Source organism: Mytilus trossulus, chromosome 6 (assembly GCF_036588685.1).
Source record: "Mytilus trossulus isolate FHL-02 chromosome 6, PNRI_Mtr1.1.1.hap1, whole genome shotgun sequence".
NCBI classification, from domain to species: Eukaryota; Metazoa; Mollusca; class Bivalvia; order Mytilida; family Mytilidae; genus Mytilus; species Mytilus trossulus.
The window spans coordinates 28,709,468-28,781,556 of record NC_086378.1 but is presented as its reverse complement, the minus strand read 5'-3'; the positions used below and the strand labels follow the sequence as shown (position 1 = coordinate 28,781,556).

At 32.9% G+C, this 72,089-nt stretch overlaps 2 protein-coding genes across 3 annotated transcripts in view; both read right to left on the bottom strand.

Annotated features, from left to right (window-relative positions):
- LOC134723302 (CD63 antigen-like) overlaps nucleotides 1-17,057 on the bottom strand; it is a 20,450-nt gene extending 3,393 nt beyond the window's left edge. The window contains exons 1-7 of the mRNA XM_063586922.1: nucleotides 17,011-17,057; nucleotides 16,073-16,146; nucleotides 13,714-13,986; nucleotides 7,124-7,198; nucleotides 5,726-5,830; nucleotides 3,107-3,292; nucleotides 1,694-1,777 (exon numbers count right to left, since the gene is read on the bottom strand). Coding sequence (XP_063442992.1) covers nucleotides 1,694-1,777; nucleotides 3,107-3,292; nucleotides 5,726-5,830; nucleotides 7,124-7,198; nucleotides 13,714-13,986; nucleotides 16,073-16,129 — 780 coding nt within the window. The 5' untranslated portion in view covers nucleotides 16,130-16,146; nucleotides 17,011-17,057. The remainder of the gene's footprint in view (nucleotides 1-1,693; nucleotides 1,778-3,106; nucleotides 3,293-5,725; nucleotides 5,831-7,123; nucleotides 7,199-13,713; nucleotides 13,987-16,072; nucleotides 16,147-17,010) is intronic.
- Nucleotides 17,058-45,374: 28,317 nt separating this feature from the next.
- Nucleotides 45,375-67,096, bottom strand: LOC134723301 (tetraspanin-1-like). Of its 2 annotated transcripts, XM_063586919.1 has the most exons (8): nucleotides 66,659-67,096; nucleotides 64,807-64,883; nucleotides 57,464-57,736; nucleotides 53,686-53,757; nucleotides 52,196-52,300; nucleotides 49,565-49,750; nucleotides 48,055-48,138; nucleotides 45,375-45,717 (listed from the first exon to the last, which is right to left on the bottom strand). In XM_063586919.1, the coding sequence occupies exons 2-8, from the start codon at nucleotides 64,861-64,863 to the stop codon at nucleotides 45,634-45,636; spliced, it is 861 nt and encodes a 286-aa protein (XP_063442989.1). In that variant the 5' UTR covers nucleotides 64,864-64,883; nucleotides 66,659-67,096; the 3' UTR covers nucleotides 45,375-45,633. The 2 variants fall into 2 exon arrangements, with proteins under 2 accessions (XP_063442989.1, XP_063442990.1); XM_063586920.1 differs by lacking the exon at nucleotides 53,686-53,757.
- Nucleotides 67,097-72,089: the final 4,993 nt, after the last annotated feature.

The window sequence follows — 72,089 nt, the reverse complement described above, 5'->3', positions numbered from 1 at the left end:
TTATTGATTCAACATATAGCAGTTAGCACTGCAGACGGTAAACCAAACTAAGGCTCTACATATCCGGTGTCGTTTATCAGCATATATGTATATTATATATAATAATGCGTCTAAACATCAGCCCAACAATGTTAGATCTGTAAATTTGATTTCGGAAATTTGTTGTTCATCCCTCGCCGGGTTTCGAACTCATGCTACTGAGATTTGGTGGCACCAAATCGCCTGCACTGTATCCGACGCGCGTTATATACAATAATATATAGATATAAGAAGGTGTGGTATGAGTGCCAACTCTCCATCCAAGTCACAGCTTGTAAAAGTAAACCATTATAGTTTAAGTTAAGTACGGTCTCCAACACAGAGCCTTGGCTGACACCGAGCAACAAGCTATAACGAACTCCAAAAATGACTAGTGTAAAACCAATCAAACGGAAAAACCAACGCTCTAACCTATATAAATAACGAGAAATAAGAAACACTTTTGAACAACATCAACAAACGACATCATCTAAACATCAGATTCCTGATTTAGGAAAGGGGCAAACAAATGCAGCTGGTTTACACGTTTTAATAGATACAAATCTTCACCCTTACCTGAAACAATAGAGTAACATCACAAAATAGAAAGACACAATATAAATGGAAATATTTTGATCCAATTGCTATAAAGAGTAGGGAGACCTTAAACCGATCATTGTATACTGAATTGTACATTTTTTTTAATATATATTATAGTTTTCAAGATAAATGGCATTGGTGAACCATCTAATTACTCACCAGTTAAAGGCAATAAATCTTTCAAGTATTCGTAGCACAGTTTTGATTTAAAATAACAGTAGTTCGATCTCAACACATTATTATTTTTCCCCTGTGAGATGTTCTCTATCAATATAAGTTTTCAGTTATAACAGAGAAAAACATTATTTTACCCCTATGTTATATATATATCGGTCCCTGTTGGTTGTCAATCGGAATCATCTTGCGAATCCTAGATAAATTTACCTTAACGATGAATGGTGTCAAGTTTGGCTCTTTAATATTTGTCCAGTTATTTCAGAGATGTTTTTTTGTAAAAAAAAAATAACGGACGATGGATGATGGCTAAGACGATGGACGGATGGTGATAGGTGATGATGATGACGACGACGGACGATCATGAGGTACGATGAGGATTGAAAACGAACATGGAATAGCTCACATGTGGTCAACATATCGCGACGAATCTGTTAATCGTTTTACTCATTTTTGCCTATATATTTTCATGGTCACAGCCATAGTCATACAATAATTTAAATTTCTTTAAAACAAATGAATAACTTAATCAAAATAAGTACAAAGACCTTGCGTAAAAAAATACTATACTCATAAAAAAACACCTAAACAAGTGCTACAAGAAAAAAAATAGCATTTACACATTCAACAAACAGATATGTATAAAAGCTCACTAATCACTAAAAAACAACAGTAATAAGCCCGTCTTACATTCAACAGTATCATTTTCTTCATATGAAAATGCCTGTACCACGTCAAGAATATGACAGTCGTTGTCCATTCGTTTGATGTGTTTTATCATTTGATTTTGCCATTTGATTAATAGAGACTTTTCGTTTTGAATTTTCCTCGGAGTTCTGTAATTTTGTGATTTTACTTTTTATGAATCATACACGCGAAAAAAACTTTTTTTTACTGATACCTGGAAAACAAATGCCACAGAAAATACTATTCCGGTATACAATGAGTTGCCCATTAGAACGTCCCATACTGCACCAAAACATCCCTGTAATGATCAAAGTGTAAACTTGTTACGATTGCATGTATTTATCATAGCATTGGAACAAAGTGTGATAGATGATGTAATCAGAATACTCTTGTTTTCTAAATCCAAATTAATAAAAAAAAAATGCACTAAAAATTAAACAATATACATAAGAATTATTTCCTGCTCTTTGAGACTCTTGCATTTGTATTAGGTGTTTATTAGATTCATTTATTCGCATCAAACATGAGGAGGACTAGAATATTACTCATTCGAAAAATTTTGAGTATTCTATTATTTTAATAAACTGTAAAGTGCTATATTATTCATATACATTTGTGCATAGATTAATTTGGTCTTTTAAGAACCAGAAGTCAGAGACTTTAGTATTTGGATTACTATATAACGTGCTATATGCATTCAACTCATAAAAGACTTAATGCTGATATTATCAATAAATGTTATATTCAATCTTTGAGTTGGTTCTTTATATTATAAATGTTGTATGCTTTTTAATTGTGCTGATTGCGACGTCAATAACAATGACGGATAAACTGACTGACCGGAAATCAAAATACTACGTGTTTATGAAGGCGGGACACGAAAAATATAACCACAACTTATCAGAATTCGACTGCTCTATATTTAAAAATATATAACAAATTCCGTCTGTAAAATAATGGTAAAAAAAAATCATTTGTTTTATATATAAAATAAAATTGAGAATGAAAATGGAGAATATGTTGAAGAAACAAAAACCCAACCAAAGGGCAGATAACAGCAAAAGGCCTCTAATATGTCTTTATCGCAGCGAGAAAATTTCGCATCCAAAGGTGGTCCTCAGTTGGCCCCAAAATTAGTGTACTAGTTCAATGAAAATGGATATCATACTAAAAACAAAACATAAAAATGAAATAAAATTTAAAAAAAAAAATGCTACACTAAAAAAGGCAAGATGTTCTTAACTTGGGACAGGTGTAAAAAAGCTGCGGGGTTACACATGGTTGTTTGAGATCTGACCCGCTTTATAATTCCAATAATTGTAGAATATAGAAGTACACAGCAATGCGCACAGTAATATTCAGTTTAAAAGAAGTCAGATTCCGAATATGCAATAAAAGAAACTAAGTAAAATGAAAATAATACATAAATTAACAAAGGATCAACAACAATTTCTGACATGACAGCTCGATACCTCAATTAAACTGATTAACTGAATGGTTTAATAGAAGAGAAGAACACAACCGTATCATGCCAACAATACGATTTTCAATAAATGTGTTTATGTCCGATGCAATGACCGTATGAGTGAATTAATACCAATACCCGAATATGCAAAATTTATATTACCTGTGTATGTATATCAAAGGTTTCTTCGCGTGCACAACTTGTATCAGCTTTAGAAGGGCTTAGTGGTTCAGTAACACAGCATACGATTGGTGCATCTAGCTTACTGTTGACTAATCCAGGTTTTCTCCAACTATCGGTGCGTGTATTACTGAAATCCCAATACCCATGAACACCACAACAGTTCATCTGAAAAATTACAAATAAGCCAACACAATAGTCACTAATTTCAACTTAAAAAGAGATGAGATATAATTGCTAAAGACAGTTACAATATCATAATTACTTTCTTCTGGCAAGAAAACAAAGAACGACAATTGGCGGTTTAAAATTAGAGTTTTTTTATAATTAAAAAAGCTACGACAAAAATCACTCGATCTGTTGATAATTGTTATACAAAATGTCTTATTTCAAAAAATCATAAATTTAATAGAAATCTTGCAATACTCACGTTATTTAATTAGTCGCTATGATTGGTAGATTTGTGGATGAATTGTATTTTGTGCAATTTAAACCAATGATTAAGGAAAATTCGTGTTTTCGTGTATACCTTGTTTCTATGTTTTAAAACAATCAACTTTGATAATAGTCTGTGGCTTAACACTTTAATTTATGGCTCATCACTTCATATGCAATTCATGATAATTCGTAGATCATCATTTCTGGAGCCATTGTTTCCTTTTCAATGACGAGCTTTTAAACTGGAAATACTCAAACAAAAACTGCTGAAGAAACAAATTCTCGACCTTCATTTGAGTTACAAAAGCTCTCCATTGGTATGTTGAAATTCTCAAGATTTAAAAAAAATTGTCAATTTATTTCACAAAGAAGAGAGGGAATACGCCACATGGAGAAATCCTAATGTTCACCAGAAACTATTGACATTAAAAATATAATGTATATGGTTTAGAAAGTTCACTTAAAGTTCCACAATGTTAATCCAATTTTTAAATCAAAGATAATGGTAAGGTGTTACGCAGCGTATGTAAATATAGATGTTTTAATGTTGACACGTGTGTGCAGTGGCATCAAGGAACCAATCTTTTGTATAATTACAATTCCAGTTCCTAGTGCATGTCGAAACATTGAGTTAAATGGAGTAGTCTATTTTTGTCTGATTATTTTTCTGGGCTCAATTTATAAATTGAGCTGTTATGACAATTTGCAATAAATTGTTTAAAAGAAATTACCCCCTTTTCTTACCATACATGTACTTCTTATTTAAACTACTTGTTTTATTTCATACTTAGTATAAGAGAGGTAAAACATAATGAATACCTTATCTATATTAAGTGACTAAAAATGACACAACAATTTGTTTTTTTTTACAGGAAAGAATCGAAAAACAAATTGAATATAATTATGTACAAAATGACTGTACTTATATCCCCTCCATTATTTGGAGCACCCCTCGAAAGCTTCGAATGTGCGCGTGTACACTGCTTATCTGGATTAAGGGAAATGTGTCACTAACGTGTATACAACAATATTTACAAGGGCAAGAATTCCCAATACAACACAAAGGGAGTCCTAGGACACAGTGCAGACAATTATTATATTGGACGAAGCTAAAGTACTGGAAGAAAATCACGGAGCTTCTCGGCGGGAACAGACAAACCGGAGAGATATCAGAAGATTGATCTCCAGTTCATTGTAGGGGGACACTTTGACGTGCAGAGACCTTTAAAATACGCATTCTAGTTTAGTTCAAACATATTTATTTATAGTGGATTTGGAAACAAGTAATTGCAACTCATATTAATCCATTTCGACTCTGCGAATGCGAGTGCTGCCTTGTAGTGGCATAAGCCTGCTTTTTTTCAAAATCTACAAGTGTGTCTTTTTGTGCAAGAGATTTGACTCTCTCTCAACACGGGTCAACCATTCATCGTCCCCTTCCGACAGACTAACATCGTTTTCTCAAGACCATACTTGCAAATGGTGTCACCTTTGTGTTAATAGTCCGATGCCCTTTACCACTACACCACGGCTCTATTTTCTAGTTTAGACTTCGTCTGAGTACCCGCAACTAAGTAGAGTTAATGGATCAAGATTCAGGGACGGATGCATCCAGTTTTAAAAGGGGGTTCAAACCTATGATTAAAAGGAGGGTTGCAATCATATGTCCCCATTCAAAGGCATTGATCGTCAAAAAGGGAGTTCAAACCCTTGCATCACCTAGGATCCATATCGTTACTACATGGTATGTATTGCGATGTGAAGGATGTAAACAATATTTAAGAGTTCTTAACGATGTTGACACGATATCGTGTTAGCATAGTTAATATCACGATGTCGACATCATTGATTTAACATTGTGTACTAGACAAGGATGAATTTTAGATTTTCATTTGGATAAATTAAACGTCCAGATAGAATTTATTTTGTGAGCAAGTCAATATTTTCTATATACAAGTATGTTTAAGATCAAAAACAGTTGCCTTTATCTTTAAATATTAGTTCTGTGTATTCATAACCACGTAATTACATCTTTTCCGAACCTTAAGAAATCGTCACCTTATAGACCATTGACCTTTAGATTTTAAATACAAATAACTTCAACTAAATACATGATTAAAAGTAAATGTCGCTGTAGCGGAATGAGATTAAGAATGCATTTACCTCTTTCATGAAAAACATCCACCCAAGTGTTGTAGCATCAAAGTTTCCAAGCCCTCTGTAGTTTTGCAACGATTCATATAAAGCGTCTTTTATAGCATCTTGAATCTGTAAGATATATAGTTATCAAAAGTACTATATTATAGATACATCTTAGGACGAAAATACATTTCTTTTTGTATGTGAACCTTGGGTCTAAACTTAGAACTAATACAATAATAACTAGCACAAATAATCTGCAGTGATCTATGTTGGAATTGTTTGTATCAGACTTTTATGTTTTCTTTCTCGGATCGACCTTGTGTTACTGATCTCCAGATCAAATACGACGTCTTTTATACACATGAATCTCTGCAAAGTGACTGAGAACTACTCCCCTCTAGTAAAGGTAATGCCACTGAATTAGAAGTTTAGCTAGCTATAAAACCAGATTTAAGCCACCATTTTCGAAATAGAGAAATGGCTGTTCTAGTTAAGGAATATGCCAGTTGCTTCCCATAAGTTGGATGTGTTGGAGCTTTTGATTTAGTCATTTTGTAAAGGACTTTCCGTTTTGTACTTTCCTTGAAGTTCGTTTTTTTTTTTAGTTTACTTAGTTCCATCTACATATTTCATATAGCACAATTCAGTTTGTATGTGCGTTTGTTTGTGTTTCGAAATGCCGAACATTAACTTTTAAATATGAGTAAAGGAGTTGCAACAACGCTATTGTCACATGAACAAAACTATATATCGAAAATATGAATACGTCTAAAACACACAATGTAAATTGGCTAGTTATAAAATCAAGTGTAATTCAGGAACTGATTTATATCAGAATAAAAGTGAGAATGTCAAATTTGATGAAATCATGAGCAATTTGAATAATAGAATGTAATATCCGGTTATTCGTAGTTGCACGATAAATAAGTGTCTTCATGTTCGAAAATGACACGATGCAAGTTTATATAATCTTCAGATTTCAGCTAAAAAAAACATTAAAAGTCATCTTTTGGGTTTCGTGATGAAAATATTTGGATATTACTAGAAAGTAAGCTTGACATATAATGTACGGTCATTAAGTGACCTCTGAATGTTATATATAACTTGAAATCTCATAAGCAACACGACGGGTGCCACATTTGGAGCAGAATCTTCTTACTCTTCCGGAGCACCTGAGATCACCCATAGTGTTTGGTGGGGTCCGTGTTGTTTATTCTTTAGTTTTCTGTGTTGTGTCATGTGTACTATTGTTTGTTTGTCTCTTTGTCCTTTTCATTTTTAGCCATGGCGTTGTCAGTTTATTTTCGTTATAAGAGTTTGACTGTCCCTCTTGTACAAAAAAAATGTATCTTTGGTGCCTATTTTATGTTTTCTGTTCCAGTCTGAATACAAAAAATAATACAGTCAAATGTTACTAACCGTGTTTGGAGCAGCATACAGTAAAATTACCACAACAATTTCTGCAATGAACATAACTATTATGATCATGGCGTACTGTTAAAAATAAAACATGTCAATGATAAGAAATACATTTTTACTGTTTCTAAATACGTAAACAGATTAATTGAGAACGGTAAAATATCCGTTTAAGGTAGAATTGTCTAATCAAAATCAAAAATAATAGAATGATTCTAAACTTTTATATAAAATGTAGTATATATAATTTTATAAATATGATAAAAGTTTGGGTCAGGGAACTTTTGGTCTAGCTACAGATGTGCACCATTGTGTGTACAGCATACCCAGGGGTCGAATTTAAGCTTTTTTTGTGTACTGGCCAGCCGTACCAGTGTTCTGAAAACTCTACTGGTCCGGCTCCAAATCTACTGGTACTGGGTCTGAAAACTCTACTGGTCCGGCTCCAAATCTACTGGTACTGTAACAATTACACTCATTTGACAAACACTTATATAAATGATAGATTTAAATTCCGGTCTACTATATAATTCAACCATTCGTGATCTTTTCCCCATGATTTTTGGTATTTGTGTTTCCTTTTGTCCATTTCATATACTTTATTTCGATCTTCCTTTTGATTTTCACTTTTTTTTTTGACAGGCGGTTTAACTCCTTCCAAAAATTGCTGCATACCGTATGGTTTTTTTTCCATTTTATTGATGGCCGTATGGTTGCCTATAATTGCTTACATTCTTTGAAGGATAGTTGTCAAATTGGCAATCATACCACATCTTCTTATTTTTATATTCGCTTTACAGTTGATATCTAATTACATCATACATTTGTTAGTAGGATACAAAAAAATACTGGTACTTTAATCCGGCCTGTAAAACATTAAAAGAATATAATTTAAAACAAGAACGTGTCCATAGTACACGGATGCCCCATTTGCACTATCATTTTCTATGTTCTGTGGACCGTGAAATTGAGGTCAAAAGTCTAATTTGCCAATTAAATTAGAAAGATCACACCATAGGGAACATGTGTACTAAGTTTCAAGTTGATTGGACTTCAACTAAATCTAAAACTACCTTTACCAAAAACTTTTACCTGAAACTTGCATTATCATTTTCTATGTTCAGTTGACCGTAAGATTAGGGTCAAAAGTAAAATTTGGCAATTAAATTTGAAAGATCATAGCATAGGGAACATGTGTACTAAGTTTCAAGTTGATTGGACTTCAACTTCATCAAAAACTACCTTGACCAAAATCTTTAACCCGAAACTTGCACTATCATTTTCTATGTTCAGTGGACCGTGAAATTGGGGTCAAAAGTCTAATTTGGCAATTAAATTAAAAAGATCATATCATAGGGAACAAGTGTACTACGTTTAAAGTTGATTGGACTTCAATTTTATCAAAAACTACCTTGACCGAAAACTTTAACCTGAACGAATGAACGAGCGGACGGACAGAAGGACAGACGGGCGGACAGACCAGAAAACATAATGCCCCTCTTCTATCGTAGGTGGGGCATAACAACCTAGTTAGAAAAGATTTGTTCCTATACAGACTTATCTGTATCTGCAGTATGTTTTATTTTAAGTTCATTGGAATATATGAAGTCAATAACGTGACTTAACTTTGAAGTATAGATTTTACCCCACTTGTGAAACGACGACCTCTAAGGTTTTTCAAAATATTTCAGAGTAGAAACAGAATTTACAAAACATCACTTGAAATCATTATGATTATCATTAATTGATAACTTGTATAATAAATAAGGTAATATACCGCAACAATAAAAAACCCAAATAGGACTATGAATAAAAAAGTTATAAATGTTATTGGTAAATAGAAAAAGCAAAAAATTAGAGGAGCTTAAACCAGTTGTCTAACTATTATCTCAGAAGTTATTGTATCACTGTATAGCTCCGCCTCCTTGCCAGGTCTAGTTTACAATGAAATTAATGATCATAAAATATTCTTATTTATTTTAACAAAATACATACACAACGATATTATATAAACTAAAGGCTCCAAAGAGCCTGTGTCGCTCACCTTGGTCTATGTGAATATTAAACAAAGGACACAGATGGATTTATGACAAAATTGTGTTTTGATGATGGGGATGTGTTTGTAAATCTTATTTTTCTAAACATTCTTGCTGCTTAAAATTATCTCTATCTATAATGATCAATAGATTCAGTGAAAAATGTTAGTGAACATTTAAAAATTTATGAAAATTGTTAAAAATTGACTAAAAAGGGCAATAACTCCCTAGGGTCAATTGACGCTTTTGGTCATGTTGATTTATTTTTAGGTCTTACTTTGCTGTACATTATTGCGGTTTACAGTTTATCTCTATCTATAGTTATATTCAAGATAATAACCAAAAAAAGCAACCTAACAACAGGTTGTCGGATTCATCTAAAAAATTTAGGGCAGATAGACCTGATGAACAATTTTACCCTTGTCAGATTTGCTCTAACTGCTTTGGTTTTTGAGTTATAAGCCCAAAACTGTATTTTTCCCCTATGTTCTATTTTTAGCCATGGCGGCCATCTTGGTTGGTGTGCTGGGTCACCGGACACAATTTTCAAACTAGATACCCCAAGAATGATTGTGGCCAAGTTTCGTTTAATTTGTCCCAGTAGTTTAAGAGAAGAAGATTTTTGTAAAAGATTACTAAGATTTACGAAAAATTGTTTAAAATTGACTATAAAGGGCAATAACTCCTTAAAGGGTCAATTGACCATTTTGTTCATGCAAACTTGTTTGTAGATCTTACTTTGCTGAACATTTTTGCTGTTAACAGTTTATCTCTATCTATAATAATATTCAAGATAATAACCTAAAACAGCAAAATTTCCTTAGGATTACCAATTCAGGGGCAGCAACCTAACAATAGGTTGTCTGATTCATCTGAAAATTTCATCTTGACCTGATCAACGCTTTAACTTCATGTCAGATTTGCTCTAAATGCTTTGGTTTTTGAGTTATAAGCCCAAACTGTATTTTACCCCTATGTTCTATTTTTAGCCATGGCGGCCATCTTGGTTGGTATGCTGGGTCACCGGACACAATTTTTAAACTAAATACCCCAATGATGATTGTGGCCCAGTTTGGTTTAATTTGTCCCAGTAGTTTCAGAGGAGAAGATTTTTGTAAAAGATTACTAAGATTTACGAAAAATTGTTTAAAATTGACTATAAAGGGCAATAACTCCTTAAAGGGTCAATTAAACCATTTTGATCATGCTGACTTATTTGCAGATCTTACTTTGCTGAACTTTTTTGCTGTTTACAGTTTATCTCTATCTATAATGATATTCATGATAACAACCAAAAACAGCAAAATTTCCTTAAAATTAGAAATGCAAGGGCAGCAGCCCAACAACAGATTGTCCGATTCATTTGAAAATTTCAGGGTAGATAGATCTTGACCCAATAAACAAAGTTACCTCTTGTCAGATTTTGCTCTAAATGCTTTGGTTTTTTGAGTTATAAGCCAAAAACTGCATTTTACCCCTATGTTCTATTTTTAGCCATGGCGGCCATCTTGGTTGGTATGCCGGGTCACCGGACACAATTTTCAAACTAAATACCCAAATGATGATTGTGGCCAAGTTTGGTTTAATTTGTCCCAGTAGTTTCAGAGGATAAGATTTTTGTAAAAGTTTACGGATGCCGGACGCCGACGGACTTCGGACGACGACGGACGCTGGACGCCAAGTGTTGAGAAAAGTCCACTTGGCCCTTTGGGCCAGGTGAGCTAAAAATTAGATAAAATTTGGAAGTTGGGTAGGCATAATCGAACACTTAGTCTAGCCATACTGATAAACCTGAACACGAACCCAAACTGGTTACAGAAACAAATAAATGCACGAGGAAAGGCTGAGCTGCTACATGGAATTACATGGTCTATAAACAAAGAGGCAATATTGTTTTAAAAGCATGCAGCATAGCTTACATCTTAGATTTTGCATCTATCCCCTTAAGACTTTTTGTTCTAGGGAGATATCATCACAGTGATATTGAAACTGATAAAACCGAAAACAAGCAGACATTAATTTTTTTTTGCCATGAAAAAAGACGATTTCAAGACTGAAGTACTGAAAATCGGATGACCACAAGTTCTTGTAGATGGTCAAAAGCACTTGTCACAGAATGAAATCACATCTCTATAAAATGGGAGACTACTGTCAGATGAATTTAATATAGGTGCAAACAGAATAGAGTGTGTGAAATTCTATAAATACTTAGGATTAGTTCTTACTAATACTGGAAAATTTAATGCAGCTAGAAAAAACCTATATGATAAAGGACTAAAGGCTTCTTTTAAATTTTATAAAAACATTAAGTCATGTTCTCCATCTATTAAGACTTTACTTCATATATTTGATCACACCATCAAACCAATAGCTTTATATGGCTGTGAAATATGGGGTATGTTAAATTTGACTCCAAAAAGAAGAGCCATGCATCTTTTTGAAATCTTCAAAGATTGGGAACCTGATAAATTAAATCTTAAATTTTGCAAATATGTACTTGGTGTCTCCAAAAATTGCACAAATATTGGAGTTATATCAGAGCTAGGAAGATTTCCTTTATATATTAACATAGTAATTCAAATGTTAATGTATTGGCACCGCCTTGAAAACTCGCCCACTGATCTCTTAAGTGATGCTTATATTGAAAGCTCCTCTGATAAAGCTGTGTCTAATCAATCGTGGTATGCAAACATAAAGTTTTTTAGTGAAAAACTTGGTTTAAATTTAGCACTTTGTAAAAAACTCAGTAAAAATAAATTCAAAATTTTACTTAGAAAATGTATCAAAAATGATTTTTTAACATATTGGAGCCAACAAAAAGACTTTATTAAAAAAGATGATCACAGTAAATTGAGCAACTACTTTAAATTTAAACATAATTTCACTTTTGAAGAATACTTCAATATTAAAAACAGAGACAAGAGAGTCATACTAACTAGATTTAGAATAAGTAATCATTGTCTCCGCATAGAGAGAGGTCGTTACGAACGAAAAATTGTTGACCATGGAAAAAATATTACACTGCCAAGATCAGAGAGAACATGCCAGTTTTGTTCAATGAACTCGGTTGAAGACGAAGAGCATTTTTTATTTAAATGTACCCTTTATAATAAGGAAAGAAAAACCTTTCTGGATGAACTCTTTGCAAAATACCCATATCTATCCCAAATATCTGATAGTAATCTGCTTATTTGGTTTATGTCAAACGATAGCCTTCATTTTAACTCTAAATTATGTGAATTGCTATCCTCATTTTACACATTGAGAAACTAAGTATTTGCTTAACTGAAATTATTAAACTTATTTCTAGTCTTCACCAGTTCATTGTAACATAATATAAATTGTTCTTTTCTGGGCAGTAAGAGTTATCCTTCGTTCCATATATATACAATGTAGGCAACTGACTCTCCTCATAAAACAAATACTTTTGTATTGGTATTTTTATATGTATGCTATTTTTTTCATTTATATGTTGAACTGTTAAATCAATCATCCTTAATCAGAACGATAGTTGTATGTGTGAGTGTATGCGAGTGGGAGAGAAAGGCTTTTTATTTTTACTTTGTGTGATTAAATGCTTGTTATGAGCTCTATGATTAGGAAATAAAAATATCTTATCTTATCTTATACCTGAAACTGAGTTTAATGTGCAGATTTTGTTTTTTTCTTGAGACCAGTTCGTGGTTAATGAATAATTGACAGGAAATCCAACCTTAATAACTCTTATATTGTAGTGATACAAATCAGTATACACTGGTTTGTTCTTATATATTATATTAATATAACAGTTACATGTATTTATCCGTTTATATATCATTCTATTCTACTATTCTAATAATAGTGCAGTGCAAGAGCATGGTGGACACTCTTCTATAAAACTTCGGCTCTCCCTTGACACAATTTGCGAGTATGGTCTTGAGGAAACTATGATAGTCCGTCGGAAGAGGACGATAAAAGAGTAGTTTAATGCCGTTACAAGGCAGCACTCGCACCCTCAAAATGGAAAGGGATTTATTATGTAAGTTTCGAAAACTTACTTGTTTCCCAATCCACTTTATAAATAAATATGTTTAAACTAAACTAACCTAAACGAATCGAATTCGAACTACGTGTAAACTCAGTACTAATGTTAGTTATACGTCCTTGATTGAAGAGATATATTTATAACAAATGATAAGAAATGTTAGATGGCACTTTTTAATATCCGCGTATTTATCATGTTTATAGAACGGTTACAAACCCAAAACGAAAGTAACGTGTGCAAATCTAGGCGATAGTAATCCATCGGAATGCCCTCACGGTCATTTCGATGTAAAACGACCAAAAGACAAGCAACAGCTACCTCATGAAGCAAAATTAGTAACTTTGAAAACAAAGAACAGAAAAATGATGCACGATATAAGAGACAGTTTAAACACTTTCATAAGTAGGATGGTTATCTCCCTTAAAAGATACGAGTAACTGATTCACACTGTGCCATGTCTATATGTTATATCTGACAGAACCAAGCAGATAATAGACAGGGAACCAGTCTATTTTCGTAAACAGAATACTCACGATAGTCATTGCTGTTTTAGAATTGCACAAGGCTCCACAACAACCAGAAAATGACAAGAAAAACAAAACGCAACCAGAAATAATGAATATAAGGGCCATCCCATCTAAATGCTGAGCAATGGACAAATTGTTGATTCCGTTGTTTGAAGTTCCAATATTCGCTGTCGTAGAATTTAAATATTCTTTAACTTGATCTTCAAGTCCATTTATAAAACTAATATCCGATGCTAGTTTGGCAACTACACCTGCAGCTAACAAGGAAAGGCTAAAAAACTGAAAAATAAAAAGTTTTTACAAAAATGACGAGATTTATTGAGGAAATATGATCGTACAAGAAGAAAATTAGTTCTACAGCTTTTTGGGCAATTTAGAGGTCGGCTCTGTATATTGTTGATGTCTGTACGTGGACCTCTTAATGTGAGCTTGCTTCAGTGTGGTTTGATGGTTGTTTCTGTATGTTGAATACAAACTCTTTCCAAAAATAGACTGATATATTGGTAGGTTCAGGAGTGTCAAAATAAAATCTTACTTGTATGATCCCATTATGTATTTACAAGTGATTGTATAAGGCCAAAAGATCCGGAAAAATTACTCTACCGAAACAAAACTCAAATTTGATTTGTTACTTTCATGATATATGACTATCTTCCTCCTATAATGTAACAATGTCTTAATTAACTTTTAATTTAGTATCCCTTTGGTTAGTATATCTTGTAACCAAGGGGAAAACTATTTGGCGGTTCTTAACCTAATTTTTTTATGTTCTATTAAAATACATAAAAAATTAAATCTTTAAAACATTTTATCGACTGATCAAGGTTCTTTTAGAAAATGACATAACTGATATATAAGATTGCTACAGGTTTTTTTTTGTAAACCGGAACGAACTGTTTATAGAATTGATTTTAAGTTAACTCGAATAATTCAGCGCCCTCTATCGACTTCTTTTCTCAGGGTTAATGGAGTGATCGTAATATAACGACTGGATTATTCGGGTTAATTTTAAGTAGGTTTAACTTATATTATCAAGCAGATCGCTTTTATCTAAATCCACAACTTGTGAAATGTCATGCGCCTTTTGCCGTTGTTAACTAATCAAAACATTCTTGTGCACATCTGGAAAATATTACACAGTTTCTCTAATGCTTGCTCTTTTTCACATTTCTTGGTCGTTGTGAAAAAAAAAATGTATTCTGTAATAAGCATACTGTTGTACAAATAACAGGTATATATACAAATAAATGTTTGCTTTATTTGTACTTCTACAAATAAAGTCTCCTTTTACCCCACTTCCGCGTTGAGCAAGCGGTAATATGAATATTTCTGTTTCCTATTCAGTTCATTTTGGTGTCTTCTTCTCGGTCCGTGTTTCAACGATGTTGATTACTTTGAGAAATAAGAGACAATGATTTCGATTTTGATAACTTAAGCTTCAAGTGTTGGAAGTAAGTTCAGGATAAAAACAATATCATACATGTACATTGTCGGAAAATATAAAATGTTTTGTACTCGCTACAAAACAAAAGAAAAGCTCGACGGAGCCTCGCTTTTTGTCCTGTTTCTAAAGCTGATACAAATATTTTTTATATTATCCCGACAACATACATATATTGTATATCTCCTCACTATTGTAAAATCTCGGCAAATGATTGGTGGAAGTTTAATTGTGACGTTTAATTTTCATTGATTGTTCTTGATATTCCTATTGTGACGTCATGAAAAAAGCGACCATACCTAATGATGTCACATAAAATTTACACAATTTTCTTCAACAGGAAGAATACAAATCAAAAGAAAAACAGATTCCATCGCTTTACTTGTGTATTACGATATTTCTCCACTCGCAACAGTTAAATTTTGATTATTCAAAAAGCTCGACAAGCCTCGCGCTTTAAATATAAAAATGTAACTGTCTCGAATAAAGAAATATGGATTACAAATATGTTCATACAATTTCGCCTATTCAGAAACTAATGCATTCTGAGTAATATTAGTAAAAAACGTACACCAAAACGTTGTGATTGGTTCAAAACGTTTTAAACAATGGAAATTCAACCAATGACGTATCGTTATTTTCATTTTGGTGTACGAACAATGAAATTACTCATAGTCCTTTAGATTCTGAAAATGCGATTTATGATTCATGAATATGTTTTTTAATGCGAAGCGATACAAAAATCTGTTTTCTAGTCTCTTTTATTTACGACAGTAAAACTACCGATAATTAAGTCCGCAATACAATGAAATTATCAGATATTCAAAATTACGGATTCTAATACATGCAATGCAAATATTTAAAAGAGACAATATTTAAAATTAATAATTGCAATGAAGAAGTGTAAACAAAAATCAAACTTACCATGAAAATTGAATTGATAACAGTCACAAAAGTACGTCCCAGGCATTCTAAACTCATCCTGATGTGAATAATTGCTAAGAAAACAAAATCAAATGGAAAGCAATATACGGGATTTGTTTTAATTTATGAATTCTAAAACTTCTAACAATTATGCATTAAAATTTTGACAATTCATAAATATTACATTTATGAATTAAGCAACCATGATAATATTCAGTAAAAGATAACAATTCTACAAAATTATGTTAACTGTAACAATCATAATTAGTCGATTGTCACCATATCAGTGTTTTTCATTCATCGTAGGATAGATTTCTTTTAAGATTTTTATTCTTAAAATGTTTTATTCATAATCGTTTTGATTCTTTAGCAACACTGTAGGTCTTCCTAATTTTGCATTCGATGTCATTTCTAGTTTCTCTGAATGTATACATCTCTCAACAAGCCCATAAGCCATCATTTTTGACATATTGAAATGGTTTTTTTTCCTGCGGATGCACTGAATATGGTTTTCTGAATAATACGAATAGCACAGATTTTTCTGTTCGCATAAAGATTGTCTTAGCCGTTTTTGGAACATCTTTCGGAATTTCCGGCTTTTGATCTTCATCTGCATATTTGATTTGGCCTTCGGACTATTTTGTTTCGAGCGCTACTAGTGAGGCGTAAGGAGTCAAAATACGCGTCTAGCTTATCAAATTACAAGACTGGTATTTTTATGTGTTTTTTCAATACACATCTGTTTCGTTTTTTTTTTTATTTACTTGTTTTTAATATTGAAAATCCAACTAGTTTTGCATCCTTTGATTTAAATTACAAATAGCATTTTTGTTGTTATATTATTTCGCATCCTAACACTTTTAAAATTAACATTGTTTCATATACATATAAATATTTACAAGTTTTTAACTTTCCTTCTGACAATCTACTGAAATTACCTTTCTTCTTCACTTCTTGTCATTAATGAAGTTTTCCGTATGACTTTAATCTTTAAAATTTAGCAATTAAAGCACAAACTTAGCCTGAACGCTTCGTTAGTTTCATTTTCAGAAAATCTCACACTGTAATTCAAAAAGTTAATACAAGGGAATGGTCATTTAATAGGATCGTAATGCCTAAATATAGATCAGGGAATATCTGTGCCTTGGAAAAAACCTAGCCGTGTGGGTTAAAATCAATAAATTCCAAAGTAGATGTCATGACATGTCCACCAAATAATGTTATAAACTGCTAAAAAAAACTCACTGTGAAATAAAGAAACATGCCAAACATTATGAAAGAGCAGGATACCTCCTGGTATATGTTATACGCCATGTAATAGGTTTAATGGGCCAACTAATTTGTATTGAATGCATTATCTAAATGAACAAAACTAATCGTAAGCGAGAAAAATAAGTAGCACACATTATATTCGTTGCCTTAGGAATATAGTTTTAATTCAATACAACTAAATACAGCGAAACGATTACTGGTTTCAAAGATACAGTGCGGTCGTTAACATGGACTATTGTTTTTTTAAAATTTATTTACTAGTATTTATGATGCAGATTATATGAATTTAGCTTTCCGATATAAGAAGAGTCTTTCTGCATAGTTTATACCATGTGATTTTTCCATAGAGTCATAGAGTCATTGGTAAGCTCCCAATAATTAAAAGAAAACCCTCATCAGTATACATGTTTTGTTTAGAGGCCAGCTGAAGCATACCTCCGGATTCAGGATTTAATTGCTATATTGAAGACCCGTTGGTGGCCTTCGACTGTGTTCTGCTCTTTAGTCGGGTTGTTGTCTCTTTTAGACATTCCCAATTTCCAGCTTTCTCAATTTTACGTTTTTGAAATGGTTGGCAGGAATTACAAAACACATTTGACAATACATTTGACCAAATATGACTCTCACCGTAGTTCTTCCATCACTGTTCCCCTATTTCATCTTTACCTGTACATGTTATTCAACCAATTTCGATCGAGTAATAATATGATGGCCGAATTCAAATATTCTATAAACAAAACACACACACATAATTTATAATACATATAATATCAGATGCATTGCTTATTATAACCAACGAAAAGAGGTTATGTATTGCGACATGTTTTGACCCGTCCGTCCGACTGTTCTTCAGTCAATATATAAAGGACATATGTATATGTGCGTTTCGCAAGGAAACTACGATTCAATTATTTTCTAGTTGATCTGCCTAATTGAACTTAAAATTATGTCAAAATATACTACATCAAAGGTTTGCCATCGCAAAATCTCTGAAAGTACACACCATAATGTTTGCAAACTTTGAAGCTAGATGAGCAAATGGTCAGGAACTTATGATTCGTCTTTTCTCCACGAATTATACTCCTCTGAAGTTAGAATTTAGATGGAAAGAAAAACTACTGCAACACGGCATTCAAAGGGGAACAAATTGTTCCCCTCTACTTGCCGACTTGTTTCTTTATTATCATAAGGCTGACTTCATGCAAGAACTTCTCAGGAAGAAAGATAAGAAGTTAGCGATTTCCTTTAACTCTGCTTTCCGCTATATAGATGATGTTCTTTCACTAAATAATTCAAAATTTGGTGAATATGTAGAACGCATCTATCCCATTGAATTAGAAATAAAGGATACTACAGATACAATTAAGTGGGCCTCATATCTTGACTTACATCTAGAAATTGACAATTAGGGTCGGTTGAAACAAAACTTTACAACAAAAGAGATAATTTCAGCTTTCCAATTCTGAACTTTCCATTTCTAAGTAGCAACATTCTAGCAGCACCTACATACGGGGAAAAGATATCCCAATTGATACGATATTCCTGTGCTTGCATTTCTTATCATGATTTTCTTGAGATCACCTCTAGTTTTTGGTGGGGTTCGTGTTGTTTATTCTTCAGTTTTCTATGTTGTGTCATGTGTACTATTGTTTGTATGTTGTTTTTTTTTCATTCTTAGCCATGGCTTGTCAGTTTATTTTCGATTTATGATACCCCAAGGGTGACTGGGGTATAGAAATATGGTCACTTGGTCTTCTCCCGACCGGCAGTAAAACGCTTGCCGAAGTGGGGTGTCTGTTTGGATGTGCGGAATGTATCAAGTTCGCATTCATGTCCGGTCAGAAGGGGGACGTTAAATCCGGTGCCTCGTGTTAAGAGAGTGCCACGCTCTTTGCACGTTAAGAACCCTTGCAACAACTCTTTGAGTGGTCCGAAGGTGGCCTGTTGCAAGGCAAAATTTCTGTCTCTATCTAATATACCCTCATTTTCCAGTGGCAGTCCAAATTCCCCCGACCATCATTCTCAATTATAACAACCTACCTATTGTGTTCATTGTTAACTTGTTCTCGTTCTGAATATGCATGAAATATTTGCCACTGGACGTTAAGCAACCAACAATCAATCAATCAATCGATTTATGTGTTTGACTGTCCCTTTGGTATCTTTTGTCCCTCTTTTGTCGTCGCAACTCGTTTTAAACCACACAACTGAATTTCATGCAACTTTGTAGTAAATTGGAAAATTTACTGTAGATGGCATATACAGAAGACTTTTTTTCGAGTTGGAATTTGAAGTGGATACAAATGTTTAAATCTATGAATCTGGTGAGATTTCGTTTTTCCAGTGACAATGTGGACCTCGACAACATTGTGCAATTAACTTTTTTTGTTAATTTGATAGATTAAACCTCATGAACATTTAATATTTTGATATTTCTGACGTAAAAGTCCACAATATATTACCGATTGATATAATGAAATGGATTCAATTAAAAAGCCAACAGCAAGCTTTTTATAATTTAATATGAATATCACAACTGATATTTTTAAAAATAATTATTCGATTTTGTGTAATATACGTTATTACACAATGATGAATACACATAGGCGGATCCTATCATATAGAGAATCACTGAAGCATGACTGGAGCGGGTCCCCTTAGTTCAGTCAGCCCCCCCCCCCCCTTTTAAACAGTTCTGGATCCGCCACTGATACATGCAGTTATACAGATTTCGACCTCATTTTCGGAAATACTATTGAAAAACGAAGATTAAAGTATGTCACCTATTTTTAAGGCATTTCTGTGCGTAGTCTTTAAAAATCGGTAAACCAGAAAAAGGAATTGTGGATTTTTTTGGTACAAGCGTTCTTGTCTTCCATACGATATGTACAATTTAAAAATACTTCATATAATTACCTGCCAAGTCATTCATATAACATACCATTTTTTATAATGAATGAAACTAATATTTGTATGAGCGCATTATATTAAAGTCTTAAAGGTCATCGATAATCAATCCAGTACGAATTTATTTTAAAAGTTTTTTAGTTGCATAGAATGTTAAACATATAAAAAGATTTTAAAATGCCAGTCGGCTTACAAAATTATCGCATGCTGAGAGAATCCATATAAATGAGGAAAAATAATATATAAGGTAATATTTTTCCCGACATTCTTTGCGCTTTTGTATATATACTCTAGTAGCTCAGCACTAATACTAAATTCCACATATATTAATTTATTTATAAAGATCAGCAGTTTGCATATAATGTTAAATTTTGCAACACATGATTACATTCTCTTAAATTCTTTTGAAGTACACTCGAAATGGATACTATCAAGAAGCCTTATTTAGATGTCGTAATTTGAATTTCATTTTCCCACACATCATTGTTTGTTTTATTACAAGAATTATTAGATCCTGAAAATATGAGTGGTACATGTACATTCATTATCTTATGAAGAAAATGGTATTACACCTCGTCTTATAGCTAGCTAAACCTCTGACCATCGGTTATTTTGATTTAAACATCATATGAAAAGTGGAATACTAAAAACGTTAAGTCTCTTTATTCATTACTTTTCAAACAATTTGCTTTCAATCAATCCAATACTCACCATGCGATTCATTTAAACAGGTAAATTACAGCAACTTAATTGTCTGAACAGATCGTATTTGACTGAATGCAAATTGTCTGACCACATTAATTTTATTAACAAGTATGTACACCATTGGTGACATTGGATGTGCATCTACCTCCATGGTGATTCCTATAACGAACTTGAGACATGATCGACTCATAATGGCATCGCCACAAGATTAAGTTATTAACCATATCAAAAACAAAATGTTTTTACAACAAGGGACGAATACTTGTGCGTCTTAGTACCATAACGTAAAACGCTGACATAAAATATAGGAGTCCTCGACTCAAAATGCTTATAATAATACAATGTTATGAATAATCAAATCTAGACATATTAATTCTTCCAGTTAAGAGCTCGCAAATGAACACTTTTGGGTTCACGCTTAAAATATTGACCTAACGGTAACGTTCTGAACAATACATGACAAAGTTGCGCCATATAAGACGTTATCGATATAACTAATAACATAAAGTAAAACGTACGTTAATTACTCATTCGATATACTAAACACTAGAAATAACTTCTGTCAACTTATATAAACTCTCTTATTACAATAGATAACAATATTCTTTTACTTGGAAATAACCAAAACACACATTTACAACACTGCCCCTCCCCCAGAATACATTTCGTCCTCGAAATATGGGCTTGGCAATTCTGACAAAACGTCTAAAAATTCTTCTCACAATATTTCTATGTACATATTACTCTATCATACAAATAAAACAATTTTTACTCATCTCCAATTTGTCAAAAACAAACAAATATTTAAGCTATCTTTAAACTTAAACATACATCAACAAGCTACTGCGCCTGTTAATGTCCCAACAAAAACTATATCTGCGATAACAAACTAATGCGCCTGTTAATAATTAAAAGGCAAAACAAGTTAACTAAAATTTTCTTCCACATGTAAATATCTTCTCTTATACTTATATACCAGTAAAGTGACACGGAAAACACCTAGTTCTATTTTTTATACAGTTACAGCACTAATATACAGTTACTACATTAAAAGTTCATTCCAAAATTCTCCATTCTATCAGACGCTGGAATTAAAAACATATAACTCCCGACTAACCATAAGCCGACAGATGTCCTACCAAGTACTATACCACAGTCAATGGTACCACCGTGTATAAATATATACACAACCGGGATACTGATGCACCATACAAACATAAGTAGAAAAATTAGTACAAGGTACAACGAATAAAACAAAAATGGTCATCAGTATTCCCCGAGAAATATCTAAAATGGTACAGTGAAACGTCGCACGCTACTGGTGTTACTTTGGTGAAATCACGGACACGACACATTCATCTTGTTAATTTTTAAACATAAACAATGATATTATAAAGTGTTGTATATCATTTTAAAGCTTTTAAACTCTTCTTTCAGATTATTGCAATTTTGCATATGTAACATACCATTTTCATTAATTAAAACTCAATAAAACCTTTATTTTGCAATATGAATTCCTTGTCCCGCGTTACACTTTTAGTTTTATGAAATTCTGAATACCGTAAAAAACATATAATTTTTTTTACCAAACGATATAAAAGTTGTCTAGAACAAGCAATTTATAAGTGGGCGATGACGTAATGTCGATTTTTCTCTCTCGAAAAGACGGAAATATAAGAAAAAGGAATCAAGGTGATACAAATTATGTGTCCCATACACGAAAGGTTGCCGTATTTTTTTTAAAAATTGTACCAAAAAGGGATTTCCAGAGCAATCCCAATGTCGAAAGTAAATAATTCTTATACTAGTATTTTGTACAAAGATTACACTTTCGCCTCATGCAGTTATAAGGAAATTTTAAAACAAATTCTTTTTATTCGAGTTGATTAGCAATGTCCGACATTTTGTCCCCTTCAAACCAAATTAAACGTAGGGTTACGTTTTCTGTGTTTTCATAATGTTTATTAAATACAGTGCCATTCGCTACATAATCTTTTTTATAATGGACAAAAAGTACAAAAGTTTATCTCTATTTTGATATTAAATTCCCATAAATTAAATCTAATATACAAGATATCAGATAAAACTAAAATGTCCGATACAATGTCCCCACATACTATTTTGACGTTATTTAATAAAATATGCTTCTAACGTTCCGTCTAATCGTCATGATTGCGGTTTTCACAGACGATTTTGGAATACGGCTATTTTATTTTGTTACTTAATAAGAAAACGTTAAAATTAATGTTTTATTTTGAAGCTCTAACGATTTACAAAGAAGGGGTGGAGAGAGAGATTTCCTCGCGGAACTGAAGTGTTTTCCGGACTATAATAGTCAGATCCGCTATAATACAAATTAATAGAAAAAAACCCAGCTATAATCATTGTTCCCGCTAATTCTCTTGCATATATTTGTGCAGAACTGCCATGCTAGATAAGCCGTAGTCCTTTTGCCTTGACATTATGGAGTGCAAGAATGAATGTATTTGCAGTGCACAGTTTATCCATAAAAAAAAAGAAATCGATTGCCCTTATAATCAAAATGTATATAATTAAATGGTTTCAATTCAAGGTACTTTTTTTATCTTTAATTTGTTAATAAAACTAAAGCTTAACATCTTTTGTCTAAGAAAAAAATCCTTTCTTAGGAAAAAAATCAATCCTTTAAAATTTGTCGTAAAAAGCCATCTGAACAACATGCATTCCAACGTTTTTATTTTGTCTTACTTCTTTGAGTGTGTAACGTTAGGTGACACCAGTATCGTGCGACGTTTCTGTAGACTATAGCTCAGCATACCCATGGTGTCACCTAAATGTATATTGCAATCTAGACTAATCATTAGCCTTAACTTATTCTCGCACCAAAATACAAGTGGCACTTAAAGTATCCCAACTGCCAATATACACCCACCGAAAGCAGCTTCCCACCAAAATAGTTTTAAACAATCTTTACTGCAAGAACAACAACAATTCAATAGGACCATCAAATTCCAGATTCTGATAAAAAAAATCACCTGTTTTCTGAAAATCTCAAAAACAATTTCAATACCACAATATACTTTCAAAAATACATAATACTGTATACTCTACATATTTGTGCTTAATGTACTCAGTGTAAACTAATATAACAAGTCTTCTCAATAAACAAATGAATCACTTACACATTTAATCAATAACTAAAAAAATCTCACAAGTTTCATATCGACTACATTATAAAAAATCCTAATCTACACAAAAACATATTCTCATATTTGTCCAGTAGGCTTATCTGCTATATAGTCCTAACTATTTCTGATAACCCTGGCTTATGAATCCAAACTGCGGGTTCCCTCCAAAAATATTCATATTTTCTGGTTTTCCTCTTTTTCCTCTTGAGAAAGGACAATCTCTGCTGTAATGCCCCTCCTGGTGGCACGAGTAACATGTATTTACTCGGTAACTGTTGTTTGCATTAAATTGGTCTTTCTTAATGTCTTCAAAATCCATCAACTCGTTTATTTCCGTTTTAAATTCTGTATTAGGGACATATTTGATACGGTGCTTTTTGTCCGCAATTCGCTTTTTGTCCGCTTTTGCTTTTTGTCCGATAATTTTGCTTTTTGTCCGAAACTTTTGCTTTTTGTCCGTTGCTTTTTGTCCGTTTTGCTTTTTGTCCGATAATTTTGCTTTTTGTCCGATAAAAATGCAGATGGCAGTTAGGTCCGCTGCTGTATGCCCTGAGGTAATCGGTGCCCTCACGTAATCGTGGCAGTAGTTCCCATATGCGTAGTAATAACATGATCTAAAAATAGAATAAACTAAAACTACATCATTGTACTTTCTATTTCGACTGACAGTATATGTGCGAAAAATAGGAGAAAACAGGAACACATACAATTTTTTACAATAAGTTAGTATACGACAAATAATTCACGAAAAAAATCCAAATATTTGGTTAATTTGTGATCATTGCAACGTGAACAGATAATATTTAGTGAAACGTAAATGACTTAAAATAATTAAAAAGAAAACACTTTTTGAATGGCGATTTAAACTTTTATAATAATAGTTGTCAAGAACTGTTTTCATAGAGATTTATGTAAATAAATGTATACAATTATTTAAACTAACTATTAAAGAATAAAAGTTATCCACACATGCATAAGGGGGGGGGGGGGGGGGTCGAAAACATTTTTTTCTTTCATTTCAATTTTAGCATTACATATATAGTGGCAGCTGAGGGTGAAACAAACAATTTTTTTTCTCAGGGTCAAAAACAAATTATTTGTTACTCAAACAATTAGAAACAAACTTAAAAAAAAAGGGGGGAGTTCCCAATCCAGGACACAAGGAGGGGGTTCCAACTATAAACATTATGTTCCCATTCAAATGCATTGATTTAAAAAAAAAAGGGTTCCTATCCCCAGAACACCCTATGACCCGCCACTAAGCTGTTACGAAATTATATCATGTACTGTAGTACGCCACTAGATTAAAACTGACGTGGAAAGGTAACACATGGCCAGCGAAGGCTCTTTTTTTTAGAGCCCAGGTGATCGTGTGGTCTAGCGGGACGGCTGCAGTGCAGGCGATTTGGTGTCACGATATCACAGTAGCATGGGTTCGAATCCCGGCGAGGGAAGAACCAACAATTTGAGAAAGCAAATTTACAGATCTAACATTGTTGGGTTGATGTTTAGACGAGTTGTATATATGTATATATATATATAAAATGACTGAATAAATAGTCAACGATAAATCTTACGGGGCGTTTATATATACAATTAAAATAAAAGAACCTAGATAACGATATGTATGCGTTCAATAATGATACATATAAAAAAGAAGCTGTGGTATAAATCCCAATGAGATAACTGTCCACAAAAGGACACAGAAATTAACAACTGTAGGTCACCGTACGGCCTCGACAATGAGCAAAGTCCATACCGCATTGTCATCTATAAAAGGATCAGAAATAACAATGAAAAATAATTCAAACGAGAAAACTAACGGCCTTAATTATATAAAACAAATGAGCAAAAACAAATATGTAGCACATACTAGTAAACAAACAACAACCACTGAATTACAGGCTCCTGACTTGGGGCAGGCACATACGGTTTTTTTCATAAAAGTTGTACAAAATCATAAATCTTTATCATTTAAGCAAAGCATACATTTATAGATCCGTATTTAACTCGATTGGCTTTAAAATAGTTAATAATATATGACACTAACATATGGACAGATTACGCATATATTGATTTTGGTTACTTCTTTTAAAGTAACACTAGAACACACCCGCGAAATCGCGGGCATTCAGAGCGTAGTTTAAAGTATGTAAAGTGTTGTTGGAAGAATTTTATAAAATATTGAATGACTGGAAAATTTCAGCAAAAGTATCATAAGTCATAGGTTATTGGGGACAGGAAATGCTTTTTTTTTTTTTTATCCCTCCTCCTTTATTTCCAATATTCCCATTTTTTGGTTCTCTATCAATTTCAATATGAACATACATTTAGTATGTTATGAACATTCAAGTAAGGAGCCTGTAATTCAGTGGTTGTTGTTTGTTTATGTGTTACATGTTTGTTTTTCGTTCATTTTTTTGTACATAAATAAGGCCGCTTGTTTTCTGGTTTGAATTGTTTTACTTTGTCAGTTCGGGGCCTTTTAAAACTGAGTATGCGGTATGGGCTTTGCTCGTTGTTGAAGGTCGTACGGTAGCCTATAGTTGATAATATCTGTGTCATATTGGTCTCTTGTGGAGAGTTGTCTCAACATGGCAATCATACCACATCTTCTTTTTTTTGTAATCAATGAATTTTGTAAAATTTTCAGAAAAGGTATCAAAAGTGCACATGAATAATTGTAGCGCTTATCTGTATATTATGAACATTCATTACTATATAAATATAGTGTATTTACTTTCAATTCGTAGTTTACTAATCGATCCATGGTTGTCATTGATAAAGTATACATACCCTCTCTATTTAATAAACTCTGTGAATGCCGTCGATAGTTAACTTGAAAATGATAGCAGATAGAATTTTGAAAATACACTTTATTCTTTGTATATGTATGTTCAAAGTATACAGAAAAGTATACAGACCCTCTCTATTTAATAAACTCTGTGACTGCCGTGGATAGTTAACTTGAAAATGATAGCAGATAGAATTTTGAAAATACACTTTATTCTTTGTATATTCGAAGTTTACAAATCGATCCATAGTGGTCATTGATAAAGTATACAGACCCTCTCTATTTAATAAACTCTGTGAATGCCGTGGATAGTTAACTTGAAAATGATAGCAGATAGAATTTTGAAAATACACTTTATTCTGTGTATATGTATGTTCAAAGTATACAGAAAAGTATACAGACCCTCTCTATTTAATAAACTCTGTGACTGCCGTGGATAATTAACTTAAAAGAAAATGATAGCAGATAGAATTTTGAAAATACACTTTATTCTTTGCATATGTATGTTCAAAGTATACAGAAAAACGCAAACCGGAAGTCTAATCTTACTTAAAATTTCGTCCAATGACGAAACAATATCCGGATGCCTTTTTTCTCGTTTTTCTCCCAAAATAACTCAATCTGAATAATCATATGAATGGATGACAAATGCCACTATGCACTGTACCTGTAGGACACAGAGGCGTGTTGATTAATTTATTGTGGAATGAAGAGAAGCGACACCAAAAATGAGGTCTTCTCGTTTAATAGTATAGATAAGTAGAAAATGTCGGAATGCTAAGCGGAAATACGAGTTGAATATAAAAGGCTCACCAAAAATGATACGGATACGTAAATACGCATATTTACTAGAACACACCTGTGATTCGCGGGTCTGTGACTTAATTACAGAATACAACTATGCGTAAGCCTTATAAGTATTGTCATCTGATAAAGTCATGTCGATTATAAGATACACAGTTTTCTCTGCTTTCAACATCTTTCTGTTTGGACCCGTCGACCTGGAACTGATCAATTATTGGTATTAATAATTGTATTTGGAAAACAAAATGGCCTGGAAAGGAGTATGTTTTAATCAACAGCATTGTCCTTTATGAGTTATAAATAAAGTTGAGTTCTTTGATTCGCTGTTTTACGTCATTTCAACAAATTGAAAATTGTACATGCTGTACCTATACGCCTTATTTTAAGTCCAGATTTTTTATTGTTCGTATTGTCATCTTAGAAAGTCAACTGATAAAAGTACTACAAGTAGGAACAGTAGTAGTGTCAACCCTGTGATTACGACCCGTGTACATTGCAAAATCCTAAATACAGCGTTTGGTGGTGCGCCTGTCAGATGCGGAACGTACAGATAAGTTAATAGGTAACAGGTGAATATACTATTGGTATCGGTATCGGATTCGACCCGGAACTTCTTAATTATTGGCAATATTAATTATGTGGAAAACAAAAGGGTCTGGAATGGTGTACTTTTTAATCAACAGCATTGTACTATATTAGTAATATGTAAAGCTGAATTCTTTGATTCATCGTTTTTACGTGATGACGGCTGACAAATTGGACCTCGTAATTTGAGTATTATAGATATATATATAATATATACTAGGACACACCCGTGATATCGCGGGTCCGTGACTGAATTGAAGTATATAACTATGCGCAAGACTTATTTTGTATTAGTATTGTCATCTGATAAAGTCAAGCCGATTATAAGATAGTTATCACAGTTTTCTCTGCTTTCAAATTTTTCTGTTTGAACCCGTCTAACTGGAACTTATCAATTATTTGTAATATTATTTATTTGGAAAACAAAAGGTCCTGGGATGGAGTATTTTTTAAATCAACAGCATTGTCCTATATTAGTTATAAATAAAGTTGAATTCTTTGATTCGCTGTTTTACGTCATGCCCGCTAACTAATTGAAAACTGTACCTATACGCCTTATTTTTAGTATTCGTATATTATTGTCTTATAAAGTCTTACTGATTAAAATACTACAATAGGTAACAATTTGACAATTTAGTAGTGTCAACCCTGTGATTATGACCCGTGTATATAGCATATCCTGAATACACCGTTTGGTGGTGCGCCTGTCAAATGCGGAACGTACAGATAAGTTAATAGGTAACAGGTGAATATACTATTGGTATCGGTATCGGACTCGACCCGGACCTTCTTAATTATTGACAATATTAATTACGTGGAAAACAAAACGGCCTGGAGTGGTGTAATTTTTAATCTACACCTTTGTACTATATTAGTTATATATAAAGTTGAATTCTTTGATTCTTCGTTTTTACGTGATGACGGCTGACAAATTGGACCTCGTAATTTTAGTATTATAGAAATATAACGTTATGTACAATTATCCCATTATACCAGCCAAATATCATAGTACAGGCTAGACTATCCTTTAATAATGAGAAATCTGGAAGCTAAAGTATCCCGATGAACTCATCGGTCGACAAATATGACCGAAATGGTTGACATAAAATACGATTGAAACTTATTTGCATATAGAAAGACCATAAAATTAGACATTTTGATTAAGAGTATCTGACGTGCGCTTACATACTAGGAATTTGAAGGACGTCTCATTTTAACAATTTAAGGACTCCTTATTAGCGATATTATTTAGCTATTCAACATATATGTATCCTGGCAGATTTTTTATTTCATTATTTTGGTCTCCAACATCACTGAAGAGATATATATTGCGAATATGGCTGGTGCGATAAATTGGTACCGCTAATGCTTACCCTTCCTTAAAACCATAAATCATCACAGTTTTTACAGGGTTCTTGTTTCTTTTATTTTTTAATGTTGTAGTTTATGGACTGTTGTGTGTATTGTTTTTATTTTGACTGTGGCTTTGTTGATTGGTTTCAACCTGTTTTAGTGTAATTACCTATTTGGTAAATTCCTCGTCTCTCTTATATATGATACCATAATGAGTATATATTAAAATATCAGCGTTCATATGTACATTTATGTGGATACAATGTGGAATCAAAATAAACATAATTAGTAGATGAGTAAAAAAAAAAAGAAAATGAAGAAATAGAAAAAGTAATTAAGGAGATATAAACACGAAAAGTATAGAAGGCAATATATAAGGATATTTGTACGTGTGCGAGGTTGGAATTATTAAGTGTTTTACTTGTTTTACACAACAGACAACATTATAGATAGTGTTATATATAGACAACACGCTTATTCATTCTAGTTGTAAGTTAGGCTGTCATCCTCAAACGTGTTAGTAATGGTGTACCTTCTGCAATTTATTGAATACAAGGGATATTCAAAGATTTAGACGAACATCTTCGAAACAGCATAATGGTTTGGACATTGATCAAATCAAATAATATTGAAAATCTAAAAATGTTTGCCGCGCTAAATATTATATATGACAATCATACAAATAAGTCAGAAACTCCACTGTTGTTTGGTAGGTTTTTTTTCTCTGTACATCATTTGTTTGTCGTTTACAGTTTTGTATAAAATCAATCATGTCATTGGTTTTTTTCCTTTGAATTGTTTTATTATTTTGGCAAATGGTGTCGACGTGTGTTGTATGTGTTTATAGTAAGCTTACACACACAATATCTTCACATATATAGTCACAATTTGCATTAATTTTGAATCTAGTTTTTTAGAAAACACTTATTAATCTTTAAATTTCGGAATGTCTACAGCAACTATTTCCAAATGGCGTACACCGTTACTTTAAAAAAAAAAAAAAAAAAACGTTTGAGGCTATTCAAGTAATGAAGATACTTCGGGAAACACAACAGCATTGACAGTCAAGTCGTTACATACTCGAAAAGAGGGGAGAGTGATTAAAGAGATACTTTGCATTTACTTGGTTTTCCTAACGAAATAGATATGTACAATATTTTAGATATAGAAAGAGCCATTTCCATAGGTGGATGGTGGATTGTACAATCACAGTACAAAATCGGTCTAGTTATTTGCCCAAATCAGCAAATTTGGAAACAGATTTGCAATTTTATGGCTAGACTGTTTATTTATATAAAGAAAACTTGATAATTTATTGTATTATCCAAAATATTTAAACAAATATCAACCTTTTTGGTTTTTAAAATCATTTTTTGCAAAAAAGCCATTTAAGGGGAGATAACTCTTTTAGTACAAAATTTATACTAGGCTTAAAGGGAATTTTTTTATTTTTTCTTGTGGCAAAAAAACAAGTTCGGTGACACCATGTTTTCTTTTTATTTTCTTAAAGCATATTACGACCTATCTTCCCACAATCTATTTCAAAATTCTATCTCATAGAACTTTTTTTATGCACTCTTATGTGTTTTTCCATGAACAAACTAACCAAATTTAGGCAATTTTCAACGACTCATAGCTTGAAAAGTAGCGCGGTGAAAAAAGCATAGTAAAATCTTCATTATGGCAAATTATTAGAAAATTCTGTCTCAAAAAACATTTACTTATGATCTAACTTAAAGAAGCATTTGAATAAAGACAACAACAGTGATTATTTTAAAATTGGTCAAGTCTGAAGGGCTGAAAAAGGAGAAGTTGGTGGTATTTGTTTTCTTCACTAAAATGCAATACTTTTTAATAATACTAATCCGTAAATGTGATAAAATGTTAGGTATACTTTTTATTAATAGAGCATGTATGTACCATCAAAGAAAGATGACTGTACTCCTGAAAAAGAAAAAGGAATAAAATCAGATCTTGAACTACATGTCGCGGTTATCAGGACAGTAGAATTTTTCATATGAATATGTGATACAAGTGGAAAATATCAACGAATTAACATTTTTTTTTATCATAATTAGTCATAACTGTGTGAATAAATGTGTATTTACAATAAGTATTATTTTAGTAACAAAACTTATTATCTATCTTGTTTTAAGTAAGCAAGTAAGAGAAATTGTCTAAACGATCGAGTTAGTTAACGATTGAGTTAGTTAAGTCATTAAAACAAGTTTGCTAAGTCTTTATAGCAACCAAGCTGAAGGTCTTTATAACTTTAAAACTGCTAATATTTCTTAAAGTTACCAATTCAGGGGCAGCAACCCGAAAACACGTTGAATGTGTCTGAAACTTTAGGCAGATATTTTGCTTACCTGATGAACATTTTAACCCTTGTTAGATTGGCTCTAAATGCTTTAGTTTCAGAGATACAAGCCCAAATCTACATTTAACCCCTCTCTCCCCCCCCCCCCCATTATGTTCAATTTTTTTTAGACATGTCGGTCATCTTCATTATTGGGCGTGTCAAGGGGTACTATTTTTTAAAACTAGTTACCATAAGGATGGTTTGGGCCACATCTGATTTTATTTTGCCAGTATTTTAATTTTTTTCAAAGTGATAAGAAGAGCTTAGAAAAAAAAAGAAGATGTGGTATGATTGCCAATGAAACAACTATCCACAAAAGACCAAAATGACACAAACATTAACAACTATAGGTCACCGTACGGCCTTCAGCAATGAGCAAAGCCCACACCGCATAGTCAGCTATAGAAGGCCCCGATAAGACAATGTAAAACAATTCAAACGAGAAAACTAGGTGAGCTAAAAAAACAAAACTGACAAGAAGCAATGAACAAAAGGCAAAAGTGTCGGACTAAAAGCAAAATTATCGGACGAAAAGCAAAACGGACAAAACGCAACGGACAAAAAGCAAAGTTTCGGACAAAAAGCAAAATAATCGGACAAAAAGCAAAAGTTTCGTACAAAAAGCAAAATAATCGGACAAAAGGCAAAACGGACAAAAAGCAACGGACAAAAAGCAAAAGTTTCGGACAAAAAGCAAAATTATCGGACAAAAAGCAAAAGCGGACAAAAAGCGAATTGCGGACAAAAAGCACCGTATCACATATTGGATTGGACTCTCTGTCCTACAAAAATCGAAGTCTTCCGTTTGTCTGACATCACAATTTTTGCCTACATTTTCCTACAACTTGCGTGCCATGTTACTATATTTATAGCATCCTGCAATGTTGCTGGTTTCTGTTTGAGGACTTCATATGATAGTGACTGGTCTGGCAGACCCTTAATAAAGTGTGCTGTTTTAAAATGGTCCAGCAAACTTGAGACATTTACTGCAGGGTAAGCCTGACCTACAAGTCTCTCCACACGAGATGCATATTCTTGTATGCTTTCTTGATGGTCCTGTTTAATAAACTGCAAGTTGGTCCTATAAGTCTCTGGTAAAATATGATCCCCAAATCTCTGTGACATAGCCTCATGTATATATTCTATGTCTCTGTGCAAAGAAACAGGAAGTTCGTTTACGTATACCAAGGCTTCATCTCTAAGACAATTTATAATGAGCTCCTCTACTTGTCTGTCGCTGGACCAATTAAACCTACTACTCAATAACATAAACTGTGTCCAGAAGGCATTGTAATCCCCCTTACCGTAAAATAATGGGCTTCTAGGTTTTGGTTCTTCCCTTTGTAGTTGCTGAACATGACTACTTTCTCTTACATGATTTCGCTAACTGGACGTGGTGTATAAGTGTTGTCAGTACTTGGACCAGCTGCTAATTGTTGGGTCACTGATACCTGGTTATTTTGTTCAGTTGTGGTCCTGTTAAAGGATATGCTATTTTGACTGAAATCCTGCGTAATGGTGTTATTTTTAGCAACATGGTTACCCCTTATAATTACTACTAGAACACACCCGCGAAATCGCGTGCACTCAGAGCGTATTTGAAAGGATTTAAAGTGTTGTAGGAAGAATTTTGTAAAAGATTTAAAGGCTTGAGAATTTCAGGAAAAGTATCAAAAGTCATAGGTACTTGGGGACAGGAATTTTTTTTTTAACCCTCTTCCTTTATTTCCAAAATTCCCATTTTTTGTTTTCTATTAATTTCATTATGAACATACATTTAGTGTACATGTCTATGAACATTCCAGTCAGGAGCCTGTAAATCAGTGGTTCAGTGATATTTGTTTTTCGTTCATTTTTTGTACATAAATAAGGCTGTTAGTTTTCTCATTTGAATTGTTTTACATTGTCATTTCGGGGCCTTTTATATCAGACTATGCAGTATCGACTATTGCTTATTGTTGAAGGCCGTAAGGTGACCTTTAAATATTAATTTCTGTGTCATTTTGGTCTCTTGTGGAGAGTTGTATCATTGGCATTCATACCACATCTTCTTTTTTTTGTAAAACATTTAGTGACTTGAGAATTTCAGAAAAGGTATCAAAAGAGGGACGAAAGATACCAAAGGGACAGTCAAACTCGTAAATCTAAAACAAACTGACAACACCATGGCTAAAAATGAAAAAGACAAACATAAAAACAATAGTACACATGACACAACATAGAAAACTAAAGAATAAACAACACGAACCCCACCAAAAGTCAAAAGTCATAGGTTATTTGGGACAGGATAATTTTTTTTTTTGTTTGTTTGTTTTTATTAATTTTAATGACACCTGAATAATTTTAGCGCTTTTCTGTATATTATGAACATTCATCAAAGGGGGGTCGGGCAGAGGCGGATTTAGGGGGCCCGCCCCCCTTTTCTTGAAAATAATTGGTTGCTTATATATAGGGAATCACTGAAGCATGACCGGAGCGGGCCTCTCTTACAGGCAGTCAACGGGCCCCTGCATATGAAAATTTCTGGATCCGCCACTGCGGAGGGGCCCTGATCCCAATATCCCGAGCTTAAAAACATGAAATCCCGAGGTTCTGAATTTATTATACAAATTAAATATCTCGACATCCCGAAATTCGAAAAAAGAAATCCTGGATCCCGAAATGGTCAATCCCGAAATTTCGGTCTTAAAAACACCCGTTCCAGACGTCCAGAAAGTGTATTTTCTTTTTACAGTCAATTCTCAGTTTAATAATTGATCCACAGCGGTCATCGATATATCATTCAGACCCTCTCTATTTAACCCTGTGACTGCCGTGGATAGTAAACTTGAAAATGATATCAGACAGAAAATACACTTTATTCGTAGTACATGTATATGCGTTTGTTTCAAAGTAAAAAGAAAAACACAAACCGGAATTCTAATCTGACTTAAATTTCGTCCAATGACGGATATAAGACAGAAAATACACTGTATTCGTAGTATATCATGTTCAAAGTATACAGAAAAACGCAAACAAGAAGTCTAATCTGACTTAAAATTTCGCCCAATGACGGAAACATATCCGGACGTCTTTTTTCTCGTTTTTCACCCAAAATAATCTGAATAATCATATGAATGGATGACAAATGCGATTATGCACTGTACCCATAGGACACAGAGGCATGATGAATAATTTATTGTGGAAAGAAGAGAAGCGACACCCAAAATGAGGTCTTCTCGTTTAATAGTATAGATATTTTCCTGATTTAGCTTAACTTGCGTGCTTATCTAAAAAAAATTCGTCTTGAGCTCAGAAAATCTATCATTTTGATTTTTTAATTGTCTCTGAATGTCCATTAGAATTGCAATAATATTGGTATCATTCAAATCGTCTTACTTTCCTCAATCGTCCTAGTATTCTGCACAGGCGAGTTCATCGGACCTACTGTGGGGCTGGAGGTAGATAAATTACCACCATCTTCTATACCCAAATCTGTCAATTACAGGGCTCAACAGTTCTGCTCTGTGAAATAATCATATTCTTCATACTTTCCCCCCTACCAAAATTTGGAGCTGTGATTTTTCTATTCCTAAGATCCATGTTTAAAACAAGCAATAATATGTCAATAGAAGCTAACTGCACCTCTATATTTCCCTAATAAATAATTATTTGGAAGCTAAATGCACCTCTTTAATAAATATTTTCTTTCTTTATAGGAAGCTAAATGCACCTCCTTAATAAATATTTTCTTTCTTTATAGGAAGCTAAATGCACCTCCTTTATAAATATTTTCTTTCTTTATAGGAAGCTAAATGCACCTCCTTATTATAAGCACTTGTTTTTTTCAAAAATAAGCTATTTATCACAGTATAATGAACAGAGCTGAATGCACTCCATACAAAATATATGTCACTTAGTGTGTTCCATACAAATATGTATAAAAATAGACGTGCCAAATTCCTTGAAACGTGAGAACTAAACCGCTGCCACCATTGTCGTTATTTCTGCTTCTTGCTATGTTTTGTTTTAGTTATAAAGCCAGCAAATACGAATATCTCATAAAACTAGTAAATATACTGGGTAATATATAAATACGGACGTCAAAACTGTTGTCTGTTCTCTCTCGTCATTGGTAGCGTGAATAAATGATCAATAGTAAAAATGATACTTTTATTAAACAGTCGATATGTTTCCATACAAGTACAATATTCCAACAATAATATATAATAAACATACGGGGCGAAGCTACTAAAATAATAATCTTTCTCATGTATTTTCGTACGGGTCAACTGGGATTATCTTTCATATTTCAACGATAAATACGGTAAACAAATGCAAGGCATACAGCTAATGCGCTGCTTCTTACCTCTAGGACCCCCCGGGATAAGCCTTGCTGCAAGCCAAACGTAAACACAGCAAAGACTAACGAACGTGACGTTGCACTGGTATTTATTTCAAACTTACCGGAAGTAAATATTCTAAGCAGGAAGAAAAACATAACGTAAAACGCTGACATAAAATATAGGAGTCCTCGACTCAAAATGCTTATAATAATACAATGTTATGAATAATCAAATCTAGACATATTAATTCTTCCAGTTAAGAGCTCGCAAATGAACACTTTTGGGTTCACGCTTAAAATATTGACCTAACGGTAACGTTCTGAACAATACATGACAAAGTTGCGCCATATACGACGTTATCGATATAACTAATAACATAAAGTAAAACGTACGTTAATTACTCATTCGATATACTTATAAACACTAGAAATAACTTCTGTCAACTTATATAAACTCTGACTCTTATTACAATAGATAACAATATTCTTTTACTTGGAAATAACCAAAACACACATTTACAACACCATGTATAAAAGTGACGTTATCCAATCAAAATGATTGTTACAAACTTTGTTGCATTAGAATTTAAGATAACACAATAACACAATAAAGGGATGTATAAATACCGAGCTAAGTCAAATGCATATTACCAACGATAGACTTAACAGTAATAATTCACAAAGGCACATACAATAATACTATTACACGTTTTTAAGACGATAAACAACGTTAGAACCTAGAATCTATTACATGTATCCAAGACCATCATCTATTATTTGTAAAGTTGATACCAGACCAGTAGCCAGTACTTCGGTACTGGCATGAAAGTACGGATTTTTTGTGTTATTAAAATTTGCTGTTACAAAATATAAGAAATTATTTTAAATTAAGGAATTTATCTCCCTCATGCAAAGCTCTGATTCCTTTCACTGATTTTGGCTATTCTTTTTGGACATTTTGGATTATAGCTCTTCATCTTTTATATAAGCTTTGGATTTCAAATATTTTGGCCACGAGCATCACTGAAGAAACATGTATTGTCGAAATGCGCATCTGGTGCAAGAAAATTGGTACCGTTAATTTTATTGATACGGAATATTTATCAATAAGGTCATTGTATCCAATGAACTTTTCAGAAAAAGGGCGAGACGTAAAAACGTTGTGATATATCCCTGGTTCATCAACTTTCTGCTAAGACACTGGGGACGTTTTAGCAAATTTGTGTAGCTGCTGCAAGGTCTTGAATATCGAATGAGTTGGCAAATCATGCATATGCCATATGCAGGTGAAGTTGGTGCAATCAAAGTACTAAATACACTGCAATACAGGGCCCTTACTTTGGGACAAGCATAACAAAATGTAGTTGAGTTTACATGTATGTGAGTCTGAAAGTTCCCATACAATGTAACTTGAAACAGTGATATTACAGCACAACATAAACACAAATTGTCAAATCAGTTGCAACTGACCTATGGCTATCCCATGCATAGATTACCTAAGCCGTATTTGGCACATTCTTTTTTTTGGAATTTTGGTTCCTCAATGCTTTTGAACTTTAAACATATTTGGCTTTCTAACTATTTTTATCTAAGCGTCACTAGTGAGTCTTATATAGACGAAGCACACGTTGGACGTATCAAATAATAATCCTTGTACCTTTGATATTTATTTTTTTGGTCGTAAAGCATCGCAACAAGTGTTTTTTTTCTAGCAGTTGTGATAAAAGTTAATCCTGTAAAGCACACACAAAAATGGATGTTATTGAACAACTTTCGATATCGAAAATTACCAGTGAGTACTGATAATAACTATTCTGTCTACTTTGATGATGATACTAAGATTTTGTAAGTCGAATCGATCTGTCCAACAACAGAAATTATTATAGACCCGAGAAGAAGTATACTGAAAAACAAAATAATTTTAGTTTACCTGTGTGTAATTTTGATATTACAAATGACGTAATTTTCTTCAAAGTTGGTGTCTTTCTGAAATTGTTTAGCATTTTACAACGGTATAATGCTTTTACTTTGATTATTCATCCTTTTATTTTATTAACTTTGTATTTACATTGTATTATGGATTAACTTTATTTGTTCAGTGTATGTTCATTTGTGTTACTTCGTCTTTTAGTTGAGTTAAGCGATTCCAATTGATATTTTATTATGTGTCTTTCTTTGTTGTGATGTTAAACTATTGATTCAGATAAGGGAGAAGGTTGGGTACCATTAACATGATTAAAACGTTTAATTCCGCTGCAATTGTTTGCACCTGTCCTAATTCCGAAATCTGATGTTCAGTAGTTGTTGTTTTTTGATGTGATTCATCAGTAATTCTCGTTTCTCGTATTTTTATATAGATTAGACCGTTTGTTTTCCCGTTTTTATGTTTTTACATCAGTAAATTTTTAGGCCCTTTATAGCTTGCTGTTCGGTGTGACTCAAGGCTCCTGGTTGAAAGCCTACCGTGGCTTATACTGGTTTACTTTCATAAATTGTGACTTGGCTCCATAACAGATCTTCCTATATGTACGTTATGGCTGCATGCAATACATGTAGTTACAGGTTAAAACATAAATAATGTTGCATGACATCCATTTGTTTAATGGAATAATAAAACAAGTAACAAATAATGTTGTATGAAATTGTTTTTTGAAGGCATCAAAAAGATAACAAATTGTGCATTGTTTTACCTCGAATGCCATCTCCTCAATACAAAAAAAACTGTTTTCTTTTCTCGTTTTCAAAAGATTATAATTTTCAGACATTTAATAGTTAAAACATGTTTGTTTTATTATTTCCTTACATACAAGAAAAACGTTTTACACGCTGCTTTAACTCGGCAATTGATGCGTTATCCATCTCCTAAATATGAATATATAAATAAGCATGAAAATTACACCCAACAATGCTAGAATCAGATTGTTATACTGACAAAATAAATATATTAATGCAATTTTAAAATATAAATGAGAGAAAGGAAAATGTGTCCATGGGACACAAATACCCCCGCCTTAAAATATGCAAGGCGAAGTACTTGTTCAGACCTGATGATGTTTTGTGCCAATTTGAAAAAAATAATATTTCTGAATGTTGTCAACAGAGATTAGTAGCAGTGATAACATTGTTCAATAATTATTATCAATGGAATGACTCGGGAACGGTAGAAATGACGCCACAATTTGAACTTGATCTGTGTTTGGTTGTTATGACATCAATGTATTAGTTCCATGACGTTTAGTTGAGTCATTTTTTTGGAAACATAATTTAAAAACGGTGACGGTATATGTGCATTTTGCAGAAATAAGAATTTTGTAATAGTGTCAGAACATTTGAAAGTTTCAAACTAAAGTTAAAGTGAGTAAACGACAAATTCAGCAACGATTTCCTTGATAATAGACATAACTCGAGAACAGAAAAAATTTACACTAGCAACATTCAAACCTGATCTGTGTTAGGTTTTGATCAACTCTGTGTATTAGTTTCATACAATTTAGTATTGGCTTACTGAAGTATTAAAGAACATATACCAATTTCGGTAGGTACGAACGGACGAACAGATAAACAAGAAAAGTTTTTATTCCCACTTCTCTTAGCGAAGGAGGTGAAGAAATCGATACAAGAAAAAAATAGTCACTGATCATCTATGGTTAGACGTCATTGCAGAACATATTATAAACCACAAAACTTTAATCTATACACAAAAATTAAGGGGTATGCTTGAGGAGTTTCTGGCCAATCATTATGTTATTGTTAAGCTCCAGACTCTAAGAACGAGCAATCAACGATAACTTTTATATATGTAGCCTCCTGACTTCGGACAAATAAATAAGGAATTATTTGGGTTAATCAACTTGTTTGTGAATTCATAATCCTCCAACATTGCGAATAATAAAAACAAACAAAACACAAAAAAAAACGGAAATTGCTTCTTAAATTGACTCATGATTGGAAGTAAACATTATAATTATTAACATAAAAAACCCACATAGTACCAAATTAAAAATACTAACAGTGTTACTAAAACTTAGTTCAATGCCAATTACAGCTAATAGATAAATCGTGTTTTCCATCATTTAAGTATCAAGTTTTACACTTACAACGGATTTAGTGAAAAGACAACTAAAATAGTTGACAAACAATCAAAAAGATCATTGCACGCTTGACTGCCAGAACATACGTACACACTAGTAGTTTTACTACGTAACAATGTAGAATGCAAGACCATATTCGCTTCTTTATACACATAATTTAAGGTTTATTAAAAATTAAAAACCATTTCGACATTTTTTTCTGAAAATGATTTTTTTTTAAGAATATGTTTAGGTTAAAAAGAAATGCTTCAGTTATATACATGTATGGTATTGTAAATACATATTAAAGAGAAAGAGATCACAAATACATAAATATTTACCAGAGAAGGAAATTATAAATAAAATGTTAACACTAATTCCAAATAAGACAACCTTATATATTTGAGAGTAAAAATCAAATGTTTATGTTTTGTTTAGTATTATAATAATAAATCATCACAGTGCCTATCATACACAAACATATTTCAATTCCCTTCTCTCCATGAGGACTGATGTTCCTCCGAAGTCTACTTCTATGCTAAGCTCTAGAGTGCACTTTGTTTCCTTTCTTTTCACCATCGATATACATCAAGTATGAAAATATTATCAGCAATACCTTAAAAATGTAGAGAGTATTTGATATATTCGTTACTAAGCATATAAGAAATAATCAAATTTACGTTTTCTATTTCCTTTAAATGCTGTCAATACGATAAAAGAGAGACGAAAGCTACCAAAAAATATATTCAAACTCATAAGAAGAAAACAAAATATCAATACCAACCAAAAAAAATACATTTTCTCGAAAATGAGCAAAAATAATATACAGTATGGTTGGTTTTAAAAAACTGCAGCGACATCTTCTGAATATTGACAGCATCTGCAAAAAGCTTCAAGTATATTAATGTTTTAAGTAGAACCTTAGATAATATCCTCGCAATAAAAAGAAAGATCCTACAAAATTCTATTCTGGCCTAAAAGTGGTATTTAAAACTCCTATTTCGAACCCACAACTGTAGAGATAGATCAGGTACAGCGTAATGCTGTCAGATTTGTAAACCATACAACCAAGAGAAGCCATTCAGTGTAAAATCAACGGTTAAAAACTTCAACTGGAACACCCTGAAACAAAGAAGAACTATGGCAGATGTCAACCGCATGTACAAAGTAATCCACCAACGTATAGATATACCAGTATTCTACATTCCAATACCAGCTAGTGTTATAAAAAAAAACCCAGACACAGTTTGAAATCCCTATCATACAACTGCAAACTCAACATGTAACAACATTTGTATTTACCAAGAAAAGTTACTGTCCGAAAAAATCTGCCAGAAGCAGTTGTGCTAGCTCCGTCACTAAAACATTTCAAGTCATCGATTTTTTTGTAAGGGTACAAACTTGTTAATCACCCTGTGAAACGTTAATTTTTTATCGGATTGTATTGTCGCCCATCACACCACTCACATTTACACAGGTCCTCGTGGTTAGATTCCAGTATGAGTTTTAACGAGTAACGAAGTTAAAGTTTGAAGTTGTAGTAAGTGAACAAATAAAGTCTTGTTACTCCAGAATGACAAACAAGAACATATTCAAAATAAAAGGGTAGTAAAAAGCGTCATAAAAGGGTTAGGTTGTGAGAAAATCAATAGTTAGTAAGTGCACGCTATATGAAACAATAAAATAAGTTAACCGGTTAAAGTCCCATAACTCTTCAAACACATACTTATAAAAACAAACCCAAAAGATATATATCCAAACATTATATGTAAAGAAAATTGATAAAGCAAATCCCTGAGTAAGTGTGCGATATGTTAAACCCGGTTGTATAGCTAGCTAAACTTCCCACTTGTATGAAAGTTGCTTATAGTTCTGTTACATTGATTAAATGGAATTAGTATTGAAGACCTATTGGTGACCTCCTGCTGTTCGTCTGTTCCTTGGTCGGGTTGTCTCTTTGACACATTCCCCATTTCCATTTTTAATTTTATCATATATTGATAGATAATAAAATTGAGAGTGGAAATGGGGAATGTGTCAAATAGAAAACAACCCGACCATAGAGGCTATTACACTATTGTTTTTCCGGTTTTTTTTTTACCTTATGATCTTGGTATAATGTATTGTCCATAAAACAATCAAACATTAAGCGCATGCTTATCAGTCATAACAATTGTTAGTGAAGAGTTGTATTTCATTGACTATGAAAAATGGGTAATCCAACCTTTTTAATACAAAATTCAGTGTCTCCATTTGCGCAACTGACAGTACAAAGCTTTGTACACAATATATGCACATACGTTTAAAAAAAATCACATGTTGCTAGAAATAACACTGAATTCTATGATTTTGTCTAATAAGAGCGCAACAATTTCAACCATGTGATGCTTTTCTATTAAAAAAACTAACTTTTTAACAAATTATTCAAGTGTAAAAAACTCTTCAATAATACCAGACTTAACTATGTACACAAGATATGCGTTTGGTCTACAAAATACTCACCAGTAAAGCCGAATAAACAAAAAAAAAGACAAATGTACTACGAAATTGAAGAATGAGCACAGTGGACCTATAACCCGGAAAGTTTTTGCCAAATACAACTAAGGTAACATATTCTTAGACGTAGAAATCTTTAGTATATTGAACAACTTTTTTTTTGTAAAGGTTGTTAAAAACTCATCAGTGATTTCAAGCTTAAAGCTTTATACACCAGACGGGCGTTCCATCTACAAAAAAAAGTATTTAGTCAAATAAGTGACAAAGTGGAAGATTATCGAGAACAGGCATTTCAGAGAGTTTTGTTTTACAGTTACGGTATTCGATTTTTTTAGCACAAAATCCTTAGAAGTTCGAACAATTAAAGTGTGTGTACTTTCCACTAGCATTGACTCAAGCTTTTTATGTTTTTTTGTCCACACACAAGACTCATCAGTTACGCTTAAATAAAACCCAATAAAAACCAAATAACGTACATAGTTGAAAAAAATTGCGGACCCAAATTTCTAAATGGTTTTGCCAAATACAGCTACCTTAAGGTTATCTATTTCTGAACTATAAATATGAATCGTTAACTCGATATTTCGCTTATTTTCATCAATCGTAGAACAAATTCATATAAGAGGCAATAAAATTTATTAACATGCAAATAGCACATAGAAGTCTATTTGCAGCTTCTCTTAATTGCCCAGTTCAATTCCTTCTTCGCCTTTCTAAACGCACACAATGACATAGAAAAACACTCAAAATATTTTACACGACATACAAAAATCCTAAATAATCACACAAAATTAGTTCATTCAATTTCTACGGCTAACTATGTATGGAGTGTTTGATAAGTAAAATCTTCAACCTATGGCAATTTTGTTCTTATGCTTGAAGGCAAAATACACAAATAAACAAATCAACACCAGTACATTTTGTTTTACTGTTAACTCAGTCATTTCACATTATAACGACGAAACCATAGAACATGAATCATATTTGCCTTATTTAGTAAAGGTACTACTTCATGATGTGAAATAATATGTTTAAAAGAGGGACGAAAGACACCAAAGGGACAGTCAAACTCGTAATAATATATGCATTGCATGGAATTATAATCCACCTGTACACATGAAAAAGAGGGGTAAAAGATACTAGAGTGACAGTCAAAATCATAAATCGAAAATAAACTGACAACGCCATGGTTAAAAATGAAAAAGACAAACATACAAACAATAGTACACATAACAAAACATAGAAAACTAAAGAATAAGCAATACGAACCCCACGAAAACTAGGGGTGATCTCAGGTGCTCCGGAAGGGTAATAGATCCTGCTCAACATGTGGCACCCGTCGTGTTGCTTATGTGATAACAGATCCGGTAAATAGTCTAATTCGGTAGGTCACATTCATGAAAGGGAAGGGGATTGTAGTTACGACGTATGAAACATATCCAATATCGTTCATGAAACGGTTATTCCATAACGGTCATCCAACTTGTGATGGCGTCCGTAAAACTTATGGAGGGATGATTTCAACCTCACCATTTGGAACTCTTGGTTTAATAGCTTCCTTGTGAGCAGCAACCCTCTATCAAGAAAATCATGATAGGAAATGCAAGCACGGGACTATCGTATCAATTGGGAGATATATACCCCGTATGCAGGTGCTGCTGGAATGTTGCTACTTAGAAATGGAAAGTTCACAATAGGAAAGCTGAAATCATCTCTTTTGTCGTCAAGTTTTGTTTTCAACCAACCTCATTGTCGATTTCTAGATTTAAGTCAAGATATGAGGCTGACTCAACTGTATCTGTAGTATCCTTTATCTCTAGTTCGATACGATAGATACGTTCAACATAGTCACCAAATTTTGAATTATTTAGTGAAAGAACATCATCTATATAGCGTAAAGTAGAGTTAAAGGATATTGCTATCTTCTTATCTTTCCTCCTTAGACGTTCCTGCATGAAATCAGGCTCATAATAATAAAGAAACAAGTCGACAAGAAGAGGGACACAATTTGTTCCCATTGGAAGGCCGACAGTCTGTTGAAAAACACGTCCTCCGAACGTTACAAATATGTTGTCAATCAAGAAATCAAGCATCTTGATGATGTCAGTTTCAGAGAATTTTTTGTTTGAATCAGAGTGATCCTTTACAAAGTAGGATGTATCCCTCTCTAAGACAAGATACTATAATCTACGTTTTATGAAACAAAGCAATACCAACTCTTTCAATTAACCTTGAGTTTTGAATGTGGAATACTTGTGTAAAGTGTAGACAAGTCAAATGTTTCAATACTATAACAAGATGAAAGAGAGTTAGATTGTATGTACTCTAAAAGATCTCTTGAATTTTTAAATATCCACATCTGATTCACGCCACCTATATAAAGTTGCTGAGTTATCTTGTTTAACCCAAACCAATACCTTGTTATATATAACTTTTTATTTTTAACTATTTTTTCCCTCATGGTAATCATTTCAAGACACTGTTTCTCGTGGAACCAGAAACAAGTCTGTTTGTTACATTCATGCATTTGTGACCGACAAAAAAAACACTTGGTCAAGCTTATCGAAATTCCCCTTCAACTAAGTTATACAAATATAATGATATAATTCAGAAAGTACAATACTTTCGTCAAAATACAACAACATATAAATCAAATAAGAAATATTTTGATACAAATTATCGAGCGTTTTCCCCTCATCAAACGTCACAATACGTTAATATTCTAATCCACATACACGCTCCCGCCAGTTTGCTTTTTATCCTTATGTCCGGCGATCAACATGCACGAAAATATAATCAGCAACAACTAAAAAATATAAAAAGATACTTTTTAATGTTATATATATATTCCTATCTATTTACTAGAAACGCAAACATAGAATTTAAATTAATTCAAACTTTTTGAGAATATTCTATATGAATTATGCTTCCTGTGTTGACAAAACCAATTCAGTCAGTACAGTGCTATCCCAATAATAACTATCTGTTGACATATCAAAAACTCCTGAATTGTGTTGATAGTATCTTTTCTGTTTTTGTAGTTTGAATCTGCTTGGTCATGACATATTCAGATTTTACAAGAACTTAAACCTGCCATTATTGTGTAGAAAAAAACACAAATTTGAATTCAACGGGGAACTTTGATGAGTTTGCTTTTAAAGCCAATTATTTAGCTTAGTATTTGACGTACGGGTTATAGACTATAAAACATAAGTTTCTTTTGGTGACGTTCGCGAGATATATGCTGTGTCGTGTGTACTTTTATTTGTCTGTTTGTCTTTTCATTTTTGGCCATGGCGTTGTCAGTTTATTTTCGATTTATAAGTTTGAATGTCCCTCTGGTATCTTTCGCACCTCTCTTATATAAAATCGATTCAAAATATAGCAATTAGGACTGCAGACAGTTAAAACAAACTATGGCTCTTCACAGCCTGGGTCGCTTACCAGCATCTATGTATATTATATATAATAATGCGTCTAAACATCAGCCTAGCAATGTTAGATCTGTAAATTTGCTTTCGCAAATTATATGTTCTTACCTCGCCGGGATTCGAACTCATACTACTAAGATATCGTGGCACCAAATCGCCTGCACTGTATCCGACGCGCGTTATATATAATGATATATAGATATAAGAAGGTGTGTTATGAGTGCTAACTCTCCATCCAAGTCACAATTTGTAAAAGTAAACCATTAAAGGTCAAAGTACGGTTTCCAACACGGATCCTTGGCTCACACCGAACAACAAGCTATAAATAACCTAAAATATTTCTAGTGTAAAACCAATCAAACGGGAAAACCAGCAGTCTAATTTATATAAAAAACGAGACACGGGAAACACGTATAAACCACATCAACAAACGACAACTTCTGAACATCAGATTCCTGACTTAGGAAAGATGCAACCAAATGCAGCTGGTTTAAACGTTTTAATAGGTACAAATCTTTACCCTTATCTGAATCAATAGTGAAAGACACACTATGAAATATCAATTGAAATGGCTTAACTCAATTAAAAGACATAATAATACTAGTGAATATATACTGACCGAATAAATATGATATATGATACAATGTAAATACAAAAGAAATAAAATAAAGGATACATGAATAAAGACAACAGTAGTATATCGCTGTGAGATGTTAAATGATTTCAAAAGAACAACAACAACCTTCAACCTAAAGCCGCCATTTACAATACTATACACAGGTAAATAAAAATAATATTGTAGTAAGGTATACAGTTTAATGGCGAATGGAAATATTTTGGATCAAATATCTATAAAGAGTAGGGTTTTTTGGAGACCATAATAAGATCATTGTATAACAAATTGTACATATTTTTCTTTTATATATTATAGTTTTCAAGATAAAACGAATTAGTGGACCACTCGGCATTTAAAGGCAATAAATCTTTTAATTATTCGTATTCTAGTTTTAATTTAAAATAACAGTAGTTAGATCTCAACACATGATCATTTTACCCCTGTGAAATGTTCTCTATCAATATAAATTTTCAGTATAACCGAGAAAAACATTCTGATACCCTTATCTATATTTTTGGTCCCTGTTGGTTGGCAATCGGAATCATCTTGATGAATGGTGCCAAGTTATTTCAGAGATTTTTTTGTAAAAAGTTAACGAACGATTGATAATGGCTAAGACGACGGACGGGTGGTGATGGGTGATGGTGATGACGGCGACGGACAATGATGAGGGACGACGAAGATTGACAACGAACACCAGTAATGGAATAGCTCACTTGTGGTCAACATGTCGCGAGGAAGCCGTTAAATATTTTACTAACTTTTGCCTATATATTTTCCCGGTCATATATAGCCATATTCCTATATCTATAGTCATACAATAATCTAAATTTCTTTAAGGAAAATCATTAACTTAATCAAAATAAGATCTTGCGTAAAAAAATGGTTATCAAAATACTATACCCATAAAAGCCATCTAAACAAAGTACCACAAGAAAAAAGACCAACAAGCATTTACCTTTTCAACAACAAAAAAAAGATATGTATAATAGCCCACTAGTCACTATAAAACAACAGTAATCAGCCCGCCCGTCTTATATTCAACAGTATGTTATATACACGCCAAAAAAATTACAGCACATTTTGTAACTGATACCTGGAAAACAAATGCCACAGGAAACACTGTTCCTGTAATCAATGAGTTGCCCATTATAGCGTCCCATACTGCAGCAAAACATCCCTGAAATGATCAAAGTTTAAACTTGTTACGATTGCATGTATGTATCATAGCATTGGAACAAGGTGTGATAGGTGATGCAATTAGTATCATCTTGTATTATAAATCCAAATTAATTTGCACTAAAAATTTAACAATATACATAAGAATCTAGATTATTTTCTGCTCTTATATACTCTTGCATTTGTATAGCTGTTTATTAGACTCATCCATTGGCTTCAAACATGAGGAGGACTAGAACATTAATGATTCGAAAATTTGTGAGTATTCTAATATGTAAATAAATTGTAAAGTGCTATATTATTCATACTGATTTGTGTATAGATTAATTTGGTCCACGAAGAACCAGCAGTTGGAGACTTTAGTATTTGGATTACTATATATATCACGTGTTTATCTGCATCAACTCATAAAAGACTTAATGGTGACATTATCAATACATGTTATATTCCATCTTTGGAATTTGTTTTTATCTTTTGTTTTGTTTATATTATAAATGTTGAATGCTTTTTATTAGTACTGATTGCGACGTCAACTACAATGACAGGGGACGGACGGATAAACAGACTGACCGGAAATAAAAATACCACTTTCTTATGAAGGCGGGACACGAAAAATATAATCGCAACTTATCTGAAGTATATAACCCATTCCGTCTGTAAATTAATGGTGAAAAAACTCATTTGTTTTATATATAAAATAAAGTTGAGAATGGAAATGGAAATGGAGAATATGCCAAAGAAACAAAAACCCGACCAAAGGGCAGATACCAGCCGAAGGCCTCCAATGTGTCTTCAATGCAGCGAGAAAATTCCGCACCCTTAGGTTGTGCTCAGTTTGCCCCAAAATTAAAAAAAGTGTACCAATTCAGTGAAAATGGATGTCATACTAAATACAAACGTATAAATGAACTAAAATTAAAAAAAAAAAAACATACTACACTAACAAAGGCAAGAGGCTCCTGACTTGGGACAGGCGCAAACATGCGGCGGTGTTTACATCTTTTGTTTAGATCTGAACCGCCCCCTTTAACTCAAACAATTGTAGGATTAAGAAATACACATCAATGCGCAAAGTAATACTCAGTTTAAAAGAAGTCAGAATCCGATGTCAGAATATTGTATGCAACAAAAGAAACTTAGTAAAATGACAATAATACATAAATTGACAAAGGACCAACAACAGTTACTGACATGACAGCTCGAGACCTCAATTAAAATGATTGACTGATTCGTCATATAAAAGAGACGAACATAACCCTCATCATGCCAGCAACTGGTTTTTCAATAAATGTGTTTATTTCCGATGCAAAGACTGTATGAGTGAATCAATATCAATACCCAAATATGCAATCAATAATGACCTGACATCGGTATAGTAACTATATTTAATATTGAAGACAACTTATTTCTTACACAATTTTCATTACCTGTGTATGAATATCACAGGTTTCTTCGCGTGCACAACTTGTATCAGTATAAGAAGGGCTTAGTGGTTCTGTAACACAGCATACGATGGGTGCATCTAGGTGAGTGCTCACCAATCCAGGTTTTCTCCAGTTATCTGTGTGTGTACTATTGAAATCCCAATACCCATTAACACCACAACAGTTCATCTAAAAAATTACAAATAAGCCAATACAAATATCACTAATAACAATTGTCATAGAGACATGACAAATTGTAAAAGACAGTTTCAATATCATAGTTACCTACTCCTGGCAAGAAAACCAAAAATGACAATTGGCTGTTTAAAATTTTAATATATAAAAAAAGGTAACAAAAAATTCATTTGATATATCGATAATTTTGATACAACATGTCTTATTTCAAAAATTCTAAATTTAATAGAATTCTTGCAATACTTCCGTAATTTTAGGCGCTATGATTGGTAGGTTGTGTGGATGAATTGTATTTAGTGCAACTTTATTTCAACTTCTTGTCATGTGGTTTATTTCTTCACATTGGTAGAATTGAGCAGAGTTATCTAGGCTTGGTAACACCAAGTTAGCATTGTAATTACTGTTTATCATGTCAGCTAAAAAATATATCGGCCATTATATTAACAGAAAACTATACCAACTGCGATGATAAAATGATCTGTTAAATGTATCAAAGATTCAGGGGCGGGAAAATCGAATTTAAAAGTGGGTTTCAACCTAGGATTAAAAGGAGGGTTCCAACCATATGTCCCTATGTGTCATGACCACCGAGGATCTACAACTGAAGATATTTTGGGAATAATTTCTGAAAAAAGGCCGAATAAAACACGTTTGTTAGTTTGTTAAATGATTCTATCTCTTTGGGTTGATTCAGAAACAAAGCGTTAAACAAGTACAGGAAAATATATTTAAACTAATATTTTTTATGTCACGATGCCTTTTTGTCTACATTGATGAAATTTTATTTTTCACCTAGTAAGTACTTAATTTATGCTATTGTAGTACATTAATTCTGACAAATATACATTTTCAAGGAAGAATAAATTAGACATTTAACCATACTTATTCTTCGGTTTTGTTTTTATTTTATTGACGGAAATAAAACTTGTTAATTTAATACCTGACTCATGCTACTCGGAACAGTTAATTACAGCTAAATATAATCTAAACAATCACTCAATATTGATAGAATTATCAAAGGCGCAAGATGGTAAAAGTTCTAATTCACATCACGATATTCGCCAAGTTGGCAATTATAGCGTGTCAACATTGTTTATATTGTTTAACGAGTCAATTCTTTGTATTTACATCGTTCACATCGTCAATATCGCGATGAAAACGATGTTCGCACGATATCGTTATTACAGTATACATCTCATTTATGGTAAAAGATGTCAACGATATAATGAAAAGATAACAGTTCTACAATATTGACGATGTGACACGATAACGTGTTAACATTGTAAATATCGCAATGTTCACAATGGAGAGTCAACATCGTTTATATTATTCACCGAGTCAATACCTTTTTGTCAACATCGTCAGCATTGCGCTGTGAACGGTATAAACACGATATTGTACGTTACTGCATTGTATACATCGCAATGTGAATTATGTCAACGATGTAAACAACATTCAAGAGCTCTTTGAATGTTAACGATGTCACACAATATCGTGTTAACGTTGTTAATCGCGATGTTCACATTGGCGAGTCAACATTGTTTATATTGAACACCGAGTCAATATCTTTGTGTTTACTTCGTTCTCATCGTCAACATCCGGGATGCTAACGTTCTTGCAGATCACAGGAAACGGTTTTTAACTTTTGCTTTTATTTATTAGACATTAACTTCGTATTTGTTTTATGCAACAACAACAAAAATTATTGTCAAAATCCGTATAGGGTCCATAAAACCCCCTCCAAAAGTTTTGTCAGTATCGGTTGTGCTCATGACTTATTTTCCCTTGAATTAAATCTTTTGTCTACGTCATAAGTGGCAAATTTTGTTTACAGCTAATCACCAAGCTTTGTATACAACTGATAGTTAAAAATTGTTAAGTATGTTTAGTTACGGAGCAAGTGATGCGGACGAATTACCAGCATTAGGAAGTAAAGGATTTTCTGTGCATCCTATCAAAATGAACCAACAGTTCTCCTGGGAATAGTTATTTCCGAGTCGGAAAGTGACCCTGATATTGTAAATACATTTTATACATTGCGATTTGTACGATGTGAACGATGTAAACAATATTTTAGAGTTCTTACAATGTTGACAATGTTGAAATGATATCGTGTTAGCATAGCAAATATCACGATGTGGAAAAAAATGAATTTTAGATTTTCGTTTTGAGTAATTCAACGTCCGAAAAAGTATTTTATGAGTTATTCAATATTTCTTATATATATGTACATGGATTTTTTTTAGATGAAAGACAGTTGCCTTTATCTTTTATTATTACTTCTGTGTATTCATAACCAATTATTTACATTTTTCGAGCACTAACACATCGTCACCATATTAACCGTTGAACTAACAATTAAAATACAAATAACTTCAATTGTATATATATATTATATATATAAAGTAAATGTCGTGTAATGAAACAAAGAATGTTTACCTCTTTCATGAAAAACATCCACCCAAGTGTTGTAACATCAAAGTTTCCTAGCCCTTTATAATTTTCCAATGATTCAAATAAAACATCCTTGATAGCATCTTGAATCTGTAATATATAAAGATAGATATAAGAAGATGGTGTATGAGTGCCAATGAGACATATCTCCATTCAAGTCATAATTTATAAATGTAAACCAATATAGGTCAAAGTACGGTCTTCAACATGGAGCCTTGGCTCACATCGCACAGAAAGCTGTAAAGGACCCCAAAAATTACTAGTGTAAAACCATTCAAACGGGAAAACCAACGGTCTATTCTATTTTAAAAAACGAGAAACACTGATGAACAAAACCAACAAACGACAAATTCTGAACATGCGATTCTTAACTAACTCAACAACAACCGATTTCTTACAAGTTGTAGGACGAGAACTCATTCCTATTTGTATGTGTACATTGGGTGTTAACAAAGAACTAGTACAGAAATAATCATCTTACATAACCGATTGTTAACTATATTGGATTTTTTATTGTATCAGACTTTCATCTTCTTTTTCTCGGATCGAGTCTGCATCACCTAGAGGCGTATCCGTAACATTGCGGACAACCGGATTATATATTTTGGTAGTACTATTAAATCGATTAACTTTAACTTGTTTGTCATTGGCTATCGATGACAGTGTTACGCTCACTCAGTCTGTCTGAGGCCTTCCAGTTGAGATTTAAATAGAATAAAAGAGTAAAGTTCCAGCATGTGAACGAGAAGAAAGAAAGAAAGTTTAAGTATCCATTATCAAAATCAACACACAAGGTCCCCACTAGTTCATCGTATTATATGATTTATGCGTTTAGAACCTTTGGCGATCCCACTTTTTAAATTCCTTTAACAAGAACGATGTGCTTATTCAGCGATACAGTGGAACGTTCACCTAATCTGACCCAGTTAATTGATAACCTAAGCGCTCAAAGAGATGGTCTCGTTCACACTGTTATGACAACGATTCTATCCCCCACATCAAGTATGACATTTTCAATCACATGATCTCTGTCAGTTCACTTTTTTTTTTTTATCTTTGGAAGATTTATACATTATAGTTTTCCAAATCATCTATGTACTATAAAAAAAGACAAAACTTTTTTGAAAGTGCATTCAAATTTTACAAACCATTTAAATCATACTTTCCTGCAATTTAACATAATTAATGACTAGCTGCTATTTATCCAAACTTAATTAATAAAGTAACATGGCATTAATTTTTAATTTAAAATCCGAATTTGTACAAAGGGAAGCAACTTTAGTTGTTCTACATAGGGGTAAAATTGGCAGGTTCATGTTGCATAATCAGCAAGTGCCGTATCAGCAGATGAGTGATCTAGACCCGTCACAGAATGTATGATTTACATATAATGTGTGATCATGAGATGACCGCGGAATGTTCTATATAATTACTTAAGTCTATATACGAAAAAATACAGTCAAATCATTACTAACCGTGTTTGCAGCATACAGTAAAATCACGACAATAATTTCTGCAACGAATATTACTGTTATAATCATGGCGTACTGTTAAAAAATAAAACATTTAACTGATTTTAATGATAAGAAATGAATTCCTGTTGTTTTTAAATACACGAACAGATTTTCTAAGAACGGTACGTAATCATTTAAGGTTGATTGGTTGACTAATATAAATTACAATCTAATTAAAATATAAATCTCTGCTTTCGTTACATGTATACTCATATGAAGTATAACTAAACCAGAGATCTATATTTTAATAAGATTGACTAAGTTGAAAAACAATTGAATGACTTAATACTTTCTAAAATATAGTTTAGATCATGTTATTTTTGAAATATGATAAAATTTGGGTCGGGAAATTTTTTAGTCTAACTACGGGTTGTGCAAACTTGTGTGTACAGTATACCGTATAGGTTTTTCCTCATTGTTGAAGGCCGTAAAGTTGCCTATAATTGCTTACATCCTTTGAAGGATATTTGTCTTATTGACAATCATACCACATCTCCTTGTTTTTATATTCGCTATACAGTTAATTTTTTAATTACATCATACTGAATTGAAAATTTTAACAAATACAGAAAATACCGGTTCCTTCCAGCCTCGCTCAGTCAAGATTCTACTTCGTCAAAATTATCTCCCCATTACGCCAGTTCATTTTCACAATCGAATAAATGGAGGCCATTGTAGGGATGACGCTCTGTCAATTTTGCTCTTGAAAACCGATAAATGTATCCACATAGCACCATTACGATCCTTATATGTCAGTTGTATTTTAAAAGACAAATGTTTATACTATCTAATTAGCATCAGTTAATGATCTTGTCTGCATTGATTCAACTTGAATCGGTTGTCAGGTGTAATTTTCGAAAATTCTTAAACTTTAAAAAAAAATCTTATTATATATTTCGTGCAAGGGCAGACTATAAATTTTCAGTGGTTGAAGATTATAAATCCTAGTAATCACACACACAAAATTATATTCTTTCAAAGATATGCATTTTCATCATCCAACTTAAAAGACGGTCGTCAAGTCCTTTCGTAAAAAAAAATTAGCTATTCGAACACACCTACTCTGTTTTGTGAATCATTTGATAGGTATTTCACTTGACCCATATATTTCATCTTTTCGTACTGTGATTTTTTTATGTTATAAAGTCAACCTGTAGCTTTGATATATAAAAATGATAGAATCTGAAGCGAGATAATATATCAAATACTTTTGCTTTGTACGTTTTAAAGACAAAATATACACCTCAAACACGCCTAACATAAAAAGGTGCTCTCGATTTTCTCTTTTCGATACAATTGTTACCCATTTCTTGGAATTTTTTCTTGGGTCATATAATAGAAGGGCAGACACGAAAATTACTGAACTAATAGATTGATATGTTCTCCGTCCGTGGTAAAAAAAAAATTAAATCGGGGGTAATACATTTTCTACATCCAACTTGATATATACCCATGTCGTCGACTTGATATCTAATTATTCTGCATTACTATGTAATAGATAAATTGAAAACTTATGCAAATGGTGTTTAAAAAAAAAAACACTTCTTAATTGAGAAGAAAATTGTCGTTTTATTTGTTTCTATCATATAATATTAACTTTTAAAATGTTTGTTACTATTGTAAACATTACAGTAGGCATTTATCGCCTTCTCTAACAAAGAGCTTCGATTCATTTGTTCTATTTCAACTGGTTTTCCGCCTGCGTTAACTATTTTATAATATAAAGAACAAGTTAGACGTAGTTGTTAGTAATCTAAATTCTGAAATATACTTTACTTTATATTTACATTATGTGTATTCATTATATCCATAGTATTGCACTATGAGTTAAGACCTATATTTCAGAACACGAAAAATAAGATACAAAATAATAAGTAAATAAATGACAAAAGTAAAAAAAAATAGATCACAAAACAAAAATTAAGTTTATTCAATTAAATCTTCTTTTTTTTCGTTTTGCATCTGTAACTGCAGTATGCTTTATTTTAAGTTAATTATGATATATGAAGTCAAGAAAGTGGATAAACTTTGAAGCCACGTTATAAATTTAACCCCATTTGTGAAACGATGACCTCTTGGGTTTTAAAAAAAAATATTTCAGAGTAAAAACAGACTTTTAAAAAGTGAACTAATACAAAAACATCACTTTAAATAACTATGATTATCATTAAATGATAACTTGTACAATAAATAGAGGCAACAGTAATATACCGCAACAATAGGAAAATAGGAACTATGCATAAAAAAATTGCAAATGTTGTTTGTAACGTGAATAGTAATTTTACCTGTGATCTCCGAGGGAGAGTAAGCTTCTGGATTTTTAGAGAAGTGCTTTAAATAAATGAGTTTTAGTTATTTCAATCTCCAGTCCCGCCGTGTGTCGCATGTCATAGAAAAAAAACAATCAATTGGGGGAGCTTAAACCAATGTGCTAACTTCCATTTCGGAAGTTATTATATCACTGTCTAGCCCCGCCTTCTTGCAAGTTCTAGTAAACAATGAAATCAATGACCATAAAATGTTTTTATAGAGTTAAAAAAAATGCATACATAACAAAATACCAATACTTAGATAAAATCAGGGGACAGGGGGAGGCTTAATCGAACACTAGCCATTCTTGTAAACATAACCACAAATCCAAAATGGTTACCGAAACAAGTGAATGCACGAGGAAAGTTTGAGCTACAACATGGAATTATATGGTCTATAAAAAAAGAGGCAATATTGATAAATTGGTGTATATTGTTTTTATTTCGGAGTGTCAAAATCAAAATTCCAGAAAATGGATTTTCATTCGTTTCATTACCTCCACTTTTGAAATCACGTTACATCTTTGGAATTGAGCATGCTTTAAATTGTTACATCTCCGTGAATTGAGCATGCTTTAAAATGTTACATCTCCGTGGATTGAGCATGAATTAAAATGTTACATCTCCGTTAATTGAGCATGAATTAAAATGTTACATCTCCGTGAATTGGGCATGCTTTAAAATGTTACATCTCCGTGAATTGAGCATGCTTTAAAATGTTACATCTCCGTGGATTGAGCATGCTTTAAAATGTTACATCTCCATGAATTGTGCATGCTTTAAAATGTTACATCTCCGTGAGTTGAGCATGCTTAAAATATCCTGACCTTACGCAATCAACACCAATCTAGCTATTAATCGATGATTTTTATGGTGTTGAGAAAGTTAAAATATCTTTACAATAAACGTTTTATTTTGTTACATCCTCTTAAACTACATATCCTATTGGTTTTGAAAGCAAGCAGCATACCTTACGTCTAATATTTTGCATCTATTCCCTCAAGATTTTTTGTCCGGAGGAGATACCTATGGGATATTAAAACTGGTAAAACCGAAAACAAGCAGACATTGTCATAAAAATAGACAAAAAACGACTAAAAGACAGACAACAGCTCACAATACACAACATAAAAACTAACGATTGGTGTATTGTAAGCTAAAGTAAGACTAAGTAATTACCTATATGTACGTAACAAACCATGAAGCAAAAAACGTCGCTTTGAAAAAAGTAGAGACAAATGATATGACCAAATAATAAAAAAAAAGAAGCTTAAATACTTTCATAAGTAGGATTATTATCTCCCTTATAAGATATGGGTATCTGAATCACCTTTGTGTCATTTGTATGTTATATCTGCCAGAACCAAGCATATAATGGACAGGTAATCATTATCTGTTATTATTTCGTAACCAGAACCCAGAATACTTACGATAGTCATTGCTGTTTTAGAATTGCACAAGGCTCCACAACAACCACAAAATGACAAGAAAAACAAAACGCAACCAGAAATAATGAATATAAGGGCCATCCCATCTAAATACTCAGTAATGGACAAATCGTTGATTCCGTTGTTTGAAGTTCCAATATTCGCTGTCGTAGAATTTAAATATTCTTTAACTTGATCTTCAAGTCCATTTATAAAATCCATATCCGATGCTAGTTTGGCAACTACACCTGCAGCTATCAAGGAAAGGCTAGGGGACTGAAAAGTAAAATGACAGGATAAATAGCTTGTTTTCTAAGTTTTTACACAAATAACGAGATTCATTGAAGAAATATGATCAAACAAGAAGAAGTTAGGTAAATAGCTTTTTACAGTAATATTTTACGCGTTTATCTCCAGGAAATGTCATTTAAATCCGTGTTTTTTTTTGTGGTTTTAGAAATGAAATAATTCAGCTTAATATCATTAGAACGCTGTTATTTCGTCTGAGATGAAATTCAAATCTTGAATTTAAAGGTTGAAATCAAATCTCCTTGGTTTTTTGTATAAATCTATTCTTTCAGTAGAAATGATTTGTTTGTGCTTGTCTCGAAATTAAAGATGGATGTACATTGTATATATGTTGATGACACAGGCAAACGACAAAACTGGGGAGATGAGGGAAGGGTGTAATTTTTTATTTCGCATGTTGGTATCAAATAATTAGGCGCTTTTAACTTATTCTTCCTTCACGTTATTCTACCTATCTATGATTTTGTTATTCAACTGATTGCTATTGTTATAAGAGAGGAAGGGTTGTGTTCTAACACGTGAGTTCCAAAAGCTAGTTGAACTACGCCATACGTCCATGTGTTTTTTCAAAAGTCACGAATCTCGTCAGAGTTGATCAGTCATAGATACAGTGGAGATCACTTCTAACCTCTCATTGAATCTGTCAGAATCTGTCAGGAGAACTGTTCTAGGACAGTACGTAGAACAGTCAGCCTGATACCTTTTAGTCAGTTCTAGGTTAGAACTGTTCTAGCTAGAACTGATTTGCTCAGTTCTACCTAGAACTGATTTGGACAGTTCTACCTAGAACTGATCCTGACAGTTCTACCCTAGAACTGATTTGGACAGTTCTACCTAGAACTGATCCTGACAGTTCTACCAGAGACATATACACACATGTGTATATATGTCTCTGGTTCTACTCTAGAACAGTTTTGGTCAGTTCTACTTCTAGAACAGTTCTGATTACAAATTCTACGGCTAGAATTGATTTATAAATTATACTGCTAGAATTGATTTATAAATTCTACGGCTAGAATTGATTTATAAATTCTACGGCTAGAATTGATTTTTAAATCCGACGGCTAAAATTGATTTATAAATTCTACGTCTAGAATTGATTTATAAGTTTTAAGAACTCTTTGTCTAAATATAAAGGCTTCGGCAAAATAGCGATTAATATTATAAAGAGTTTTTCTATTTTGCAGGTTTTATTTCAAATTTTTCGTCGGCAAGAGAACATGTTTAACCCCGTCATATTCTGCATGTATGTGACTGTTCCAAGTCTAGAGCCTGTTATTCAGTGGTTTTCTTTTGTTGATGTGTTACATAAATTATTTGTTTTTCTTTCATTTTTGAACATAGATTAAGTCGTTAATATTGGGAAAAGGGGGGGGGGGCATTTTTATTTCAATTGTTTTACATTTGTCATTTGGGGAGTCAAGATGGCTCATTTTACATAAAAAAATTATCTGACCTTAATTTTTGTGTAATATTTTATTCTGGCCCAAACCACCAGGGACGGATCCAGCAGTTTTAAAAGGGGGGGGTCCAACTAAATGTCCTCATTCAAATGCATTGATCGTCAAAAAAAGGGGGCCCCCACCGCTCTGGATCTGCCATTGAGCCACTATTAACTTAAACTGATTATATTTGATTTCATCATATAAATCTATCCACATTTAGCTGCAAACTGCAGGAATCCAGTTTATCTTTAGGCAAGGATACCAATTATATTGGAAAACATTAATGATTTCAAAATTTTCTTTGCACTCAATTTATAGTACTAGCATGCCCTCTTTTTATTTAAAATATTCAATATTATTGAATTGTAAACAAATGTGATATCTTTTTACAAGTAGTTTTCATACCTCGGACGGACCTGTTATACAAAAATCTTTTGACTGCGTCAATCTAAACTGACCTTATTTGCTCTTTCTTCCTGCAAATCTATATACCTGCACAGTAATTCAGTTATAAATTTAGGTCAAGAGGGACTGTAATATACAAGTTACAGCAATATTGTAAAACTATGACCTCAAAATTTTGTTCACATGAATTTAAAGTGCTAGCATGACCTCTTTTTATTCAAAGTATTGAATCGTAAACAAATATCAGTAGTTTTCATACTTCAGACTGAGTCGTGTAATATAATATTTTGACCGCACCAATCTAAACTGACCTTATTTGCTCTTTCTTTCTACAAATCTGCTTAGTATATAGCTGCACAGTAATTCAGTTATAATTTTAGATCAAGAGGGACTGTAATATACAAGTTACAGCAATATTGGAAAACAATGACTTCAAAATTTTGTTCGCATTAATTTATAGTGCCAGCATATCCTCTTTTTATTCAAAGTATTGAATCGTAAACAAATATCAGTAGTTTTCATACTTCAGACTGAGTCGTGTAATAAAATCGTTTGACCGCATCAACCAAAAATGACCACATTTTCTTTTTTTTATGCAAGTCTATATCAATGTATATAGTTGGACAGTACATCAGTTATAATTTTAGGTCAAGAGGGACTGTAGTTTATAAATAACTGCAATATTGGAAATCAACAACCACAAAAAAAAAAACATTGATTGAGAGTGCCATCATTTCCTACTTTTATTCAAAATATCGCATCAGAAACAAACATCAGCTAGTTTTCATACCTCAGACTGACTCATGGAACAAAAATATGTGTCTGGGCAACAACAACCCAACCATAGAGCAGACAACAACCGATCACGATGGGTTGTATAATTCAAATGACAACATGTCCTCTTTTCATTCAAAATATTGAATTGTTAACAAATTTCAGAAATTTTGATATAGTAGACTGAGTCGTTTTAATAACAAAATTATTTGACCGCATCAACCAAAACTGAACTGATCTTTGATAGCTTGTTGTTCAGTATGAGCCAAGGCTCAGTGTTGAAGGGCGTACATTGACCTATAATGGTTTACTTATTTTTGAATTGTTATTTGGATGGAGAGTTGTCTCATTGGCACTCACACCACATCTTCATGATCTTCCTATATCTACATGTATATATTCTTTATCATGTAAATATATATGGCTTCATTGTAAACCAATAATATTTCTAAGTCAGCACAGATATTGTATGATAAAGAGGACACCAAATTTTATCCACATCATTTTAGAGCGCCATTATTTCCTCTCTGTATCGATAATATTACTATTTAAGGAATGACTGTAATATTTTTTCTTTCTATGAAGAAAAAAAATAAAAAAATTGGTGCACACTGATAAATGCGCATAGCGGGTTTTTTAACAGTGTGCACCACATTTTTTACGTTCGTTCGAATAGAAAGAAAAAATATTACAGTCATTTCTTATAATTTAATTCTAAATTTCATTTTAACAAAATGTTTAAACCTTGGCAAATCATAAAAAAAACGTTGATGATGTTACGTTCACATGACTAACTGATGTCTATGGGTGTTGATAACAAAATGACGTCAGAAGACGCGTTACATCCAAACTTATATTATTAAATATTGAACCGTCACAAAAGTGACTTTTTAAGTCAGTAGTTCATGATGGTTTTTTTAAACAAAACTATTTAACGGCATAATCCAACACTCATATGACTGATTCATATACTTTATTTTAAAATGAAAAGTACATGTATGAGAAGTTCTCTTCTTGGACAGGTATACTGACTATATTGTTAATATATATAATTTGAAGAAGGACAATGATTGATCAAAAACATGATTAAGATTTATTCAACACATAAAAAATGCTGTCTCGATTTATTTTGAGACAATGAAATCAATTATACTTTTCAGAATACTACTTGCCAAAACTTGATTACAAAGTTATTAAACACAAAACCAATTAAAATTGGGCGCGAACATGTAGGGTGCGAACGGACTTTGGGTGCGAACATGTGGGGTGCGAAAGTGAAAAGGGGCGAACATGAGTGGGTGCGAACGTGAATGGGCTTCTGATAAACAATGATGTTTCATTTGCAATCTTATAAAAATATTTCTCCGATGAGTTGGATAACCTCCTATCCACTTCGATATTTGTACATGTAAATTTTGATCAGTAAAAATTAATAGAAAAATCCGCTATTATATATAGTAAAGTAATTGGAACTGATTTTTCTTCTAAATTCTAAAGTGCCCTTTCTGCAGTGACGTCATTTAGAACTGTTCTTCAGTCCTGACTGATTTGGTCAGTTCTGCTGACAGTTCTACAGTTAGAACTGATTTGGTCAGTTCTACCTAGAACAGTTTAAGACAGTTCTACCCTAGAACTGATCCTGACAGTTCTACCTAGAACTGATCCTGACAGTTCTTCCTAGAACAGTTCTAGTGTAGAACTGTTCTAGCTAGAACTGTTCTAGGACAGGTTAGAACAGTTCTATATATATGACAGATTATTCTGACAGTTCTAATGAGAGGTTAGAACTTGTCTCCACTGTAAATACGTTTTCTTATCTGGAATAAAAAAGATGTGAGTGTCATATCTTGATAGTCTTTGTAACTTCACAATTTTCCAAGACTCTGGGCAATTTAGAGCTCTGTATATTGTTGAAGTCTGTACGTTGACCTCTAAATGTGATCTTGCTTCAGTTAGGCTTGGTTGCTGTTTCTGTATGTTGAATACATGTACATTCCAATTGACTCATATATTGGTAGGTTCAGGAGAGTCAAACTAAAAACTAACTTGTATGATGCTATTATGTTTTTACATGCCATTGTGTAAGGCCAAAAGATCCGGAAAAATTACTCTACCGAAACAAAACTCTAATTTGATTTGTTACTTTCATGATATATACAAAAAAGAAGATGTGGTATGATTGCCAATGAGACAACTGTCCGTTGGTTAGTATATCTTGTAACTAAGGGGAAAACTGTTTGGTGGCTCTTAATCTTATTTTTAAATGTTCTATTAAAAAATTTAAATAAATTAAATTCAATCTTTAAAATATCTAATCGAATGATCAAGGTTATTTCAGAAAATGACAGAACTGGTATTTAAGTTTGATAAACCGGAACGATCGTCACGTCTAAAGAAATTGATTCTTTTTTTTTCGAATAAGTTGAACTTATTTTATAAAGCTGAGAACGTCATGCGCGCATTGTAAAAGGCGTTGTTAATAAATGAAAACATTCTCGTGCACATTTTGAAAATAAGTAACACAGATTATCTATAGGCAAAAAACATGGACTCCAAATATGTTCCCATGGAATTGGAATAACTTTCTAACCTAGAATGAAACATAAAATCATTTTGTTATTTATTATATATATGATATGATCAACCAAAAAAAAAAAGAACAAAAATTTGAAGTATTAGGGAGAATAACAAGGAAAATTTAATATTATGGAGCGACTACCAACCAAACAGACTCACCGGCCTTCGAACAGGTGATTTATGATACATTATCTATTTTTTTAATGCTCAGACGATCCAAATATCTGTTTACTATGGTGGCCGGTTAAGGCTATATTCTATAAAGCAAAAACAACTTTGCGTTTTCGCGTTTTCGACTTCGCCTTTTCGTGTTTCGCGTTTTCGCGTTTTTACATTTTCGCCTTTTTGCCTTTTCGCGTTTTTGCGTTTCCGCGATTTCGCGTTTTCGCCTTTTTGTGAAATACATGTTAAAATAACGTAACATTTTAAATATTATTGGAGACAAGACTACAGAGTATAAGTCATTCAATTGATTGTCATATAAATTTAATATCTGTGACGTATTTTAAATATTTTCATAAATTAGACCATATTCTTTGTTGACAATTACTGAACAAATTTAAAAACAGATGCATTTGTATAAAATGCCTTTGAATATACATTTGCTTGAAGTTATATTTTAGACATTTAGAAATAAATGAAATTAATGAAATTAATCATTATTATTATGTTACTTTAAATACATATTCTTTCATTTCATGCTCATTTTGTGAATCTAAAATTTCCAATATTTAAATTAGCTTGTGTGAAAATTTAATACATTGTGGAGATAAGATTTTTGTCAAATAAAACTTTGGACGGTTTCGCGAAGCTATCCTAAGACCTGTCATAAGATACTAGAATAGTCTTATGATCCTCTTAGGACTATCCCAGAACTCGCCTTAAAACTGTCGTAGGTTGATCATAGCAAAGATATCCTAAACCTGTTCTCTTAATTTAGACAAAAAGTAACCTGGATTTGTGGATAATTCATGTAAATGTAGTATGTGTTTCCCATATATCACTAAACGCATTGATTAATAATATTTCAAATTTTCAAAGATGGAAATTTGTTCATCTACAGGACACACCAAGGCACAAAGGATATACTGTTGAATGCGGAAGACAATAACAACAATCCTCCCCGTGGCAGAACCAGATAAACAAAGTAAATTGAGAAACTGAATCCGGTCAAATAACAAATATATTTTAAAATGTCACAAATATGATTTCAAACAAATTTTATATGCAAAGGCATTTTATAGAAATGCTTCTGTTTTTAAATTTGTTTAATTTATGAAAATATATAAAGTACGTCACAGATATGAAATTTATACGACAATCATTTGAATGACTCCAATTATATTTAAAATGTTATGTTATAAGAACATGTATATCGCGAAAAGGCGAAATCGCGAAAATAAGAAAACGCGAAAATGCGGAAAATCGACAACGCAAAATCGGAAAGAAAAAATATTTCGCCTTTTCGCGTTTACCGACTTCGCGTTTTCACGTTTTCGTCTCCAGATGTCGTGTTTTCGCGTTTTCGACCCACAGAATATGAAAGCCGAAAACGCAAAACCGCGAAAACGTGAAATGGCCTTAAACGGCCACAATAGTTTACTAGTCTCTGCTAAAAAATGTATTTGCGACAGTAAAACTACAGATAGGAGTCCGCAATACAATAAAGTTATCTTTTAATCGAAGTGCCTCTCGATTGTTATCAGATATTCAAAATTACGGATTCTATAATGAAAAATACATGCAATGCAAATATCTAAAAAAAAAAAAAAAAAAATTAAAAATGATAATGATTATAATTGCAATGAAGAAGTGTAAAACAAAAATTAAACTTACCATGAAAAATAAATTGAACAAAGCCACGAACATACGTCCCATGCATTCTAAACTCATCGTGATAGAAATAATTTTTGCTGAAGAAAAACAATACCAAAATTTCAAAAAGGAAAAAATAAAAATTCTACAAATGTTTACTGTAACAACCATAATTAGTTTATTGTCACTAGATCAGTGTATTTCATTCATCGTAGATAGATTCCTTTTCGAGGTTTTATTCTTTAAATGTTTTATTTATAATTGTTTTTATTCTTTAGCAACACTGTAGGTCATCCGTTCGTTGCATTCGAAGTCATTTCTAGTTTCTTCGTTTCTAGAACTCTCTGAATATATACATCTCTCAACATTAGTCAGCACTTTTGTGTAGATATGACACATTGAGATGCTTTTTTTTCTGTCAATGAACTGATTATGGTTTTCTGAATAATTCGAATAGCTTAGATTTTTCTGTTCACATAAAGAATGTCTCAGCCGTTTTTGGAACAACTTTTGGAATTTCCGATTTTTGATCTTCATCTGCGCATTTGATTGTGCCTTCGGACTATTTTCTTTCGAGTGCCATCAATGAGTCGTAGGGAGGCAAAACACGCATCTAGCTTATCAAATTACAAGAATGGTATTTGTATGTGTTTTTAAAGTACACCTCTGTTTAGTTGTTTTTTCATTTACTTGTATTGTGTATTGAAAACGCAACTTTTTTTGCATCTTTTGCATCTTTTGAATAAAATATCAATGTTATATTATTTCCAATCTAAACACTTTAATATTGTTTCAAATGCATAATAAATAATTAAAGGTTTCAAACTTTCCTTCTGACAATTTACGGAAAATTACCTTTCTTCTTAACTTCTTGTCATTAATGAAGTTTTTCCTAATGAATTCAATCTTTAAAATTTTGCAATCAAAGCAAAAACTTAGCCTGAACGCTTCGTTAGTTTCATTTTCAGAAAATCACTCAATGTAATTCAAATATTGGATGTTAGGGAATGGTCATTTAATAAATCATTATTGCTAAATATAGATAACGGAATATCTGTGCATTGGGAAAAACGTAGTCGTGTGGGTTAAAATCAAAAATTCCAAATAAGATGTAATAAAATATCCACCAAATAATGTTATTAACTGCTCAACACACTGTCAAATAACGAAGTTACATGCCAAACATAATGCAACAGCAGGGTACCTCCTGTTATATGTAACTTATTGTTAGACGCCATTATCGGTTTAATGGGGCAAATAATTTGTATTGAATGCATTTAATTTATTTAAATTCTTTATTTAAATGCACAAAACTAACCGTAAGCGAGAAAAATAAGTAGCACATAACATAATCGTTGCCTTAGGAATATATCTATAATTCACTACAACGAAATACAGAGAAAAGATTGCTGGTCTCAATGAAACATTGCGGTCGTCAACATGGAGCAAATTTCTATTTTTTTTTTATTTACTTGTACTTTATGATGCAACACATTTCCGATATAAGAAGAGTCTTTCTGCATCGTTCATACTGTGTGATTTATCCATGAAGTCAGTGGTAAGCTCCCAATAGTTAAAAAAAACCCACTCATCATTGTACACGTTTTGTTTAGAGACCAGCTGAAGCACAACTCTAAGAGCGAGATTTTTTTCGCTAAATTGAAGACCCGTTGGTGGGCTTCGACTGTTGTCCGCTCTTTAGTCGGGTTGTTATCTCTTTTAGACATTCCCCATTTACAGCGTTCTCAATTTTACGTATTTATGTATTAGCAAGTGATTTTATTTTTATGTTCTAAAAAAGCGTAATTTCAGATATTTTGAAGAAGGTTATAGAATAGAAAATATATAAACAAACCAAACAAAAAAAACATACCATTAATAGTTCAGTTGGTCACATCAACATCATTCACTCTCCTGTAGATATTTGTCTGATTGTCAATATTACCGAATATTTAAAATACCTTTAATAAAACTAATAGATATACCACAAAGATTACTCTAACACATAATAAAGTAGCACGTATATTTAGCCCTTTACACAGACACATTAAATTGACAATCTAATTCAAGGGAAAACGGTACTATTTATTCTGCCATAGGCGAAAATATTAACATTTTCTGAATTTACCACTTTTTAAGATAAAAACCTGGATAAAACAGTTATATGTTGTGTTAGTACTTTATTATTCTGTTTTAAAAATTAAAGCCAAATAGTATCATGACCAACTTCCAACGGAGCTTGTTTATGTTATCCATGCCTACCGTCATTTTGCACCAAATTTATGAAATTTTGCAAGTCTTTTCGAATAATTCTCTAGACCATATTTCAATAGGTTTCAAAATCTATATTGTAAATATATACACTGCAGTTATTCATAGATAAATAAAAAATATAGTGTACCCTTACATCCAATCACAGCGCTCCTAATTTGACTTCCTTCACCTGCCTTGGGTACACAAAAGGCCAACCTAATGCTGGGAAAATTTAATACTACCGTTTTCCCTATCAAATATAGATCGTACTGCAGCTGACATCGAAAAAGACGCTTAGTTAACGAGTTTAATGGTCCGGAATAACACACGGCTGCAAATTATTTTAAATGATAGAATAATATCTATATTTTTATTAAAAAGTTTCTATGGTCACATTTTTGTATTTTATCCCTTGAATGTGGGTACCCCTCAATTTTCGATTTTGGGTAGTTACCTTAAAATCCAAAAATATATTTTTTGGTTGAATTCCCCGCTATTTTCGTAAATATTTTCGATGCACATATCATCAAGATTCATCGGAATAATGAAGACATAAATATAATACCATTCCGAAGTAAAACTTTCAAACTTAAGCCCCAGTCTCACTAGACCACGATCGCACCACGCTCATCGAGATCTAAAATAAATTTAGATCGTGGTGAGGTCGCGGTATGAGCGGCATGAAAATGAAAATTTTCGTTTCTTTCACGATGCTACTACGTCCTCTCTACGCTTCTACAAAGATCCCGCTACGATTATACCACGTTCTCATCGCGCTTATTCTGCGACCTCACTACGCTTATCAAGATCTTTCTACGCTCTTCACGTTCTCACTACGACCATACCACGAGTAATCCGATTGCAACACGATCTTACTGCGATTATAACACGTTCTTACCACGATTATACTACGTTCATAGCGCGATCTTACTACGTTCTCAGCAATTCAACGTCAACATCGTGTTCCATATCAATACAGTTCAATTCCTTCTATTTCTGATTAAATCGTAGATTTCTCGGAAACAACACAGTCATGCCACCAAAAGGAAGATGTGGTATGAGTGCCAATGAGACAACTCTCCATCCAAGTAACAATTTATAAAAGTAAACCGTTATAGGCCAAGGTACGGCCTTCTACACGGAGCCTTGGCTCACATCAATCAGAACGTTATAAAGGACCCAAAATATTACTAGTGTTAAACCATTTAAACGGGAAAACCAACGGTTTAATCTATATAAAAACGAGAAGCATGGTTGAGCCGTTAGAGCAAATGGATAATAACATTCAAACAAACAAAATCTAGGGAGCTTTTTTATATATTTTATGTGAAAATGACAATGAGAATGATGGTCGTAGTGTGAACGTAGTCAGGTCGTAAGAAGAGCGTGATGAGGACGGCAAGGGCGTGCTAGAATCGTACTATGGTCGTAAACAGCGTGGTATAGTCGTAGTGAAAGCGTAGGTGGGTCGCAGTGAGAACGTGATGGTCGTAGTGAGGTCGTGATAACGTCGCTGTGCGATCGTAGCGCAGTCTCTCCGAATAGAATCACGCTTTCGCTACGCTCTCGCTACGATTGCACAGCGACCTTTGCGATCTTACTACGATTTTAGTGCGCTCTCACTACGCTTCTACTACGACCTGATTTCGCCACGACCGCACCACGATTGTTTTGAACATGTTCAAAGTTGGCCACGCTCTTCACGATCTTGAAGACCTCACCACGACCGTGATACGACCTTACTGCGATCTACACGATCGCACTACGAACATCAAAATTTGCATTTTTTTCACAGATCGTAGTGCGATCGTGGCCTAGTGGGACTGGGGTATTAAAGTTGACTGGTTTTTTTTATACAAATTTAACGCGTTTTTCTTTGAAAACGAGAAAACATATGATTCAAAAACAGTATTTGACATTTGAGAGGACATATTATTGCGATATTGCATGCAAATTTTGTTGGGCAAATTCCAAACAATTTTGTCAAAAACTCAAAAATAAAAACATCTTTTGTACCTTTTCTAATTACGGAAATTTCCTATCCGTCAATCAGCTCAACCATTTATTTTTTCCTTCACAATGGATTTGATAGTTTCGATGTGATTATGTAGATTTTGTAGGACAAGTTAATTTATTTTTGAGTGATTTGAATATATATAGAAGCTCTTTTGTGTATTTTCTGTAAATAAATTATATTTTAGTTGATAAAGTTTTGAATTTTTATAAAAGTTAACCAAATCCTTCGGATAAGAGGTTTTTCCGGTTAATGACTACAGTTGATATTGTGTGAAAATACATTGTATGTCAATGTTTAACCTCAGAGCAATTAATATGCATGAAAGTGGCCGGGGAAACAGTACTATTGAAGTTTCGCAGAGATTTAGTGTGCGACAAGGTGATGCTACAACCAACTTATCGTGATATTCTACTTTCCTTGGGCGAATCATCAGTGATGTAACGAGACTTGCACCAGAAGGCAAAATTGTTGCGTCTTTAAATTAGATTGATTGATTGATTGTTGGTTGCTCAACGTCCAGTGGCAAATATCTCATGCATGTTCAGAACTAGAACAAGTTAACTATAAAAAAAAAATATGTAGGTCTTGTCATAATAGAGGCCATTCGGAATGATGGTCGGGAAAATTAGGACTGTCACTGGAAAATGATGGTATATTGGATTGGGACAGACATATTGTATTGCAACATGCCACCTACGGACCCCTCAAAGAAAGAGGAGTTGTTACAAGGGTTCTTAACGTGCAAAGAACGTGGCACTCTCTTTACACGAGGCATCGGATGTAACGTCCTCATTCTGACCGGACCTGACTGCGAACTTGATTCTTCCCGCACAGCCAAACGGACTCCCCACTTCGTTTTACTGCCGGTCGGGAGAAGACCAAGTGACCATATTTCGTTTCCCTAGTCAACCTTGGAGAACTTTAAATTAGAAACAACAGAAATCCATATATGTGATCAAACTCGTCCACATGTATCCTCACAACCTAGCACTTTTATACGATCTCGCGCTCAGTTTCTTCCTTGTAGTTTGGATGTGAAAACAGGTATTTGTGTAAAATCAAAACCTTTAAAAAAACAGAAAACTACACAAAACTGAGTCTCTTAACGTGTTGACAGTCTTTTAAAAGCTGTGCTAATTAATGTGAGTAATAATTTTTTTCATGCATTACCAAGTACTTAATGAAGTCAACACTTGTGCAATTATTTAAAACAGTTACTGAAAATTAGAATTTGAACTTGCTGTCAGTTCATTGATAACGATTGTTAGTGATGATCTGTTTCTCCATAAGAAAAAGCCTTTCTCGTGTAGCACATCCTCGACATATACCTATCACTTTAACCCAAGATTGTCTCTGATGTTTACCAAACTGCCAAACTCCAGAACTAACTTGATATTTTGACACCTTACAATTCAGACACAGTAGGACCAAGGGATATGAAATATAGAGTTTAGCACTGAACTCAATATAGGGGATGCCATATCTGCTGCAGGAAAATTGAAGTCTATGTTAAGACTTTGAGAATTACACCAAGGTGTGTCTGAAATATCAAGGATACATTAAAAGAAGAACAATTACTTCACCCTGCCGCCAATGCTCTTATGAGCTATGTCCTCTTTTGGGTATTTCTATGGAAAAGATGCCCGCATTGCATCTTAATAGATATAGGAAGATGTGATATGAGTGCCAATGATACAACACACCATCCAAGTCATAATTTATAAAAGTAAACCATTATAGGTCACGGTACGGTCTTGAACACGGAGCATAGGCTCTTAAATTCATTTGTTAGTTAATTGATGAAAAATAAAACAAAGGCGCTTCTGTACTGTATATTGTCCCTAAAGATAACAAAAAATCGTAAATGTATGGCTATTACAAAATCAATCGTTTCTGTAGCAACAATTGCCCCATTACATTTGGGATTGGCCGTGCAGATATATCATGAATATGCATATGGGAATATATGGGTCACGAACATTGATCGAATCTTTGTACTCACATGGCTTTTGTGTTTCCTATGCAGAGGTAAGACTATACCTGACGAGTTTGACCGAATCAAGACGGTATTTACGCGCCAGATGGCATTTGTACTCAAAAACTGTGTTTGCTTTGAACGAACTCTGTCCTGCGCTGAACTTGATTTGTAAAAAAAAAGGGAAGTGTTTTGTAATGCTTATACGCGTACTGAATCCGCATATGATGACTAAGAGATTGATTCATGTCCCTATTTAATGGCACCTTGAGCTATTGTGTGTCGCTTTAAAAAGTTATATAAGGGTCATGACTGATTTTGAATTACAACATTGGCGAATTGTCATTACATTGTATAATTTTAAAAATTAAAAATTTGATGAGTAAACTTTTTTACCAGGATTGTCCCACTAAGACAATGTTCATGCAACAAACTGACTTTTACACTCAACCAAACCCCTAATCAAGGCAAGTAACACTTATGATTTTTTTTTAACCTCGCATTCGCCTCGGGTGACTATGGAATTTGTTTGTTATAACTGATCTGTCCAGATTTTGCAAATACACAATATGTATTTATATATAACTAGATACTAATTTTCATAAAATACACGACCTTTTAGATGCAAAATTAAACACTGTTTCAGCGCTTGATTTTTTTTTTTTTTTTTCAAAGATAGAAAAAAATATTGAAATTATTTGATAAACTGGTGTTTTATAGTCTAGAAAATAATTCTGTAACACACTGTAGTGAAACACTACACACAATATGAAAGTTTATGGATGTGAAAAGGTCAAGGCCACTTCTTCTTTTGCTATGTCATAAATGGAAAAAAATCAGAAGGTTCCAAATTAACGCCATTTTGTAATGGCAGCTCTTCATAAAAGTAGTAAAATTTGTCGTTTTAACATCGTTTATAGGATATGCTTATGATTGAATCGTGTGTAGCATTCTATGGAATAAATATCAGAAAATTTCTACTTTTTGTCCTTGTGGTTGAAATATTGATATTTTAGGTCTGAACTAAATTGAACTCAATTTCACAAAAATGTGACAATT

Excerpts from the sequence above, each read along its gene's own strand:
- LOC134723301 (XM_063586919.1), bottom strand. The coding sequence starts at position 64,863 with ATGAGTTTAGAATGCATGGGACGTATGTTCGTGGCTTTGTTCAATTTA. Across the intron at positions 49,751-52,195 it reads GGATGTTTTTCATGAAAGAG|ATGAACTGTTGTGGTGTTAA; the intron begins GTAAACATTCTT and ends GTAATTTTTTAG. Across the intron at positions 48,139-49,564 it reads CCTGTGATATTCATACACAG|GGATGTTTTGCTGCAGTATG; the intron begins GTAATGAAAATT and ends TGATCATTTCAG.